Source organism: Eptatretus burgeri, chromosome 6 (assembly GCF_056783735.1).
Source record: "Eptatretus burgeri isolate ZD-2024b chromosome 6, Ebu_testis_v1, whole genome shotgun sequence".
NCBI lineage: Eukaryota > Metazoa > Chordata > Myxini > Myxiniformes > Myxinidae > Eptatretus > Eptatretus burgeri.
Window position 1 is genome coordinate 112,054,186 of NC_140966.1, and position 70,528 is coordinate 112,124,713.

The window sequence follows — 70,528 nt, forward strand, 5'->3', positions numbered from 1 at the left end:
GAAAAAAGAAAATTCCCCAAAGTTGCTTTCAATTAATCCAAACCTGTGGTAAAATTGTAATTTTTTTCAATTCGACAAAATTTTTAACTTGGGGGATGTATTGGCAACAGGCCCGCTGCCTCAATTGCTCCCAAAAATATTTTGTTTTCTTTCCTGTTCAGAAATAAATGTAACCTCCCATTTTGAGCTCTTACAACCAACACAAGAATAAACAGCTTCTTTTGTTATTATTTATGTCTTGCTATATTTATTACGAGACGACCCGTGAACCCGTTGGGTTCCCGTTGTGACAGCGGTTGATGAAAAAAAATCATTTCAAGAAAAAAAACAAGATAGCTCCAGCGAACTATACCGCTGAGGTTGTTTGCGTTGATCAAATTCTCCCGAAGAGTACTTGACTGAATCGGGAATTTATTTTTTAATAATTTTTTTCGTTGCCCAATTTGAACGAAACTTGATACTGCACGCCGCAGGTGAATGGTGAGTAAGGTGGAACTAACATTTTTGCGCTATCCTGTACCGTTTTAGCTGTATTTGGGGAACATACATACATACATACATACATACATACATACATACATACATACATACATACATACTGTTGTGGATTCTCGCCTCTCCGGCGTGCGGACGACCGCCTTTAGCTAATTTGCGGCCGCACGCGCCCACCGAACGTGGAAATCCAGTCGCAGCTTTTCGGATCAACGCCAAAACCCAGCTACGGGTGTTGTTAACCACACCATAAATCAGCCAACTCTTTTGTCCACGCGTGACAGGGTTGATCACCGAATTGTCGATGTACCTAATTATTCGCGCAGATTCGCCTGATGGAGTACTGCTCTTCCCTCTGGGCTGGTGCTCCTGCCTCGCACCTTTCTCGGTTTCACGCTGTCAAAACCAGGGCATTTAGGATCATCGGCATCTCCCGCAATGAGGCTGAGTCTTTGGCCCTCTCACTCAATCACCGCAGGTTGGTCGGTGGTCTTTCTGTCTTCTACCATCGCCTCTCCAGCCTTGCCCCCCCCCCCGCCCTGCTCTCTCTGCGATTTGTCCCCACCACATATCCACAGGGCGCTCAAAGTCCGCCAACAACCCACTTCTGGTAAAACTACCAAAATCACGAATCACTGCTCATCTTCACTCTTTCATTCCTCTTTTTTCCCGCCTTTGGAATAAGCTCCCTCACTCTATTCTTTCCCATTCTTCCCTCCAGGCCTTCAAAACAGCTGTTCACCACCACCTCTTATTATCCCCCATCCAAATCCTCGATCTTTTCTACCCCCGATAATCCACCCAAGCCCACTTCCTTCAATTCCCCTGCTTTCCTTCCTGAAAGTCCCTGTAATGTCCATCTTCTCTTCGCCATGTTCCCCGTCCCATCCCTCTCCCTTCCACAGATCTCCTAATGTGTCTGTTCCCCACTGTTTTGTCCCTCCCACTCCCGCCCCTCTTGTCTCATGCCCCCTTGCTGTGCATTGTGTGTTAGCTCTCATACGAGCCTCGACAAGGTATACACAGACTTCCATGCAAAAACCCCTGAAAAGAAAGAAGAGAAGCACCGGGCTCGTAAGCCTTTATGATTGCTCGGAGCCGGGATGACCACAGGGGATCCGAGAGACCGAGCAGGCTACCTGCCACCCTCTTGGTGACTCGCTGGGCGACCCTCGATGTCTCTGCCCGCACTCAACTGGACTCCACCAGCTCCCAACTCCACTCTCGACTCCAACGACGCCTCCAACAAAGCCTTCAACGGTACCTCCAACGGAGCCCCCAATGACCAACTCCAACGACGCCTCCAACTCACCAAGGAGAGAGAGACTCTCTCACCACCTCGCCAACCACCAACTCCCTCCTCTCTTCTCGGCGTTCCAACGCGGCCCTTTATCGCCCCGGAGCGTTCGCCCTCCCTTCTCGGCGCACGGGGGAAAATTCCAGGAGAGTTCGGCTCGGCTCTTTGTTTGTGGAGGAGGGTCGTCCTTCTGGAGAATGTGGCTCCTCTGGCGGTGTTTGTGGAGATGGCGTGCTGGTTGAGATGTCGTGGTTGGCGCTGTGGTGGGGATGGCGTGGTTGCTGAGATGCTGTTGTGGTGGTGGAGGTGGCGTGGTTGCAGTGTGGTTGGCGCTGTGGTGTCGTTGAAGAGATGCTGTTTGTTTGAAATCACAGATAGAACAGAATAACGGCTAACTCAAACATGCACAGCCCTTTATACATCGGTGGGGAATTCTAACCTGGAACACACACTTACCGAAAGAACTGACCTCTGGGGAACCTGAATGGTGTTCTGTGAATTTGCACAACCATAACAATACATACAAGATGAGAGTTTTCGTAATATATAGATAGATATTCGGCCCGAACATAATGCATTACATTTGGGCCGCAACCACTCCACATCACGTACTGTTCCATAGCACGCACGGACCGGCACTTGAGAGCACTCGTTAACAACACATGAGGGCTTGTCTCGTTTCATCATCCACATCATCATCATCATCATCATCATCATCATCGTCATCATCATCATCGTTGTTCCTATATTCCATTCTTGTCCACTTCGATTGTACTTGTTCCTACTCCTTTCATTTTTGGACTAAACAGTCCCCAAAATGAAGTTGACCCCCATCCACCTAAAAGTAAATTTTCCCAAAAAATTTAGCACAAGTGGCCATAAAGTGCTCTTACATTCCCAAAATTTTCCAACGCCTGCCTTAGAGCCATGTGGACTCCACACCGTATTAGCTTCACACTATGTTCTTGCATGTCCCCCCTCCCCCCTTCCCACTTTTCCATAGCAAGGGGTGTCTTGGTGCTGGTGTTTCCTCCATACTTGATTCCCTTTTGACATCCAGCTCCAGCATCACTTACCAGTTCTACTCAAGATTAATGCATCCACTATCTTCCCATGATTGTATCCATTTTTACCTCCGAAGGTGGACGGAGGCGATGATTTCACACCTGTCCATCTGTTTCTCCGTCTGTGAGCACGATATCTCAAAACGTTATGGGCGGATTCGGCCGAAACTTGGTGGACAGGTTGGGTGTGTGACAAGACCGAATTGATTTGATTTTTGTGAAGATCTGAATCCAGATCTGGATACGAGAATTATTTTTAAGTGATTCTCCCCATTGAGTGATGGGCCAAAAACGATAAATATCACAATATCTCAAAAAGTTGTGGACGGATTTGGACAAAACTTGATTTATGAGTTGGGTAGGTGAGACAAGAAGAAGCCGATTCGATTTTGATTTGTGAGCTGTTCGGGTCCTGATCCAGATCCTCCATCAGTGGGATACAAACAGTAACCTGTTCAGCCTGGCAGAGGTACGTGCTCCAATGAGTGCCCTTCTAGTTGGTGGTGTACCTGTTTCGTTACAATTTCCAATCATTGTTTGTATGGCTTGCTTTTCCCAGCCGAAGGTCATGTGGCTGCGGAATGGTGTGGACATATCTGAAGATCCGCGGTTCCGCATGTTCACCAGCCAGGGAATTTGCACGCTCGAGGCTCGTAAACTGGGTCCATTCGACGGAGCTATGTTCACCTGCCATGCCACCAACACCTTCGGGGAAGACCAGACCGAATGCCGACTCACCGTAAGAGGTAAGGTGTGGAAAATGAGACTCCTGTGACTTGTTAAGCTTGCTGTATGTTTTTTTTATACTCTAAAACCATCATTTCCACCACATCTATCCTCACTTTTGTTTCTTTTGCAGTTTCCCAATAGAATGCACAACCCTTTTGGGGTAGAGCCATCCTTGACCTCCACCTGCAACGCCATGTGGGAGATGAGACCATGAGAGCCATGAGACCCCGACACTTCGTGCCACGAGAGAATCCCCCCTTGCCCCAATTTGCTTCTACCTTTGCCACAGAGTTACTCACTCCAGAAGGTATCACATGGTATCACTCACTCCAGAAGGTATCACATGGAGGCACATCGGAGCCGCGTTCTGCATGTGTGTTAGTTATTGATGAAAATTTAACCTCAAGGTATATCAGAGTAAAGAAAGAAAGGTTTACAACCTTATATATCTGAGGCCCAACTGAAAGTTTGTCCTGTAGATGAGAAGCTGATGGTTGATTGAACATTAAACATCGAATGCAGTGCTGTGCCCATTGTTTCCTCATGTCTATAAAACGTGGAGTGGAGCCCTCAATGGTCATGATTGGACGGTTATTGACATGTTTTCCGAAGGTGTTCTCCATCAGGCTGTTCCATATACACATCTGGAGAGAGCCGATCCAAAATGAATGTTCAACATTATTGTGTTAAAATTAAATAACAGCTCCATATTGGAAGATGCCTATTCATGACTGGAGGCACCACCGCGGAGTACAGCTGCCCAGCAGGTAAGGCTCCATCTTCATCAGGGCCTGCACAGGCATCATGTACCAGGTATCAACCATACATCCGCCCGAGGGTATGATGTGACTTCAATTAGCACATGGTTGAATCTAAAGATGTATTAGGTCTCATCATCCGTTTATTGCAGTCACGTGAAGCCCTCTCTGCCTCTCCACGGCCCCAAGAGCCGTCCGGTTTGTTCTGCTCCAGGCCAATTCCACCATCCTGATTCATTCGTTCCACAATTCTTCATGACACAATCCAATTGCTTTGCTGTGGATGCCAACGTTGGACGATGAGCGTCTTGTGATCACACACATTAAAAGAGAAAGGCAGAGAACGTTACAGCCTGGCTCAGCCTGAGCCGACCGAAACCAGTATGACCTGCCATGACCGAGCCTGACCTGACCAGCCCCAAATTGATCTGAACTGACCTAGTTATTGCTTTGAGCCAATTAAACTGCTGACCGGTGGGAGGCTCACCTGACCGGTGGTGTGCTCTTGTTGCTGTGAAAGTCAAAGGTCAGTAGAAAATAGTTTTACATAATTAGAAATTAAAGTAATCAGATTATGTAAAACCTGTTCATCTAATTCTAAGATCAAGTCTGTGTCGCTCCAACCCTGTGATGTACTTACCTCGATGCACGGCGCACGCAAAGCAAAAAGGGGGTTAAGCAATTGGTTCACTTGTCTATCTGCCTGTCTGTCCTCCCTACAAACGTCAGTTAATGATTGAGGAACAATTCAATTTACATTGAAAGTTATATTTTGAACACGAATCGGATTAAACTTGGAGTTTAGCAGAACTTTGGCCCTGAATTCATCCTGATTGCACATATGCAGCGAGGAGTGACATGATATGTGTTCTCTTTCTCTTTCTCTTTCTCTTTCTCTTTCTCTTTCTCTTTCTCTTTCTCTTTCTCTTTCTCTCTCTCTCTCTCTCTCTCTCTCTCTCTCTCTCTCTCTCTCTCTCTCTCTCTCTCTCTCTCTCTCTCTCTCTCTCTCTCTCTCTCTCTCTCTCTCTCTCTCTCTCTCTCTCTCTCTCTCTCTCTCTCTCTCTCTCTCTCTCTCTCTCTCTCTCTCTCTCTCTCTCTCTCTCTCTCTCTCTCTCTCTCTCTCTCTCTCTCTCTCTCTCTCTCTCTCTCTCTCTCTCTCTCTCTCTCTCTCTCTCTCTCTCTCTCTCTCTCTCTCTCTCTCTCTCTCTCTCTCTCTCTCTCTCTCTCTCTCTCTCTCTCTCTCTCTCTCTCTCTCTCCTCTCTCTCTCTCTCTCTCTCTCTCTCTCTCTCTCTCTCATTCCTCCCTCTCTCATTCCTCCCTCTCTCTCACTCCTCCCTCTCTCATTCCTCCCTCTCTCTCACTCCTCCCTCTCTTCCTCCTCTCTCTCATTCCTCCCTCTCTCTCATTCCTCCCTCTCTCTCACTCCTCCCTCTCTCATTCCCTCTCTCATTCCTCCCTCTCTCTCACTCCTCCCTCTCTCCCTCCTCTCTCTCATTCCTCTCTCTCTCTCACTCCTCCCTCTCCCCCCTCTCTCTCTCTCTCTCTCTCACCCTTCTTCTCCCCCCACCCCTTCTAAGTATTCCCATCAGCGAAACGAGCTATCATGGACACAGCACACTCACCCCTGCACTGTGTTACCCTAACAGCTTGGTTTCTATTGCGGACCCAGCTCCAAGCTATCATCCCACTCGGTGTTTCACAGGCAGCCCGTGATTCATCAATGTGTGTCCGGTCCCTCGGGTAGACATTAAACTGCCGTCCCGTCTGCCGGCATCAGTTGCTCGTCATCAAAGATCCCACGGTGTCCTTCACGAAGAGGAGGCAAGCCATCGCCGGCACCATGAACGAATAACTAAGTCCTGCTCCAACATTCCAGGGGACACTGCATCGGCGGCACAAGTGCACTTACAGCAGATGGTATGACTCATCGCCATGTGCTGCAAATGAAAGAAGAAGAATAAACACAGGAGCAGACAACAGGTGTACGACAGGTTGACAGTGGTGACGGTGTATTGACCAATGGGTGGGTCCACAGGAGTCGAGGAAAGCAACCCCAACAGGTGGGGGAGGGGGGGTGAGTTAAACAAATAATGGGGAACATTCAAACGGCGCAAGAATCCTCGACCCCGGGATATTTGGCGGGAACACCCTGAAGGTAACTTCCGGCGGTCGATTGACAATGATGATGCAACCAACCGCACGTTTCTACGTCATGGAGAGTTCGCTCCTCCATTAAAGTGTTTATTTTCCCCCTCGGGGATTAACGAACCTTCATTCATCCATATCCGAATTAATTTATCTTGTTATATCGAAATTAAAGGAAAACATTAACATTAATCATTCAATTCGATCGGAGAATTCATTCCTCTGATGACGTCATTTAAGGGGCGTGGCTATGCTTTCCCGGCAACGCCCATTTTGGGCAGGAACTCACACGGACCACCAACACACAATGGCTTGCCATTAACGAAATACACAGTGCAATATTTCAGGTCCACCGGCTAATTAATACTTGATGGAGTACTTTGTGACGTGACACCCGAGCGGGAAAAACACCGCGAAGTTGTCGTTCGCGGTCGGGGTCAGGAATCAAACCCAGATGAGACAGCTCAGAGGCGAGTTCGACGTGCCAGAGGATATGTTTTAAGTGTTTCGTTCTTTTCTTCGTGACGCTTCACCGGCCAGTGAATTATTCCTTCACTGAAAGAGGTGCTGACGTACTCGAACTCGAGGTGTATGTAAAAGTAAATTCAGCCTGGATGTGTTCCCTTTCGCTTTCCTTTTTACTTTTAGTATCTGATTGTTATACAATGTAATACGAGGCTCCGACTCCAACAATGGATTAGTGTTCTACGTGGTTCGTGACGATCGTGGAAAACCTCACACACCGTTGTCGAGGCGTTATAAGCCACGCGGCACTTCCACAGGTCTATTGACTGTTTGTCCCTCAAGATTTGCTCGAATCGCTTCTTCTCCTTCTTCTCATTCTTCTTATTTTTCTTCTTCTTCTCTTCTTCTTCTTCTTTTGCACAGTCCACCTGTAAGGACGAGTTTTCCACAAGTTCCCTGTTCTCCACTCGGTTTTTCCGCTCTCTGAAACGTTTCGGTCCCCTCCCCCGTCCTCCTCCTCCTCCTCCTCCTCGTCCATCCCTTACAGTTGTCCGCGATCCCTCTCTCCTCTCTCCTCTCTCCCCATGATGCTCGTCTCGGCTCCGCTTACATCGCAACAGCTCAAACGTCTGAAAGAACAGCGTCAGGGTCCCGCGGGGGTTTCTCTCCTGGAGCCCCTGATGCGTCGCTGGTGGAATCTCCTGCTCCACTTGATCCCGACCTGGGTCGCCGCCAACGCCATCACTCTGGTCGGTCTCATGTGCAACGTCCTGTCGACCCTGTGTCTGCTCATTCACTGCCCGAGGGCCACCGAGAAGGTCGGGACAGGATCCAAACGGCGTGTACCTGATGTACCTGATGTACCTGTCCGCTTCGTGTCCGACACCCTGTATTGTCTTCCTTCCCTCTCAACGTAGCCCCCGTTACCGATCCGAGTGCAATCCTCCTCCCTCTCTGCCAGCTGTCTGCTTGTCCAAGCCCATGCAGCGGATCCCCGACCCTTCTGTGACCCCATATAATGACCCCCTCCCCCGTCCACAACACCAAACCACCCCCCCCTCATCCTCAACTTCATATTCTGTCCCCTCTCCATCCAAGACTACATATAACACTGCACACCATCTAATGCCCCCTCCTTGTCTGCGACACCATTTCATTCCCCCTTCCTTGTCTGCAACGCCAACAAATGACCCCCTTCCTTGTCTGCAACAGTCTCATGCCCCCCCTTCCTTGTCTGCAACACCGTCTCATGCCCCCCTTCCTTGTCTGCGACACCATCCGATGCTCCTCCTCCTTGTCTGCGACGCCATCCGATGCTCCCCCTCCTTGTCTGCGATGCCATCCAATGCTCCCCTCCTTGTCTGCGACACCATCCGATGCTCCTCCTTGTCTGCGATGCCATCCGATGCTCCCCTCCTTGTCTGCGACACCATCCAATGCCCCCGTGTACCTCTCTGCTTCGTGTCCGCGACCTTGTTTGTCCCTTCTTCCCTCTCAATGCAGCCCCCATTGCCTATCCAAGTGCAATCCTCCTCCCTGTCTGCTACTTCCTCATCCTGACCTCATTTTACACCTCTTATCCTTGTCTGTGTCCCCGTATAATCCTCCCTCCCCGTGTCTTCCTCTGCCACCCCATGTCACGCCCATGAGCAAATGTGAGCCCCCTCCCCTCCCTGTATGCTTTAACTTCTGATATATCCCGTTTGTGTAGGCTCCATCCTGGGTACACGCTCTCTGCGCGTTCTCAGTATTCATGTACCAGAGCATGGACGCCGTAGACGGCCTCCAGGCTCGGCGAACGGGCAGCAACTCTCCACTCGGCGAGTTCTTCGACCATGGCTGTGACTCCATTTCCACAGGTTCGGGTCCCGTTTGGATTTTTTGCTCCCGGGTGTCACAAAGGCACAACAAAGATTTGCTGTGACAAAGTCCGATTGAACATGTTTGGTCACTTGAGAACGTCGGGAAATTGTTGCTACTGCACTGTCACTTCCATAATTATTTTATTCTGAACGTGGGTTGTTCGGTCATTAATTAGCATTCGGTGCTTTGAACGTGACACCGAGGTGGTCTGGTTGTACGCGTGTTCCATGCAGTGCTCGTGTCCGTATCCGTGTCCATATCCCTGCGCCTGGGTACGGACCCCAGCATGCTGTTCTTCCTGTGTTTTGCTGCCATGTTCATGTTCTACAGCGTACACTGGCAGACCTACGTCACTGGCAGTCTCCGTGTATCCTGGTAAGGGTGTCCGAGTGAATGTCCGCAAGAATGGGGGGGGGGGACTTTAACGGCCTGCGTGGTTCATCAGATCCGTATTGCTTGATGTATTGTTGTGAATCTGGAAGCCGTGAGCACTCAACATACAGGTCCTATAGAACAGTTATATCAGTTCGGTAAGTATGTGTTTTAAGTTAGGGTCCCCGTCCCGTGTCTAATTGGGTAATTAAATGTACATGCGCTGCAAAGTTCCTTTGATAGTCATGGTTTTCTTTTATTTTTAAACCCTCAAAACTACAACAACGCCAGCATCACCCTCACTTTCACCTCGCTCTGGCTGATGCCATTGTGGGCGGAGTTCAAGGAGGAGCCTCGCGGCGGCCCTCGACCAATCAGCAGGCTAGGAGTGAGGTGGCCGCTGCTCAGACAATCAGACCCCGCGACGGTGAGAAAGGCAATCCTCATGATGTCACCACTCCTCCAGGCCAATCGAAGGACTTGCCGCTCGTTTTGGCCAGTGACGGGGCGACGAGCGATTCTGCACGCCAAAACCGTCTAGTGAGGGAAAGCGGGGAGGGCGGAGGCATCCCCTCCCCCCCCCCCCGGGACAGGGTGAATAAGGGTGCGGCGCGATCGGACGACAAGAGAGCGTTCCTCGACAAGAACCGCAAGTCGGTTGCGCGCCGTGTCTCTGTCGGTGAACAAGGAGAGAGAAACTGGGGACACGAGTGGTGATCACGTTCGCCTCACACGCGAAAGATCCGAGTCCAGCCAGCTCAACGTACCCGCATGAGGCGGACAGGTCCGAGGCAGGCTCTGGTCTTCAGCTCGCCTTTCCCTCTGAGCTGGAGGCCTCTATAAAGGCTGTGGCCACTGGTTCTTGGGTGTACGTGTGTGTGTTTGTGGCGCCAGTGTATTAAGTAAAACTGCATAAGTGCTTGTACATAAATTGCTATTCCTTCAGTATTCGGTTAACTCTGCCTTCTTGCGTGCTCCCCTGCCCCATTATAAATGGATACATTCGTTAAATGTATCAGTTCGTTGCTGTGTTTCTTCCATTGGCTTAGCGTGACTCGTGTTTGTGAATTATAACGGCTGTTGCCGCTGTAAATGTACATTCGGACCGAAGGAACTTCGGCAATCGTCCGCTCGGGTTGCACACTGGTCGGGCACGCTAACGGCTCGACTCGTACGAGGGCCTTCGAGGGTGTGAATACTCGATAACTCGCCACGTGGATTTCTAGGTATTTTGAAGATTGGCAAATAACCCTGTACCACGTTGTGTAATTGACGATTCACGGTCCGGTAAGGGACCCGTACTTGGCGAAGTTTTCCGAAAGGTACGATCTAGATTTTGGGTGTTCGGTAGAGTCGACCCTACCGCCCCACCTTGCGGTCGTGCTCGCAGTCGATACCCAGTCTGCAACAAATTGGTAGTCAGGAGTGCGATTTGATCCCTCGGCCTCCGGAGAGAAATTCACGCATTCGGATCAGGGGTTGTCGGGAGCAAACCCTCCCCCCCCCCCCGTGTCCCCCAAATTGTGAGTGTTTTTAAATTTGCTTCGCAACACGCAACATGGCAAGCCAAGACGAGCTGAAGCAGGTGGGTTTAAAGGTAGATGTAGTGGTAGACGAACCCATGGTCCAGGGCACCACCCCCATGCAAGAAGTCGTGCCCCTGCAACCAAGTTCATTCTGTAAGGGGCGGTGTGTGACCCCCCCCCCCCGTCAAACTTCTCTCCCGACTCTTGGCGGATCCGCGCCCGATCGAGGCGAATCGGCTTCGTCATGGTCGTTCGACATGAACCGGTTGGGGGAAATGTTGATGTAAATGAGGGGAAAAAAAATGGACGAAAATGCGTGCGATATCCAACGGATGGATGCCAAAAAGGAGGCGAGAGCACATAATGGACGCAAATATGCAGGCACTGAGGGGTGATATGGATGCGAATATGCAGGCACTGAGGGGCGTTATGGATGCGAATATGCAAACACAGCAGGGTGAGGTGCAGAGCATGGGGTTGAACCTCCAGGCGGGGCAAGAGGCAATGAGGACGGGCGTAAGAGGCATCATGGTGGCACCACGTGGCAGAGCGACCGAACCGACGAGAGGGAGTGCAACGGCTGTCAGGCCCGCGATGGACACGGGTGAGGTCGGGGTGACTAGAGACGCCGTCACGGTAAATGGGGAGACCGAAACGTGTAGGGTGAGACACGAGGGGACGACGGAAAAAAATTAAAAGAGGTGATGGGGACGCAGAAAATATAAGGGACAAAGGAAGAAACTAATGAACACGAGGGTACGATGGAAAAATTTACACAGAGACGCAGGAATTAAATAAATTAAAAGAGACAACGGAAATAAAAACTGACACGGGAATCAGAAGAGGTGGAGGATGAAGTAAATCAAGTAATTCACGAACACACACACATAGAGTTGGTGGGGGATAATGAGGTTGAGCTGGGGAAATGTTTCGTGACCCGGTGCGAGCAGCAGGATAGCCTCCTTAAGGAACAAAGGGAGACGGTATGCTCTCTCGAAGCAGATCGCGATGAGGTGGGTCCGATCGAGCCGTGCGAGGTTTAGGGGGTAAGTGATGTTAACGGGTACACGCGGAGCTTGGGGGGGGGGGGTAAAGAGATCCTGGGACCCCTTGAGGTAACACGAATCCCCAATGTGAATGTCCCGGTGTGTGTGGTTAAGAGTACGAGTGGTACGAATGTATCTAAAGGTGTGCAGAATGTGAGTGTCATGGCGTGCGTGAGTGCATGCGAGGAAATGGACGATGGACCGACCCAGACGGAAGACGGGTGTGGCGAGCCTTTCGCGCCGTATAGGGCTATTTTGGTTACCGCGCCGGGTTTGCGCGACGGCGTGTGAGGTTCATGGTGCGTTTCGCGCATGGCCTGTCGGAGGCGTCTGCGCGATTGCGATCAGGCGTGAGAACACTCCACGTTGGATACGAGCTGGCCGCGTGGACGGCGAAAATCTAGGCGAGTGATTGAATATGGAACGGACGAGTCCACATGCGGGCGCGTATGTGAAGCTCCACGTGCGGCATGCCGCGTGTTCTGTTCGCGGAGCGGGTTCCCGGGACGATGCGCTTGTGCCAACCTACATGGGAACCGCGCAGGCTGGGTGCGCAGATGACGTTATCAGCCCAGACCTCGCGGCGTGAGCTTCGAGCAAACAGCGCACATCTTCCCGCGTGGGGAATTCCCCTAGGCCAAGAGTGAGCACTTGTTGGTATGTGCAGGGTGACGTCATGGCTGCACGTATTGGCCGTTGGAAGGGACGGACGGGCGTGCCGTACACCGCCACCGTGGCGGTGCAAAAGAAGAAAAAAAAACTCGCTCCAAGTATACGGCCCTGGGCAGGATGTGGAAAGCATCCTGTTTGGGCATAGGAGCACTAGTTAGCGGGATGGGTTTAGTTTAGATGGACCGGCCTCATGGGGGCATGAGCTGTCCTTCATGGAACCCGTGGACTAGTTGGTGGGAATTTAGTTTAGATTTGTCATGGAAATGGATTTTTGAAGACATGGACAGACATGGAATGTGTAATGGGGACGTAGCTTAGCTACTTAGATTAAATGGAACATGCATTAGTGTAAGGGACGAAGAGGGAGCACAAGGTAGTTAGGGGAACATAGTTAGAGTTTGGTATGAATGGATAAAGTGAAAATGTGCACCATGAGTGAATGTGGGACAGCGGGCCCAAGTGTGTGAATGGAGCGAATGTGGAATGTATGGTGCAAAATAATGAATGAGTGGGGGGAGGAGTGAAACTCACCCAAGTGATCCCAGGGTCAGTGTAATGTTAGTTAAATTTACTAAAAGGAGGTCGGTTTGTTGTTGGTGTCGAGAGAAGGCACGAAACCCATTTGGAGGGGTGCAGGAGTAACATTGACCAGCTGGGAGCGTGGCTAGCGAAGGTGAGTACTGAGTCGTGGGCACCGAAGTAGTCTGCCAGAGTAGGCCAAGGGTCCAAGGGACCGGGATAGTGTACTAGGCATGAGCGACCCGTGGAACGGGACCCGGAGCACCAAAGATGCCACGTGGGCATGGAAGGGGGGCAATGCCAGGAAGGGCAATCCCCCGCGTTCATTGGTAGCAGGTAAGCTCGGAGACAGCCTCATAGCCCGGGGGTGCCATGGTTTGAGATCCAGCAGAGGGGGAAATCCCTGCCATGTGAGCCACGCTGCCCAGCCAAAAAATTGTGCAAGGGCATGGAAGAAAATTTGAGGGCAAGGCCCAAATTTATAATGGACACCAACACAGGCGACAGGAATCATGGTTGTTAGAACCCATAGTTTTAAGTGACAGGCGTTTTGGAAAGCCCCGGGGTAGTTTAAAGTTAATAAATGTTAGGGTAGTTAGAAAAAAATGTACTCCTTCGCACCATCCATCTCTTCGCTCTCCGTAGGCTGCTGGACCCACCTTGGTAGATTGCTGAGATCTGAAGGAGGCCATTCTTAGGCTTCGGTGGGCCTCGAGACAGGACGCTAGCTTCTCCCTATTCCCCTCCAAAACAGGAACATAGGGGTTGGGAGTTGATGGACAGGATAGGTTAGCTGGACAAAGACAGAAAGGGGGAGATGACATTACAAGAAAAATAAATAAAAAGGGGCTAAATTTGGTTGTTTTGTTATTGCAAACTAAGGGAGTGGGTATGGACAGACAGGCAAAGGCGATAGGTTGGGGGGGAGACCGTTTTCAGAGCGGCCGGCACCACCGCACTCCCTCCACACCACCTGACGGGACCAGACCAGAGGCCGGCCAGCTTCACCTGCCGGCCTGCTCGTACTTCAGTTTCTGGTCCGCATTGCCTTGCCTTTCCATGCCTCGATTGCCTGCCTCTGACATAACCCCATGCCTGCTACCCTGTTTGCATTTGCCCCTGTGTCGACCAACTATCTATGTGTGCCAGGACCATCAGTGTGTTTTTCAAGGACTGCCCTGCAGGCAGCTACACCATCCAGCATTTCTTTTTGCATTTCCATCCATCTTAAAGGAGCCAGAGACTGCATTGGGCAGCCTGGCTACCTCTTCAAATGGCCTGTAGGACGGCACATGGCATGCCGTGTTTGTGAGTTGCCTCCAGCAGCTGGGGGTATGAAAGGAATAGAAAGAAGAAGGTTCACTGAAACACTCAAGGGGGACCTTTTGAGCAGGCCCTGAGGACGACTGACCTTCAGCTGCTGTGCACTCACCCACACAAACTGTTGACATTGCTGTGCCTTTCTTTTCCCACAGATGGTAGGTCCTGGGCCATGGTTGGTGTAAATAGATAAGTTAAGGTTGCAAATAAGTTATTTGACCTACCTGCATGTTTGTCGTAGCGCCGGCAATGTATTTAAGTTGTCTGTGTGAGTCTGTTAGTTTAGTTACGCAGCTCATGAGGTTATTTATTTTTGGGACATGTACAAAAAAAAAGTCACTCGGATCCGAAGGTAAAATGTACTAGGGAGTCATTCCATCTGAAATCATCAAATTTTAGAAAATGTTCCCAGTTGACCCCCTCAGATTTACTTTAAACTTTCATAAAATAGTTCCCAGGTATCAAAATGAAGCTGTGTAAAATTTTAGGTCCATAGATGCGGTCAACTCCGAGATATTGAGGGTTGAAAATGTGGTTGTGGCCCTATTTTTATGGTCGTTGCGAACATCACAAAATGAACGGCTACTTTAAAAACTCCCACAACTTTTTAAATATTAATGCTAGAACCTTGAAATTTTCAGAGATTATTCTTCTATAACTGCTCTGTAAGAAACAAACATAAAACGGAGTATATCTGTTTTAAATTTTATGACCTGATCAGTTGAAATCCAGAAAAAAAAATGTTGGTTTTGTATGAAGACCCAACTTTGAGACCCCATATATTTTTATTGACCCATCCCAGAAGCTTGAAATTTTTTCAGGTAATAACTGTATGGTAGTAGTATTCAAATACATGTTTACTTTTCTTAATCAGTCATATATAATTGTCATGATCCCTCAAAAAATTGAAAATTTTCATTTTTCTGGTTGTGTTGCGAATCTGGAAGCCGTGAGCACTCAACATACAGGTCATATGGAACAGTTATATCGGTAAGTATGTGTTTTTAGTTAGGGTCCCCGTCCTGTGTCTAATGGGTAATTAAATGTACATGCGCTGCAAAGTTCCTTTGATAGTCATGGTTTTCTTTTATTTTTAAACCCTCAAAACTACAACAATGCCAGCATCACCCTCACCTTCACCTCGCTCTGGCTGATGCCATTGTGGGCGGAGTTCAAGGAGGAGCCTCGCGGCGGCCCTCGACCAATCAGCAGGCTAGGAGTGAGGTGGCCGCTGCTCAGCCAATCAGACCCCGCGACGGTGAGAAAGGCAATCCTCATGATGTCACCACTCCCCCAGGCCAATCGAAGGACTTGCCGCTCGTTTTGGCCAGTGACGGGGCGACGAGCGATTCTGCACGCCAAAACCGTCTAGTGAGGGAAAGCGGGGAGGGCGGAGGCATTCCCTCCCCCCCCCCCGGGACAGGGTGAATAAGGGTGCGGCGCGATCGGACGACGAGAGCGTTCCTCGACAAGAACCGCAAGTCGGTTGCGCGCCGTGTCTCTCGGTGAACAAGGAGAGAGAAACTGGGGACACGAGTGGTGATCACGTTCGCCTCACACGTGAAAGATCCGAGTCCAGCCAGCTCAACGTACCCGCATGAGGCGGACAGGTCCGAGGCAGGCTCTGGTCTTCAGCTCGCCTTTCCCTCTGAGCTGGAGGCCTCTATAAAGGCTGTGGCCTCTGGTTCTTGGGTGTACGTGTGTGTGTTTGTGGCGCCGGTGTATTAAGTAAAACTGCATAAGTGCTTGTACATAAATTGCTATTCCTTCAGTATTCGGTTAACTCTGCCTTCTTGCGTGCTCCCCTGCCCCATTATAAATGGATACATTCGTTAAATGTATCAGTTCGTTGCTGTGTTTCTTCCATTGGCTTAGCGTGACTCGTGTTTGTGAATTATAACGGCTGTTGCCGCTGTAAATGTACATTCGGACCGAAGGAACTTCGGCAATCGTCCGCTCGGGTTGCGCACGGGTCGGGCACGCTAACGGCTCGACTCGTTCGAGGGTGTGAATACTCGGTAACTCGCCACGTGGATTTCTAGGTATTTTGAAGATTGGCAAATAACCCTGTACCACGTGGTGTAATTATTGACGATTCACGGTCCGGTAGGGGACCCGTACTTGTCGGAGTTTTCCGAAAGGTACGCTCTAGGTTCCGGGTGTTCGGTAGAGTCGACCCTACCACCCACCTAGCGGTCGTGCTCGCAGCCAATACTCGGTCTGCAACAGTATAACTTTCCCTTTATTTATTTGTGTGGATGATTATTGTTATTATTATTATGGTTATTGTTTTTATGGGACTGACAGGATGGCCTCGAGGTATTTGCATACTCTCTCGGCTATCTAGCCTGGGTTTGAATCCCGACCCAGCTATAAACTGCCACCCTCGTGTTTCGCAGCCAATGTGATTTGTCAATGTGTGTGCCGTGCCTTGAACAGACGTTAAATGGATATTTTCTTCATCCCAGGTTTCTCTCTGGTCCCAATGTCTTTGTCAGACAATCGTCACCAACTGGAGGCAGTTGTCTTTTTCACGTCGATTGATTGACTTTGTTTTTGAGCAGGAGTGGATTTTGGGAATCATTTGAATCTTTGGTTTGGGAATAATTGATGCCCTTGCTTTAAAGGACAGGTCGAAGTAGGTAGGGTTTGGCTAATCTCTGTGCTGATAGAAGTTATCACGTGTAATTGAATCATCGAGATGTGTGCACGTTCCGTTGGCCCGTCACGAGGCTGATGGCTTGTACGTGCCCTCAGAGATGTGTGTACGTGCTTGTTTGTGTGTGTGTGTGTTCCAGCATAGACGCAACAGAAGTTCAGTTTGTCGTCATCATCATCTTCGCTTTTTCTGCCTTCGAGAACGGAGCATTTTGGGAGGAAAAGGTTCGTCTCCTCTCAGGCTTCCTCACTCGCTTTGCTTTTCAACACCAAATGCTATTTCTCAATTTGTTTCCATGAACCGATGATGTTCGAGCTGTGCTGCCAGTAAGATTATCGTTGTACGTGTGCACCGTGCTGCACTCGCCTTTACCGTGAACTCTAGCTTCCTGTGCTGAAGCTACCCATGAAGGTTCTGCCCGTGCTGCTGGAGCTCCTGGCCTGCCTCGTCGGTTGCATCGTTCACTTACGGGTCATCTTCAGCGGGGGTGTTGGCAAGAATGGATCCACGGTTGCTGTACGTTCTCGCACACCTGCACCTCACCGAGCTTGCCATGAATCGTACGAAATTGCTGGACGTGCCAATGTAACTTTCTCATCGAGTGTGCATCATGAGTGGAGACCACATTCGATCCTGTAATAACTCCTTCCATCCCACCTTGCTGAGATCAAAATGTGTACTTGCTGTGAACGTACTCTCGCCACAACCACGACTCCTGTCCCTGAACTCCCTTCCTGATCTTTTGCTTCCACATTTTAGGGCACAAGCGTGATATCTCCGGTGCTGCACATCGGCACGGTGATCTCACTTGCGGCCATGATTGCCTACAAGTCTCCAAGCGGTTTGTTCAAGAAGAACCTCTGCCTCTACGTTCTCGCATTCGGCTTTTCTGCTGCGAAGATCACCAACAAGTTGGTGGTGCGTTTTCGGGTCGACATTGTGGCCTGAAAGTCGTTTTACCCCGTCCCCAGTAAAGCCACCTTGTACACCATGTTTGCACCACACTTGGTCAATGTATCCGAAAGCTTTGGCTTATTACCTCCGCCACCACAAGTGGACAGAGGTTGTTTTACCCCTGTCTGTTTGTGAGCAGGACATCTCAAAATGTTATAGACTGATTCGGACAAAATTTGGCGGACAGTTTGGGTGTGCGAGACGAATGATTGAACCAAAAAAAAAAACGATGTACAGCATCATATCTCAAAGTTGTGGACTGATTCGGACGAGCCTCGGTGGAGGAGCTGGTTAACTGACGAGAACGATCCGATTGGACTTTGGTTGATGTCTGGATGCGGATCGAGCCTCTGAGTGAGATAAAAACTGTTCTCTCGCGGAGGTATGCGCTCTCGCGAGTGCCGTTCTGGTTTTGTTTGTACTCGTCATGCTCATTGTTTGCAAATCTTATCTTTTTTTTTTTTTAAACCATGTACCTGATTTGATTTGTAGTTGTATGCGCTCAACCGCATCCTATTCATGTACAGTACAATCTACTTGTGTACATGTGAAGCAATAATCTGCAACAAACACCGCAACACAGTCGAGGGATTAAACTGTCTGACATAGTGCTGCACCCAGTCCTGCTTGCTTCGCTCTCTTCGCTCTTGGATTTCTTCAACCTGCATGAGCAGCATCACCGACCTTCCATCTGTCATGTATCGATGGACCACATCCAATGGCCCCCAGTTGGACAAACCTTATTTTTTAACAGGAATAGTACAAAGTGACACTCCAATAAAGGAAGGGGTGTTTGGCTCTGTCTCTCTCTCTCCCTCTGTGTCTCTCTCTGTCTCTCTATTTTATCGTCTCTTATATTCTCACTCCACAAACTTTTGAGAAACCCCTCCTATTAGAAATGTGACTTCCGGTCATGTGATCGGCATGGCCATAATTGAGGTTTGCAATTCCTGTTTCCAGTCACGAGAGAACGTCGCTGCCAAATTTCAGCCGGCTCGGCCAAGCGGTTTGGCCAGAGAAGTCAAAATAGGAGACGGACAGTGCGTGATGACAATACCTTTATCTGGAGTTTAAATTCCAGATAAACTAATAAGAATATGCAATTCATTCCACAGAAAATCGTGGGTATACCAACATTAAACATTGCACAGAACGTCGATACACTGCTTAACAAAATTGTTCTTGAATTTGTGAAACGGTACTTGGCTGTTAATGACGGAGGCTAGTGTTCCTTCGGACAATATTTTTGGACATATCAGATAGATCGTCTTGCATCCTTTAAAAAAAAAAAATAAAATAAAATAGGACCGCCCGTCCTGAAGCTCACCGGGATCAGGAGCAACAGTCACTCAACCCCCCACCCATGTAGACCCCTTAATGAGCGCAGATTTTGATGCCGTCAATCCACCTTCGTTCGGCATCAGATACATGAAGCTTGTGGCCAAGTTTCATCAAAATCATGCGTTTGCTTCAAGCGACGATGACTGAAGTGTTTACGGACTGACTGACTCGCTCACCTACGCACACTGCTTGATCGCATAAGCTCACCTGACTAAAAGTCCAGGTGAGCTGAAAATGAAATCTTTGAGCCATTTGTTCGTTGATTCCAAAAAAGGAAATGTGAAATTCAGTTCGGGAAAGCTCCTTGTCGTTACCACTTGTGAAACCTCCCTCATGTGACCAACATTTAGAGGCCGAGGCGCTTCATGCATGTCCTTCAACACGTGACATTTTCAACTCGCTTCCAAAGCCCTGACGTACTAGTCTGCTGGACCAATCGTTTATTTAGCATCGTTCAACGTCTCCCGGCCTTATTGGTATAAAATTGAACAAAGTATTGCTCTTCCATACCTGTTTGGGTAGTTGTGTTACCTTTCACTTCTGGAGGTTCAACCTCTGAGTACAACCTGCATGATCTATAAAGATGGTGATGTAGGCCTGCTTCCATCTCATCCTGGACAAGTTGGTAACCTCAAGGTCTTCTCGCGCTCCTTGTCTGCTCGCGAACCTCCTAGGTTTTACTTCCTCCGCCACCGACGGTAGACGGAGGTTATATTTTCACCCGTCTCTCTCTGTCTGTCTCTGTGAGCAGGATATCTCAAAAAGTTACGGACGAAACTTGGTGGACAGGTTGGTTGTGTGACGAGAAGGAATTAGTTAAATTTTGATGAAGATCCAGATCTGAGAAATTTTTATTATACATGTAATTTTTTGAGTGCTTCTTCACCATTGAGAGATAGGGCCCAAAATGATGTATAGCAAAAATGTTGTGGAGGGATTACGACAAAACTAGGTGGAAAAGCTCGAGCGGCGACAAGAACAAGCCGATTCAGATGTGACCTATCGTTGGGATACAAAATGTAAACTGTTCAACCTGGCGGAGGTGTGTACTCTCCTGAGTACGTTTGTGTCTTAGCTTTCCATCCATGCTCAGAATTAGATCAGATCAGACCAATTAGTCCGAGAGTCTTCGCTTTGTTAATCTTCACACATCCAAGCATTCTGCTCCACTTCCTTTGTCCCTTTCTTTCTCAGCCCGTCGAATCGCATCCTTGAACTCGTTCAATCCCAAGGTGCCAGATGATTGAGGTCTTGTGTGGGTTAAAATGTGGGTGGGTTAAAACTGCATCATCGATGCAGTGGGTTAAAACTGCATCCATCTTTTGTTTCGCATGGTCATTTTTGCTCGACGTGCAGCAGGCATCATCTGCTGCACATGATAGATAGTCTGTGTGTCCTACGCATGACTCGGTACGGAGCATTAACTTTTTCTGGAACGTGTGTCAGCGTCACGGTGCATTTTGTGCTGCATGTGGTGATGCCTTGCTTTGTGCAACAGGTGGCTCGCATGACACGGAGCGGAATGTACCTTCTCGACACGGCGTTTCTTGGGCCGGGCCTTCTCTTCCTCAACCAATATTTCAACACCGTGCTCAGCGAGCATCTTCTGCTCTGGGTTGCACTGGTAAGAGGCCTTCTACATATTATACAACGGGGGTGGGGGGGGGAGAGGGGAGTGTTGGCAGATTGAGAAAAGCAATCGAATAAGAGACTAGGGAGGTAGTTGTGGTCGTGGGTTTCAGCATATATGGTAGACTATGGTAGATGGTTCATTTCAGGGTGGTGGGAGTTCGTGAATCTATCAAATTCCACTCGTTTTGCATACGTATGTAAATTGGCCCAATTCTGGTGTTGTATTCACATTCTGTATTTTTAATTTATCTGTGCATCCCTGTAAACATGTACATCCCTATTAGGTGCTGTCGGCATGGGACCTGTTGCGATACAGTCTGGGCATTTGCCTTCAGATCTCATCCCATCGACACATCGTCATATTTAAGCCTGTCCCGGCCGCCACCCGATCCACCATACCTCAGCGTCGCCACAAGTGAAATGAAGGAAACTTGTGCAGGTGGCTGGAAGTCATGGGTCCACCCACGGCTTATTCTGTGCAGGATGCAGCTTCGAGTGCCGTGCCGTATTCAAACCGTGGCATTGCTGGTTGGTTCAAGCCACAAAGCGCTTTGAAGCAGATCGTGGTTCGAGCTCTTGAACCACCGTGAAGCTTTTGCTGAACCTCGCAGACTTGTTCATGCACCAGGAGTTGCAGGCCGTGTGCACCGTGACAAATTTGAGTACTGGAGATGTGTCTGAGCCGAATGATCGGCGTTTGTGTCCCAGTGATCGGTTTCCGTTGCTTTTGTAAATCCCAAACCTGTCTCGCCTCACATTCTGTCTCTCGCCTTCAATAAAACATTTCTTCCTTTTGATTGCCCAAGTGCTGACATTGATATACGTGTGTAACTCGGTGCACTAATTTGTCCGTCGATGCAACCTTGTTTGTGGTGTTTACGCGGTTAATGTGTGAGAGCCATTGGTGTACGTAGGCCATCTTGCTCGCACATTTCGAACGTCGTCCGCCGTTCTTTCACTTGTACTTACGGAGAATTAAACATGTTGCCATAACAAGGTATTTGTTGAATAAATAAAATGATGGATAAATAATACCTGTGTGTAACATGATGGTACACACAAAACGTTTGAGTTATTATAACTCGACTTGTAATATTATAAAACTGTAAATTAAACATCTGGAACCTTTCAAGTGGAGAGTATGTGAGGACCCTCGACATGTTGCGGAGCTAGGCGTCGGCCACGAGCACGACCACTAGACGGAGCAGTAGAGTCGGCTCGACCGATCGCCCGGAATGCAGATCGTACTGTTCGGAAAAGTCCGAAGAGTACGGGTCCCTTTCGGACCGTGAAGGGTCAATATTTCCACCACGTGGTACAGGGTTATTTGCCAAATCTTCAAAATACCGAGAGATCATGTGGCGATCTTCCGAGTCTTCACACGCTCGACGGAACTCGTACGGAAACGAGCCGCTTAGCACGCTCGTTCCGTGTGCGATTCCGAGCGGTTCAATTGCCAAGAACCGTTGGTCCAAATGTCCCCTTCGGGCTGTAACAGCTTTTACTAATTCTCAATCACGCGTCATGTCGAACCAATGAAAGAAACACAAAACGAGCTGATGCATTGAACAAATAGGGGTATTTATTTACAATAGGTAGGGAGGGGAACACAAAGAGCAGAACTAAACCGACTATTGAGAATGCAATTCAAGTATATACAGCCCAAAGCACTTGACAGTTTACTACTAATTATTAGACGGGTGCCACGAACACACACACACACACACACACACACACACACACACACACACACACACACACGATCGGACCAAATGGTCTTTATTGAGACCTATTTCGGACCTGTCCGCCTCGTGCGGTCTTCATGGACCAGGTCGTTGGGGCCGAACTGGACCCCCAGCATGATCCGGACGATCCAGGCGAACAGAGTCGGCAGGGCGAAGGTTGGCGGGAGAAGACCCTCTGTGGCACCGACCACTCTGTGCGCAGACATTCTTCAGAACTCGTGCACGACCAGAACAACGAGAACAATAGGAGAACCATGAAGAACCACTGGAGAACCAACAACGAACGCGCAGACCGTGGATATATTTATATCCCCCCCCCTCTTCGGAAGGGGGGGCCTCCTCGCGATCCTCCCTCTCTCACTGGCTGGTTTTGGCGCGCAAAATCGCTCTTCGTCTCTCTCACTGGCCAAAACGGGCGGCAAGCTCCTTGATTGGCCGGGGGGGGGGTGGTGACGTCGTGGGATCTGATTGGCCGGGCGACGGACACCTCAGATGCTGATTGGTCGAGGGCCGCCGCGCGGCTCCTTGAACTCCGCCTTCTTCCAAAGGACCGCCCCTCCCCCAACAGGAAGTTGAGCAACATGTTTCTGCAGGGGTTCCGCCCACCCCTGACGTCAGCCAGAGCGAGGTGAAGGAAGCGAAGTGAAGGTGAGGGTGATGCGGTGTCGTCGGCATTGAGGTCGGTGGTGTAAAAATAAACGAAAAGAAAACCTGACTATTAAAATAACTCCATAGCGCAGGAACATTTAATTACCCATTAGGTTAGGGTCGGGCCCCTAGCTGGTAACATGTACTTACCGATATAACTGATCTTAATGGCCTGTATGTTGTGTGCTCATGGCTTCCAGATTCGCAACAATATTACATATGCAACTGGAAGGGCACTTGGTAGAGCGCATACTTCCGCCACGTAATGCCTGATCCACGAGAACACATGAGGCCCCATACATGTTTGAAATATCATGCTATACATTGTTTTTGGCCCTATCACTGGTGAAGAATCACTTCAAAAAAAAATATTCTCGTATCCAGATCCGGATTCAGATCTTCACCAAAATCGAATCCATTCATCCTTGTTACACACCCAACCATTCCACCAAGTATCATCCGAATCCGTACACAACCTTTTGAGATATCGTGCACACAGACAAACAAACAAACAGACAGAAAGGGGTGAAAACATGACCTTCACCTTCGGTGCTGGAGGTAATAATGATTCGATTTACCCCTCTACCCCCGCCCATCATACGGATTAATAACGCTGTACAAGTTCAAACGATGAATCTACAAAAAAAACCTTTTTATTCACAAAACTACATTACCACCACAACTGATCTGTGCAGGTAAAGTTTTACATTATTTTTGTCTGAAATACCTACAATGGATACCATTAGATTAAGGTGGGGACGAGATGCCCCCCAATACATCGACCCCTTCCCTCGTCCTTTTTTTGGTATCCTGAACATGACCTGCCACTCGACTTCATTCACTGCTCGATGGCAGTGATGTTTCTCAATATGGACTTCTTGTGGGTGGCGAATATGTCATGGTTTTGGAAAACTTACCCCAGGGGTAGAGAATATATGGATACGTAGGTGACCCGAAGATCAGTTATTACATTAGTCTTTGTATCGATAGTCCTTGGTCCCTTGTCAAAGGGCTGTTCGGGGGACATGCGTTGGCTAGGCTGTCTGTCCCGCGTATTGTCTTCCCCCCTCCTTACATTCAATATTTATTCCTTCACACCGTCGTTCTGTTCAATCTCCTGTTACTTTCAATCATCCCCCTATTACCCCCATCGGCCCGTTTCAACAGTCCCTCCTTCTCCCATCGGTCTTGCCTTCAATCCCGTGGCTGTTTGGTCGTCCCTCGGTTGTGCGGGGTTCCTCTCCGTGTTTCCTCTATCCGTGCATTGCTGAATAACCCATCGGTTGGTCTCACTTGCATGCTCGTGTCGCTTGGTGATCGTCGTGGCCTGCGAGGTGCGGCACAGCATGGTACAGGGCATGGTACAGTGTAAAAGTGAGAATGCGTGTTTTCCGCGCGAAAGAAGGGGCTGGGGGCTTCGTTGAAACTTCCCTCAAAATGGCGTGGGAATTTCCACAAGTGACATCAGGCACCTGCCCCATTTGCTGCGGATCAATGGAAAGGGGAGAAGGCTTGTGTGAGGAGGGGAAGAAAGTTGATGTGACGAAGAAGAAAAAAAGGCGAAGAGAAGGACTCGTGACAAGCTCGGGCGAGCAGGGACGAAGAGTGCTCCTGAGCAGACGGCTCGGAAAGCGGAAAGGGAAACAAGCAAAAGGCAGAAAGCAGAAGAGATGGCGGACGCAGAAGGCCGAGGAAAGCAGAAAGGAGAAACGAGTGGGACAAGCTTTCCTGAGCAGAAGACTGACAGACTGAGAAGGTTCGTGAGGGAAGGAACAAAAACGTGCGAGGGAAAAGAAAGGAAAGTTTCACGAGCAGTTGGTGTCGAGCTTCTGTTAAAAAAAAGAACATTCCTTCCACGAGCGTCATCTTTCCCTCTCGATGCTGTCAGCCACAAAGGACGAGGAGGGTGAACGGCGGCTCTTCATTGATGGGGGTCTGAGGAGGAAGAATCTGAGGCAGAGGAGAGCGAGTCGCACATCTGGGACGCCAAAGAGGACTCGCTTACTGGGTCCGGGGTCATGGACGCAGCTTCGTGTCCCCATCGCTTCACATCGTCACTGCCCATCTTCCCCATCCATTTCCTCCACATTCTCCTGTATATTTGTTTGAGGTGAAGGAGAGAACGAAAGACTGGTTTCCTTTTCTACATTCATTACTTTTATTTTATTTTCAAGGTTTAACTCTCAAACCTCTCACCCTCCTCCAAATCCTGGTGGTGTATAGTCAAATCTGTTTCTGGTGTATGTTCCCCCTCCATCCCCTCCCTAACCTCAAATGGCCGCACTGCTGATACCGCACGTGAAAAGGCCGAATGCCTAAACTCGGTGTTTGTATCGAAATCTTGTGTCCAAAACCCATCGCTTTCTGTACCCACCGTACCCAGTCACACCCAACTGTCTCTGGACTCTGTGTCCTTTTCTCCCGACAAGGTGGAGAGCTTGCTGTCAAACCTCGACTGGGATTCTGCAACTGGTCCAGACGGCATCAGCCCACGTGTCCTAAAAACCTGCTCTTCTGCTCTTGCTCACCCTCTCTCTGTTCTATTCACCCTCTCATTTGCTCAAGGTCATCTGCTTGGAAATCTGCAAACAACACTGCCCTGCATAAAAAGGTGCAAAAACAGATCCCTGCAACTACAGACCAATCAGCCTTCTCCCAATCATCAGCAAGGTTATGGAATCCATGATCGCTTCTGACATTAAATCCTTCCTCTTCTCCAATGGCGTGATCACTCTACCCTGGATATGCTGCTTCTGCTCTCCTAACAATGGATGGAGGTCCTCAATGTCCTGCACTCAGATCAGGTCCTCCTCAATGGAGGTCCCTTTTTGAATTTAGAAAATATCACGTGGTACACAAGGGTCAACGTAATTTTAATGATCCCTGGTGTGGTGGTGTATAAGCACGATGTATAAGTTGAACACATGAGCCGTACACACGGTTTTTCTTCGTGTTTGTACCTCGGGTTATTTTTAACATAAAATCGACGAAACTTACAAACGTATGAAAGACGGTGGGTCCAAGGTTCTTCTTCTTCAGTCAGTGTTTGAGCCCGTTTCGAACGTGTGTTAAAACAAACTAATTTTTATCTCCGGTTTGCTAACCTAGTTATCTTTGTTTGGTTTCTCGTCCACAAAAGATATCAGTGAATGAAAATTACTTTTCCTTTTATTTTTCTGAGGAGACTCGAACATGGTTGTTTGGTTGGAGGGTTTCTTCTTCTTCATGGTTGTTCGGCTGGATGGTTTCTTCTTCTTCATGGTTTTTCGGTTGTAGGGTTTCTTCTTCTTCATGGTTGTTTGGGTGGAGGTTTCTTCTTCTTCATGGTTTTTCGGGTGTAGGGTTTCTTTTTCTTCATTGTTGTTATGGTGTAGGGTTTCTTCTTCTTCATGGTTGCTCGGTGTAGGGTTTCTTCTTCTTCTTCATGATTGCTCGGTGTAGGGTTTCTTCTTCTTCATTGCGTGTGAAGGTCACGTGCGATGTGATGTAATTTTCTCGATCTTGTAACTTGTTCATTTATTGGTATTTCTAGTGATTCTCGTGGATTATTTGATGTAGTTTTTGTTCCTGAACCTGGTAGACATGTTTGTAACATTTAACGGGTAATCGTATGTATTTAATGGATACTTGGTTTCGTGGTGAGTTGTACGGGACGTTTCTTTATTCAGGTTTCAATTTGAACAGAGAACAAGTTTGAATGAGGGAAGAGAGGGTGAACATTGTTTGTTAAACGAGTTACTTTTGGGGATTGATGTATTCGAAGGAGATTCGTGATGGTGATGGGGGAACTAGTGCAGGCAATGAACCTCGTCGTGTGTGTGTTTGTGTGTGTGTGTGTGTGTGTGTGTGTGTGTGTGTGTGTGTGTGTGTGTGTGTGTGTGTGTGTGTGTGTGTGTGTGTGTGTGTGTGTGTGTGTGTGTGGTCGCAGTGAGAGCATGAGGGCGTGGTGAGAGCATTTGCAGGTGTGGGGGCGTGATGAGAGCGTGAGCAGGTGCTGGGGTGTGGTGAGCAGGTGTCAGGGCGTGGTGAGCGTGAGCAGGTGTGGGGGTGTGGTGACAGTGTGAGGGGGGAGGGGGTCGCAGTGAGAGCGTGACTAGGTGTCGGGGGGGGGTGGTGAGAGCGCGAGCAGGTGTGGGGGTGTGGTGAACAGGTGTGGGGTGTGGTGAGCAGGTGTCAGGGTATGGTGAGCATGAGCAGGTGTTGGGGTGTGGTGAGAGCTTGAGCAGGTGCTGGGGCGTGGTGAGAGCTTGAGCAGGTGCTGGGGCGTGGTGAGTATTAGCAGGTATGGGGCCTGGTGACAGCACGAGCGGGGGAGGGGGAGTCGCAGTGAGAGTGTGAGCAGGTGTCAGGGTGTGGTGAGAGCGCGAGCAGGGGTGGGGACGTGGTGAGCAGGTGCTGGGGCGTGGTGTGAGCGTGACCAGGAGCTGGGGCGTGGTGAGAGTGTGGGGCGTGGTGAGAGCGTGAGCAGGTGCTGGGGCGTGGTGAGAGCGTGAGCATGTGCTGGGGCGTGGTGAGAGCGTGAGCAGGTGCTGGGGCGTGGTGAGAGCGTGAGCAGGAGCTGGGGCTTGCTGAGAGCTTGAGCATGTGCTGGGGTGTGGTGAGAGCGTGAGCAGGTGCTGGGGTGTGGTGAGAGTGTGGGGGCGTGGTGAGTGTGAGCAGGTGCTGGGGCGTGGTGAGAAGCGTGAGCAGGTGCTGGGGCGTGGTGAGAAGCGTGAGCAGGTGCTGGGGCGTGGTGAGAAGCGTGAGCAGGTGCTGGGGCGTGGTGAGAAGCGTGAGCAGGTGCTGGGGCGTGGTGAGAGCGTGAGCAGGAGCTGGGGCTTACTGAGAGCTTGAGCATGTGCTGGGGTGTGGTGAGAGCGTGAGCAGGTGCTGGGGTGTGGTGAGAGCGTGAGCAGGTGCTGGGGTGTGGTGAGAGTGTGGGGGCGTGGTGAGAGCGTGAGCAGGTGCTGGGGCGTGGTGAGAGCGTGAGCAGGTGCTGGGGCGTGGTGAGAAGCGTGAGCAGGTGCTTTTTTTTTACAGCGCGTGCGCTGGTTAGGTATACAATTGCACCAAGTTGGAATGTCCCCGGTGACTACCATGTCTCCGGTGTCCCCCCCCCCCACGCGCCTCAAGTGACAGCCAATGACGGCCGTCCGATAGATGGCAGTGCGTAACCTCGACGGAAATAGCGACAATTGACGGAAATACTTGAGTATTCATGGGCCGACAACTGACGGAAATACCCACAACTGACGGAAACATCTGAAGAGATAATAATAATTTGCCGGTTTCCGCATGAACTACACATTAGATTCACACAATTCTGCCTTTTTTCAATGGAAATTTGTGAAACTAATGTGTTATATATGTGAAAACCATTGAATTTATTGCTTGACGGAAAAAAAAAACCCAAGAATCGCTCCCCTCTCATGTACGAACGAATGAAAGACGTCATTTCCGCCCACCATGACATTTCGCGCCGAACGCTGAAAGCTAAGTTCTTCTTTTGCAATCATTCTCCTTAATATTAGCCATAAACAAGTGTTTCGTCATGCATTAGTAGTTGAAATTTACTTACAATAATAACAAGATTTTAACATTTCAAATATTAAGTACGCTTTTTAATTGTTTTTCAACTGAGAAAGCATAAATTGCATCTATCTATAATTCCAGCAGTGTGTGTGTGTGTGTGTGTGTGTGTGTGTGTGTGTGTGTGTGTGTGTGTGTGTGTGTGTGTGTGTGTGTGTGTGTGTGTGTGTGTGTGTGTGTGTGTGTGTGTGTGTGTGTGTGTGTGTGTGTGTGTGTGTGTGTGTGTGTGTGACTGCTGTTTCTCGACAACCGCTGGTCCGATCTTATTGAAACTTGCCAGGTATATTGCTGGGGACCTGAGGATGTGCCTTTTCAAGGTTTGATATTAATAGGACAAGTGCTTCCAAAGTTATGGCCATTTATTTACCAAACTAATGACAATACACATTGTTGCGTGGGCGTGGCCGATGTGGAAGGGGAGCTCAGCCACGTTCCCCATTATGGGTCACAACGTACGGACTTCCGGATAATGATGACTTCGTGTATTATAATAATTTCTCGATTTCTTATGCGCATTTATAGATAAACACAATGCCACAAGTTATGATCGTTTTCATACGAGACGGTGCATACATTTCGGAAACATCAGAGTGCTGGTATGCTCTGAACCAGGAAGTATTTTTTTCTCTCTCTTCTCTTCGCTTTTTGTTTTTCCTTGTGAGGACATTGCAAAAAGGCAAAATACGTTGGCACAAATTGAATAATTGGCCATTAAAACCTAAATTGCGAGTCATCGTAACTGTGATATGCGAACTTCCGCGCCACCCACGTACGGGCACGCGAGAGCGAAGAAACTGCCTGTATGGTTGTTGTTTGTTGCTCACGGTTTGAATATTTATTTTTATTTATTTATTTATTTATTTTTATTACGGGCAGCCGCGTTTCCCATTACGGGTTACAACGTACAGGCTTCCGGATAATGATGACTTCGTGTATTCTAATAATTTCTCGATTGATGTGCATTTATAGATAAACACAATGCCCCAACTTATGATCGTTTTCATATTAGACGGTGCATAAATTTCGGTAACATCAGAGTGCTGGTATGCTCCGAAGCAGGAAGTAAATTATTTTTTTGCACGTTTTTTTTTTTCCGTGTATTCTAATAATTTCTCGATTAGTTATGCGCATTTATAGATAAACACAATGCCCCAAGTTATGATCTATTTCATATTAGACGGTGCATAAATTTGGGTAACATCAGAGTGTTGGTGTGCTCCGAAGCAGGAAGTAAATTATTTTTTGCACGTTTTTTTTTTTTTCTCCTCTTTCCTCTTCTCTTTGTGTTTTTCCTTGCGATAAAAGGCAAAATACGTTGGCGCGAATTGAATAATTGGCCATCAAAACTAAATTGTGAATAATCGTAACTGCCATATGTGAACTTCCAGACAGTGAGGACTTCACTTCCGGATAGTGACGATTACTGTATTCTTTCTCGATTCTTTCTTTCTCGATTTCTGTACTTTCTCGATTTTCTTAAACCCAATACCCCAATCCAGTCAGTGACGATTACTGTATTCTTTCTCGATTTTTTTTCTTGATTTATTGACTTACTGTATTCTTTCTTTCTCGATTTCTGTACTTTCTTAAACACAATGCCCCAATCCAGTCGTCGTTTACGAGAGCGAAGGAACGGCCTGTGTGGTTGTTGTTTCTGGCACGTGGTTTGAAAGTTTTTTTTTTTTTTGCATGTATGGCCACGTGAGAGCGATGGAACGGCCTGTGTAGTTGTTTCTGGCATGCGGTTTGAAAATTCTTTGTTTTGTTTTGTTTGCACCTACGGGCATGCACTAGTATTTTAACATTAGTGTTCTGATTTGATTCACCACACACGCTGTATTGAAGGATTTCACTTGTTTTTTTTACGTTTAAATTTGCATATTTTACCTTTACATTTTTGAAAAGCTTTCCAACAGGTATACTTACCTACCTTATTATAGATTTCGTTTTTACACTGGAAATATTTATAAACACTCACTGAACCAGAGAGTTTCCTTTAACACATTATCGGTTATAAACACCTCATTACATGTGAAACACGATCACCTTCCCTGGGAGGGTAGGGGTTTAAGGGGGGGTACCGGGTACAACCCCCCCACCCCGGATCAGCCTTTGTGTTCAGTCCTTGGATGGTAACCCCCACAGCTGCAAGATGGATGATTGGTCAACGCACCTGCAGTCAAGACCTCACAAGCTGTGACTGACCCTGAGGAGCCCCTGTCAAAAGAAGCCACTGCATCACTGCCAACCGGTAAATACGGCACAACTGGCTTGGAAACCGAGAACAAGCCACTCACTCCACTTATTTACGCCAAGCGGTAAATACGGAACGGCTGGCTTTGCTCCACGAGCCAAGCAGTTAATATGGAACAACAGGCTTTACTCCACTTTCCGAGTGGGAGCCAAGCGGGTAATACAGAACAAATGGATTTGAAAACAATAACAAACTTGCTATTTGAACACAGCTCGAGTCGTGAGCTCGCTACCTCTTAACCTCAGGACTGTACATCGATCTGACTGAATAAACAGATAAAACAAATAAATGAAGTGTCATTTGGATGAAAAAAATGTTTGAAACAAGAATTGTGAAAATACAAAAACGAATTGAGAGAATTGAGGAAGAATATGCTTCAGACATTAAATCCTTGCTCGCCTCCAATGGCTTGATTTCCGATCATCAATTTGTTTTCAGACCAGGTCACTCTACCCTGGATATGCTGCTTCTGCTCTCCCAACAATGGATGGAGGTCCTCAATGCTGGACATGAAATCAGAACCGTATCCCTGGATATATCGCATGCTTTTGACACTGTCTGGCACCCTGCCCTGCTCACCAAACTCTTTTCCTATGGTATCCAAGGCCATCTCCACTCATGGCTCCCAGACTTCCTCTCCTGTCACAGCCAACGTGTGGCTCTAAATGGAGTTCTTTCATCCCCTCTTCCTGCCCAGGCTGGAGTTCCTCAAGGCAGTTTTCTGGACCCTGTTCTTTTTCTGGTTTTCATCAATGATCTCTCCAACTCCCTGGAAAATCCTCTTTATATTATTGCGAATTCGCGCCCGCCGGCGTGCGAACGGCCACGTAACTCGAATCGCGGCACGTCGCCCACCGGACGGACAATTCTGTCGTGACCCTCTCGGACTAACGCCGGGAGCTAGTCATGGGTGGGCCTTTCGGCCTCACCACGATCGTGCCAATCGGCCACCCGCGTAGGATAGGGTTGTTCGCCAAACTCGACCTACCTAAGTACCCACGCGGATGGTAAACCGGGCGATCGTACCTCGCCGCAGGTTGACTCCGGACACGAGCCGCTTGGGCGGCCCGTTCCGTACTATCGGGATAACCGAGCGGTGTTATCGTCGACCTCGACGGTTCAGATTATTTATCAGGATGTTGCACCCACTACGAACCCTTTACGTGAAGCAAGATGGAGGGTCAATGGAGAAAAGACGAAGCGAAACAGGCACAGTTCAACAAGCAAGCATTTTATTCACATGCACACACAGACAAGCACATAAGGCACGTATTTACAGCCATACACAATCAAAATGCACATCAAGCAATTAAAACAAAAGAACCGATGCAGAGCTACAACCGAATACGCGTACACACGGCAACACTTAAACAGTTCTACTTTACGAGACATGGTGCCACAAGATCCAAACAAAAACCCCGAAAAGAAAATGGTGACGTCCCTTTGGCTGGTGAGTCCCTCCCCCGCGACCGTCAGCGTGGTCGCACCTGGCCCCGACCTCTCGCGGCCGGCGAACCCTCTCCGGCACTCCCCGTCCGGGCGCACAGGTCCACCTCGCAACGGGTGCTGCCGCGTCTCCTGTCCGTGCCTTCGTGACAGGGCCGCTCGCCAAGGCGCGGGCACAGGACCTCTTCCTGAAGACCAACTCTCCACAAAAACCAACCGAACCACCAGCCAAGACGAAGAGGAAGAAAAAGCCCTCGCGCGCCTGCCCATGTCCGTCTTTTATCGCCCGGGGCTCCGTCCTTCGCCACGCCCCGTTCTCGGCTCCACCTTCCTTCGAGAGGGTTCCCGAAAAGGGCGTTCCCTCACACTTTCCCTCCACCCCGCTCCGTCCGGGGGCCGAGGGAGTCAGTTTTTGGCTCTGAGCCAGAGAATTATTCCCCCAAAAAGAGGCCCCACCTTTACATGACCTCTGACCGTTGACCTGCATCGCTCTTCCTCCACTCCAAAGCGCCGGGAAGTCAAACGGGAAAAACAGGCGGGAAAAGCTCACCGAGCATCCTTGTTGGTTTTTGTTTGTTCCTCCGCGGAGATCGTAACCGCACGGAGCCTGTTGAATGGCGAGTGGCGAAGATGTGGTAGCGTAGATGGTGGAGGTGGCGTGGTTGCAGTGTGGTTGGCGCTGTGATGGGGATGGCGTGGTTGTTGAAATGTTGTGTGTTTGAAATAAAAGATAGAAAAAGAAAAACGCTTAACTTGAAGGATCGCAGCCCGAATGGATCACATAAATTCCCTCTATACAACGGGTTTGGACTAACTACACATGTACCTATGGAGATATCTCACCTGAGGGTCCTTTATGGTGTAATGCGAATTTCCACAGCGTAACAATATCTTTGCTGATGACTCCACCCTCTGCCTGACCATCTGTCATCTCTCAGATCAGTATGCCGCAGCTTCTTTGCTCGCTGCAGATCTGGATAACATCACAAACTGGTGAAACATGTCTTTCTATCCGGACAAATCTCACACTCTCATAATGTCTCTCCGAAAGGACTGTTTGGAAACCCTCCCCCCATCCCCTTTCTCACCAATCCTCTGGAAAAATTCTTTCTTTAAAGTTTCTGGATCTCACCATCTGCCCTGACCTTTCCTGGGAAAGCCACATTTCAAACCTGACCCCCAAAGCCAGTCGCTGACTGGAAATCCTCCATCGTGCAAAGTCCTTCCTCTGCCCACCTGAGCTCCTGAACACTTTCAAAGCTTTTGTTCGCAGCCTGATGGAGTACTGCTTTCCCCTCTGGGCTGGTGCTCCTGCCTCTCACTTTTCTCGGCTTCACACCGTGGAAACCAAGGCATTTCGGATCATTGGGATCTCCCGTGGTGAGGCTGAGTCTTTTGGTCTCTCTCACTCTCTCATCGCAGGCAGGTCTGTGGTCTTTCTGTCTTCTCCCGTCTTCTCTCCGGTCTCGCCCCCCCCCCCCCTGCTGTGTCTGCGATTTGTCCTCACCATATTTCCACAGGGTGCTCAAGCTCGGCCAACAACCCCCTTCTGTTAAAACTACCAAAGTCAAGAATCACCGCTCACCTTTACTCTTTCATTTCTCTTTTTTCCTGCCTTTGGAATAAACTCCCTCACTCTGTTCAATCCCACTCTTCCCTCCAGGCCTTCAAAAAGGCTGTTCACCACCACCTCTTATCATCCCCATTCCAAATCCTCGATCTTTTCTACCCCCGTTAATCCACCCCAAACCCACCTCCTTCAAATTCCCTGCTTTCCTTCCTGAAAGTCCCTGTGATGTCCATCTTGTATTCCCCATGTTCCCCGCCCCATCCCTCTCCCTTACACAGATCTCCTCATCTGTTCCCCACTCTTTTGTCCTTCCCACTCCCGCTCTTCTTGTCTCATGCCCTCATTGCTGTGCATTGTGACTTCGATTTCATATGAGCCTCGACAAGCGATACAAAAAAACACAAAACTATTTCCGGGTTATTAAAGTGAAATAAAATGTAAATTAAGATTTTAAAAACTTATTTCCGTTGAGGAATCCCAGTTTAAATAAGAGTCCAAGGCATGATTGTGACGTCACAAAGGGACAACGACTTACTGATCCCATTTTCCGCTGCGAGGATTTCTCCGTTCATTGGGCGGGGACGACGATGACGTTCGGACGTTTTCTCATCAACTCATTATTAATAATTTGTTTATTAATCTTTTACCTGCAATGGCTTTCTCAACCGGTGAGTTTTAAACAAGGAATTCATTCTTAAACAATTACTCTTTCCTTCCAACATGTTAAACGTCCTGTGTGAATGTAGTTTGTCTGTGTTAAACGTCCTGTGTGTATGTAGTTTGTCTGTGTTAAACGTCCTTTCCGTAAGTAGCTTGTCTGTGTTAAACGTCCTGTCCGTAAGTAGTTTGTGTTAAACGTCCTGTCCGTAAGTAGTTTGTCTGTGTTAAACGTCCTGTCCGTAAGTAGTTTGTCTGTGTTAAACGTCCTGTCCTTATGTAGTTTGTCTGTGTTAAACGTCCCGTCCTTATGTAGTTTGTCTGTGTTAAACATCCTGTCCTTATGTAGTTTGTCTGTGTTAAACGTCCTGTCCGTAAGTAGTTTGTCTGTGTTAAACGTCCTGTCCTTATGTAGTTTGTCTGTATTAAACGTCCTGTCCTTATGTAGTTTGTCTGTGTTAAACGTCCTGTCCGTAAGTAGTTTGTCTGTGTTAAACGTCCTGTCCTTATGTAGTTTGTCTGTGTTAAACGTCCTGTCCTTATGTAGTTTGTCTGTGTTAAACGTCCTGTCCTTATGTAGTTTGTCTGTGTTAAACGTCCTGTCCTTATGTAGTTTGTCTGTGTTAAACGTCCTGTCCTTATGTAGTTTGTCTGTTAAACGTCCTGTGCTTATGTAGTTTGTCTGTGTTAAACGTCCTGTCCGTAAGTAGTTTGTCTGTGTTAAACGTCCCGTCCTTTTGTAGTTTGTCTGTGTTAAACGTCCTGTCTTTATGTAGTTTGTCTGTGTTAAACGTCCTGTCCTTATGTAGTTTGTCTGTGTTAAACGTCCTGTCCTTATGTAGTTTGATAAAACAAATAAATGAAATGTCATTTGGAAGAAAAAATTATTTGAAACAAGAATTGTCAAAATACAAAACGATTTCCGGGTTAATAAAGTGAAATGAAATGTAAAGGAAGATTTTAAAATCTGATTTCCGTTGAGAAATCCCAGAATAAATAAGATTCCATGACGTCACAGATGGAGATGTTGATCCCATTTTCCGTTGCGAGGGTTTCTCCGTTCATTGTGCGGAGACGACGATGACGTTCGGACGTTTACTCATCAACTCATTATTATTAATGTGTTTAATGTTTTACCTGCAATGGCTTTCTCAACCGGTGAGTTTTAAACAAGGAATTCATTCTTTAACAATTACTCTTTCCTTCCAACATGTTAAACGTCCTGTCTGTGTTAATAAATGGTCTGTCTGTGTTAATCCTCCTGTGTGTGAATGGTCTGTCCGTGTTAATCCTCCTGTGTGTAAGTGGTTTGTCCGTGTTAATCCTCCTGTGTGTAAGTGGTTTGTCCGTGTTAATCCTCCTGTGTGTAAGTGGTTTGTCCGTGTTAATCCTCCTGTGTGTAAGTGGTTTGTCCGTGTTAATCCTCCTGTGTGTAAGTGGTTTGTCCGTGTTAATCCTCCTGTGTGTAAGTGGTTTGTCCGTGTTAATCCTCCTGTGTGTAAGTGGTTTGTCCGTGTTAATCCTCCTGTGTGTAAGTGGTTTGTCCGTGTTAATCCTCCTGTGTGTAAATGGTTTGTCCGTGTTAATCCTCCTGTGTGTGTAAGTGGTTTGTCCGTGTTAATCATCCTGTGTGTGTAAGTGGTTTGTCCGTGTTAATCCTCCTGTGTGTAAGTGGTTTGTCCGTGTTAATCCTCCTGTGTGTAAGTGGTTTGTCCGTGTTAATCCTCCTGTGTGTAAATGGTTTGTCCGTGTTAATCCTCCTGTGTGTGTAAGTGGTTTGTCCGTGTTAATCCTCCTGTGTGTGTAAGTGGTTTGTCCGTGTTAATCCTCCTGTGTGTGTAAGTGGTTTGTCCGTGTTAATCCTCCTGTGTGTAAGTGGTTTGTCCGTGTTAATCCTCCTGTGTGTAAGTGGTTTGTCCGTGTTAATCCTCCTGTGTGTAAATGGTTTGTCCGTGTTAATCCTCCTGTGTGTGTAAGTGGTTTGTCCGTGTTAATCCTCCTGTGTGTGTAAGTGGTTTGTCCGTGTTAATCCTCCTGTGTGTAAGTGGTTTGTCCGTGTTAATCCTCCTGTGTGTGTAAGTGGTTTGTAACATATTAATGGGTAATCGTATGTATTTAATGGATACTTGGTTTCGTGGTGAGTTGTACGGGACGTTTCTTTATTCAGGTTTCAATTTGAACAGAGAACAAGTTTGAATGAGGGAAGAGAGGGTGAACATTGTTTGTTAAACGAGTTACTTTTGGGGATTGATGTATTCGAAGGAGATTCGTGATGGTGATGGGGGAACTAGTGCAGGCAATGAACCTCGTCACTTGTGGGGGGGAGGGGTTGAGACAGAATGGGGGCGGAGGGGGTTGGGACAGAATGGGGGGAGGGAGTTGGTACGGAATGGGAGGGGTGGGGACGGAATTGGGGGGAGGGTGGGTGGGTGGGGACGGAATTGGGGGGAGTGGGTGGGGACGGAATTGGGGGGAGGGTGGGTGGGTGGGGACGGAATTGGGGGGGAGTGGGTGGGGACGGAATTGGGGGGGAGTGGGTGGGGACGGAATTTGGGGGGAGTGGGTGGGGACGGAATTGGGGGGAGTGGGTGGGGACGGAATTGGGGGGGAGTGGGTGGGGACGGAATTGGGGGGAGTGGGTGGGGACGGAATTGGGGGGGAAGTGGGTGGGGACGGAATTGGGGGAAGTGGGGGGACGGAATTGGGGACGGGAGTGGGGGGACGGAATTGGGGACGGGAGTGGGTGGGGACGGAATTGGGGGGACGGGAGTGGGTGGGGACGGAATTGGGGGGGGACGGGAGTGGGTGGGGACGGAATTGGGGGGACGGGAGTGGGTGGGGACGGAATTGGGGGGACGGGAGTGGGTGGGGACGGAATTGGGGGGGACGGAGTGGGTGGGGACGGAATTGGGGGGAGTGGGTGGGGACGGAATTGGGGGGAGTGGGTGGGGACGGAATTGGGGGGAGTGGGTGGGGACGGAAGTGGGGGGAGTGGGTGGGGACGGAAGTGGGGGGAGTGGGTGGGGACGGAAGTGGGGGGAGTGGGTGGGGACGGAAGTGGGGGAGTGGGTGGGGACGGAAGTGGGGGGAGTGGGTGGGGACGGAATTGGGGGGAGTGGGTGGGGACGGAATTGGGGGGGAGTGGGTGGGGACGGAATTGGGGGGAGTGGGTGGGGACGGAATTGGGGGGGAGTGGGTGGGGACGGAATTGGGGGGGAGTGGGTGGGGACGGAATTGGGGGGGAGTGGGTGGGGACGGAAGTGGGGGGAGTGGGTGGGGACGGAAGTGGGGGGAGTGGGTGGGGACGGAATTGGGGGGAGTGGGTGGGGACGGAATTGGGGGGAGTGGGTGGGGACGGAATTGGGGGGGAGTGGGTGGGGACGGAATTGGGGGGGGGAGTGGGTGGGGACGGAATTGGGGGGGAGTGGGTGGGGACGGAATTGGGGGGGGGAGTGGGTGGGGACGGAATTGGGGGGAGTGGGTGGGGACGGAATTGGGGGGAGTGGGTGGGGACGGAATTGGGGGGAGTGGGTGGGGACGGAATTGGGGGGGAGTGGGTGGGGACGGAATTGGGGGGGAGTGGTGGGACGGAATTGGGGGGGGAGTGGTGGGACGGAATTGGGGGGAGTGGGTGGGGACGGAATTGGGGGGGGGAGTGGGTGGGGACGGAATGGTGGGTGGGGACGGAATGGGGGGTGGGGGCAGCAATGTTTGTGTTTAAAATTGCGGAAGGAATGAAGGATCTGCTCCTGACTTCATGATTGGTAAGGAAAGGAAATGTTTGAGGACTTCCAGGTCATAGAAGAGGAAGTTAGGAGGATGTAGGTCGTGGGGTAGCTTCATGATCAGTAGTTGGACAATTATATTTCATAATTTATATCAACGATGTTGATAGTGGTGTTGAGCGTCGTGTTTGTACATTTCCAGATGATGCTCAGCTTGTGGGTAAGGTGGCTATCAGAGCGGGTAGTGATCAGATTTCGGAAATTTTATATATTTTAATTGATTTCTAGGTAGAAGATTGGATGATGTAGTTTAACATAAACAAGTGTAATGTGTAACGGATGGGTTGGAGTAACGATGATAGAGATAACAAGGGACAATCTTGGAGCACGTCACACAGGAGAACGATCTGGGGGTGGTAATCGATACGGGAGATGAGCAAACAGCACAGTACCAGGTATCCACAGGTAAATCTAATAGCACAGTATCAGGTATCCACAGGTAAATCTAATAGCACAGTACCAGGTATCCACAGGTAAATCTAATAGCACAGTATCAGGTATCCACGGGTCAATCTAATAGCACAGTACCAGGTATCCACAGGTAAATATAATAGCACAGTACCAGGTATCCACAGGTAAATATAATAGCACAGTACCAGGTATCCACGGGTAAATCTAATAGCACAGTACCAGGTATCCACGGGTCAATCTAATAGCACAGTACCAGGTATCTGCAGGTAAATCTAATAGCACAGTACTGGGTATCCACAGGTAAATCTAATAGCACAGTATCAGGTATCCACAGGTAAATCTAACAGCACAGTACCAGGTATCCACAGGTAAATCTAATAGCACAGTACTGGGTATCCACAGGTAAATCTAATATCACAGTATCAGGTATCCACAGGTAAATCTAACAGCACAGTACCAGGTATCCACAGATAAATCTAATAGCACAGTACTGGGTATCCACAGGTAAATCTAATAGCACAGTATCAGGTATCCACAGGAAAATCTAACAGGGGTTTGGGTTGTATCAGTGGGGAGATAAATTATATCTTAAAAAAGGTAGTATTACAGGTGTTTCGTGAAACCTCATCTTCAGTGCAGGTTTCATCACATCTCAGGAAAAAGTAAATAAATACATAAATTATTGAATAATTTAAAATAATATGTTAATATATAAAATTAATCATGGTGTATAAAGCACCGCTGGTGATGTGTGTGCTTGCCCCCGCTCCTGCGCCCCCTTATTCCTTCTCTCCAGTGAATTTAAGTTGATAAACTGAGAGGTTAATTTAACATGATGAAGATGTAGCACAGGCTTGACGGGCCAAATAGCCTCCTTCTACATCCAAGCTGCTTGTGCATTGTCTGCCGGTACCTTGGGTCCGAAATTCCCTCCGTGATTGCAGTGACGTCACTATTTCCATGCTAATGCCTTCAGGTCAACTTGAAATATGAAAAGGTAGAGATGTTCAACATGTCCTCGAATCCTCACTTGTCTAACGCTGTGTATTTGTCCTGTTGTCTATCACACAGAAACGAGGATTTTGTGATCCTCTTTGGGAGAGTTTTTTCAAGCTTTTTCCAAACTCCGTCCGTCCTTCCCAGGTATGATGTCATTTCTCATGAACGCAGTTGCTGTGAATCTATGGAGAAGTCGAGAAATATAACATTGGGGCATTTTAAAGGGTGTACGACCTGAAGGATCCACGTGAACCTGGGAGTTGCGTTCACGTAACCCCGTGGACCTCACGTGGAGATTGAGCATCATTAACCCCGAGACACCTGGAAGTGATTTCATGAACAAACAGGATCACTCGGTGATGGTTCAGGTTCTCCTCTTTGAACCTTCTTGTGTAGATTTGATTATCAACTAACTATGAACTCCCTTTCCCATGATTAAAAAGCCAGTCATTGTTCCCTTGAGTACACAATCCTCTCGATGAAACTATGAGCTGGTTGTCCCACATACTGTACTTGTATGTACTTGTGATGTCCCACCTGCCTGGACTGGCTTGTGAATTTTTAAGATCCCATGGTAAGTTCAAGATGAAAAAGAGTCGGCTAGAGAGTGCCAGTACCTCCTAAATCTGATAAATGAAATTTGTCGTCTGCTGTGTTTGTGTATTTTTTGCGAAGACAACTGGGCCGACAACCACCACATTTGTCCCACAGACCAAGTCCGACCCGGGGATTGTCCTACGGGTATTTTCTTCCACCACTTCAGCCTTCAAAGACCCTTAACACCCTTTAAGACTTCAAATACCCCTAAAACCATTCATGAGCTCCAAGACCATTTGGACTCTTAAGACCCTTAAAGCCCCTTACACACTTCAGACAGAAAAGACAGCATGGACCCTTGACCATTTAAAGTTTTAGACTCTTTGGACCTTTTTTGAAGACTCTTTTGACATGCTTGAGAGAATAGATGCTTTCGACCACTTATACTAACTACTATTGGAACGTACCCTTTCGAGTTTAGACCATCTCAAACCTTTTAATGGCACACCACACAAACATCGATATTATTCTTGCAAAACACAGACTATCCTTTTCTTTTTTTTTCAGGAAGTGATGTGCAAACAAGATACACCCAGGTGGCGGTTGCTCTGCGATGTAATACCTAATTTGTTGCGGGGGAAGGTGTGGGAGGATTGAGGGAAATGGGAGGGGGTGGGAGGAGGCTGGGAGGGGACAGGTGGGATGACAGGGGGGAAAGGGTGGGAGGAGGCAGGGAAATGGGGTGGGATACCTTTTCTCGTCCTTTAATAATTGCGTAGGAGGCAATTCATCACCAGAATAGGTGTGTCCAAGGAGAGAGAGGGGAGAGAAGCAAACCAAATTAACCGTCGGATCCTCGTCAATGGTGCTTTCAATGGATAGATAGCTATCAAAAGTTTAATGAATAGGTCCTAGCGAGATGGATGCTCGTCTCTAGATCGACTGTGGTCAAAGTCGGGGTACATTCGGTGATTAAGTTTATTTTCAGTTTGATTCTATAGAAAACTAGAAGTGTACTTAGTGAAAACCACATACTTCTACCAGGCTGATTATTTTACCTTTTGTATCCCACTGGTAGGTCGGGGTCTGGATTCGGACCTGAACTTAAATTTATTTGTTGTTGTTCCCTTCAGGCCAGCCCCACTGATGTGCACACTTTTATAGTTTCCTCTTTGCACCGTCACTTGCACCTCCTCACTTCACACCTCATAGACACCTTCAATGTTCCTCCTCTTTCCCCCTCCTCAGCAACTGGACCACGCAGATTCGTTGACCCCACTTGGTAAACAGAGGTAGCAACCACCAAGTTCTTTTCTTTTCTCTCTTGCTAATCTCTCTTGCTTGTTCTTGTCACGTAACCAACTCGTTCACCAAGTTTCATCGGAATCCGTCCATAAGTTTTGAGATATTGTGCTACATATCGTTTGAGCCCTATCGCTCGATGGTGAAGAATCACAAAAAAAAATTCTGGGATCTGGATCTTCATCAAAATCTAATATTTTCATCCGTGTCACATCACCAAGCTCTCTACCAAATTTTGTCCGAATCCGTCTACAACTTTTTGAGATATCCTGTTCACAGACAGAGACAGACAGGGGTGAAAACATAACTTCCATCCACCTTCGGTGGCGGAGGTAATTTTGGGCCCGTGGGGACTGAAAGGCCCGATAACACAATTGTGTTCGCACAGTGAAAACGACCTCGGATGAACGTGTCCTGAATTGATGAAAAACCTTCCATTTGTTTTTGTCCAGTGAAAGGATGCTTAAACCCCATTGGAGACTTAAGGGGTGTAAAGTGGTCGAATGGTTTAAGGTGGTCTAAAGGGTGTAATGGTCTTGAAAGGACCAAAGAATGGGATGATGGAGGGGAATAGGGTATTTTGGGGTTTAAAACGTCATCAGGGGTCAAAAGATCTGTGGGGTATAAAGGTCTAAATGGGTATGTTCAAAATGTATTTTGGTCTAAATTGGGTCTTTCAAGGTCTTAGGATTCTTAACGTCTTGGGGGTATGTTCTAATAGTGGTTTGGGTCTCAAAGATGCAAAGGTTTTGAGGGGTTTAAGGGGTATGAGCAGTCTAACTGGTCTCGAGGGTGTAAATGCGTCCGGGACCAGACGGGCGGAGGCCCCTGCAGTACCAGCGGAAAGTGGACGCAGCGATGCGCTGCTTCGCCGCATGCTCCCATACCTGACCTGAGGGTCTAAAGTGTTGAGGAGGTCTTAAGGTTCTCCAAATGGTACATTCCAATGGTAGTTGGGGTCCTAATTGGTGTAAAGGGTCAAAAGGACTGTCCCCCCCCCTCCCCAACTCTGTCTTCCCTTCCCCCTTTCTTTCCCATTCTTCAAAGCAAGAGGACATTGTTGACATAAAGAGGTTAAAATTAAGGACGAAACATCGTTTTTAAAATTTAATTCACAATATCGTGAGATGATGTAATCTCACCACATGTGATGGACATGCAAACATAGATTACATTTTGAGTGAATCATTTCAACACCTGGATGGAAATTTAAGAAGGGCTCGATTAGTTTTTGCGGATCTCTATGCAAAGAGAGATCCTCTATGCCCTATGCAAAGTTGAACCCACCTTTCCATTTACATCATCATCCACAAGAAGAGGTTTATTCTCTTCCACTTCCCAGCCTCATCATCATCCGAGACCTGTCCTGGGTCATCATGGCAAAGCTGACCTCCAGAGCAGCCTCAGACTGGTTGTTAATAATAACATGAGTTCTGTTTATTGATATTGATACAAAAACAAAAATATTGTTGCAGCCCAGGGTTCGAGGTTCACCACAAGATGTAACACTCTCGTTACTCCTGAACGCCCAGTCCTGCTGGCCGACGTGCCGTGGAAAACTCCGCGGCCCGGCGGATTGCTAAGCAACCACAAACGTCAATTAACCTCGCCAACTCTGACAGGGATATCCGTCTTAGTTTACTCCGTTTACCTGAGGAGGTGACAAAATGAACTGAGTTTCGTTCCCTCGGCACACACTCGGATTACTGCCGAGCGATACAGGAGAGTGCACGCTGGCTAACAAGAGCAAATCACTTGGGGTAAAACTTCCTGGATAACAGTACATGCAGACTATGCTAGCTCTTTGATGTAAACTCCACCAATGGAGGACAGGATGCTACGAGCTTGGTCCATCACAATAATAATCAATTTATTCACATCAAGGGCGAGGTAAAGGATGTGGCACAAGCGAGGAATGGTTTTATTTACAGGGAAAATTCGTACAGCAGGGACAGTCGATGATTGGTGAGGTGCGGCAAAATAAAATACAGGTAGAAACACAGACAAGACACAGGGCAGAGCGAAACCTATCTAATACATACACAGTCTTGTTTATGTCAACATGACAGTCGCCATCAGAAACGTTCCGAGTAATGGAAGATTAGCAAGAGAGATAAGAAAAGAACGAAGTGCTGGCAATCTCCATTTAACAAGTGGGGTCGAAGAATCCGTGCAGCCCAGTCGCTGAGGTTGAAAGAGACGGAAAACTGAGGTTGTCTCAGGTGCACGGTCTGAGGAAGTGCGAGTGAGGGTGTGGTGAGGTGCAAAGAGGATACCGTAAAAGAGTCCGTATCAGTGCGGCCACCCTGAAGGGCACGACTGTTTGGGACTTGCCCGGGTAATCGCTGATTCCTCTTTTAGGAATGTGTGTCTGCAGCAGAGGAGATGGAAAAGAAGAAGAAGAAGAAGAAGGTGTGAGGAAATAGCTCAATAAAGTGTTGGCAAGGCTGTAAATGTTAATGCTATTTGCTCGGTCTTAATGACTGCACTCGGTCTGCTGCCTGGATCTGTCACTCGCCAAGCGCTCTGCTCCGCGAACTTCATTTCGCCCTCACTCAGACCCAATATGCTCCTTTTTGCCGCTACGTTCCGCTCTCACCACCAAGCCAAAGAAGAGACCTGATCCATGCGCCGAGCTCTCCTGATGTCTCCAGCACTTCTGTGTGGAACGCACAGCCTTTTTAATCATTTGACGAGGGAAGAGTCTGAAGGTTGATCAAAGGGGTCGATCGGCATTTTCAAGCTCCCCAATGGCGCACGCACAATTAGCCCAGTGCCCGCTCTACCCACGCATGGGTGCAGCGATGAAGATGGCGCCATTGTGTTCTGGGCTTCCCCACGCTTCGGAGCTCTGTACTTGACATGTTTCTGGGGTTTTTGGCTATGCTTTCCAGGTGCGAACGTGTGCTGGACACCCACAGGCGACCGACATTGAGCGGAGCACTCGTATGTGACGTTGAGTGGGGTCGAGCGCACACTTGCGCTTAGAATTAGATTCCCGATCGTCCAGATCCAAGTGTTTGTAATGGTACGTTGCGCGCATTGTTTACTGTTACTCCATAAGGCAGTGGTGGGTGCCTGAAGTGGTTGTGGTTGAGGCGATGGTTGCAACAGCATAGTGGTGAGTTTATGGTGTGGTAGTTGTGGATTGTGGTTTTGGGGGGGGGGGGTTGTTAATTGTGGTTGAGGCAGCAATGGTGAATGTACAGCAAGATTGGGTAATGTTACAATGGTGTGGTGATTTATAATAAGCATGTTTTGAGATTGTGTGAATGTTGTATCGTTCGTGAGTAGAGCACAGTGAAGGTTGAAGTGATTTACCCGTTGGATAATGGTGTACGATTCAAACTGAGTTTCGTTGCGCGTATAAACCACGGATGTCCGTTTGCTCCTCACTTTGAAAAAAGTACCAAATGCCACACAATGCATATGACCCATAAATCCATTAGATCTAAAGGAAGAGCTATCTGGAAGGAATACAAACAAAATAACGACCTCAGCAACTGCTATATGTTGTGTGCCATTGCCTCGGGGAATGACTAGTTCACAGATCAACAATATCAATGATATGAGCATCTGATTCCCTGCCAAGTATGTTTGTTGTACAACCATGTGGTTGTGTTGAATAGCGCACATTGTGGTGAGAAGATGTTACCCCCGGATCGTGACCCCAAAAGGTTTTCTGTGTAGAGGTCTCTTTGGCTCCCATTTGGTAACTTTGAAGAGTTTGTTGATTTTGTGCTGAGTGTTACATTTACTTCCATCAAGCCTCTTCTTTGAGTGGATTCCCAAAATCTTCGTCAGACATTTGGAAGAATCATCTCAGGTTATTGAAATTCTTAATTTTAAACTCGAACTTGTGGTTAAAAGTTCCTATTTGGGATCCATGGTTGAAAACTTTCCACCATGTGACGTGTTCTTTGTGTTTTCTTTCAGTACCGTGATGAATCCTGGTTCTCAAACCTGTCCGAAGGTAAGTACCTTGTATTCTTCCTGGATGGTTTTGTTCTGTTCACATATTGTTAGTACACAGCAATTCTATCAAGTGATGACATGTATCGTTCTCTGTTGGGACTCCTTGGGGAAATCACCATTTTATGGGAATCATTCTCTGTTGGGATTTTTGGGTAAATTACTCTACTCTCTCATGGATTAAAGTTGTTGAGATACTTGTTCGCTATTTATTTAATAACATGTTCATTTATCAGTTTATCTTGAACCAACCTTCAAAACGGATGTTCATCATCATGTTCACCACATTTAAGATGTTTTGTGATGTTCTTGATCGTTGGGGGCAATTGTGATGTTCTTGAAGGCAATTGGGGTTCTGGTCTATCTCCAAATTACAGACATTGTGAGGACTAAGGAGGAAGTATGAATTCACAAAAATAGATGAAATTAAATCAAGGCTATTTTGAGACAGACCTCCACACACGAACACCCTTTTGTTCCTTACGATGTGCGAGTAATTGAAAACATCATCTCTGTGGTGTGGTTCTCACAATTGAAGATGAAATAGTTATCAATTACAGGTGTTATCTTCGAGAGATTTCTGATTTATGTGATGTTAGGAAATTGTAACAGATTCTCAGGAACCCTCTGGTAGAAACACTCACTGTTATCCCAAAAGGTAACGTAAACCCAAACATCGGCTTTCACCGTGATCTGTTCTTTTGTTTACAGTGATGAAGACCATGATCCAAACATTCCAAAATCGACAAGTTCTCAGCATGAACACCATTTGTACCTGCATCATTTTCAGTGCAGTGTGTATGATATGCACTAATGTCACTCAGGTATGGTTTTGATGGTTACCTGCTCAAACATTCACTGTCGTACAGAAATGGTAAACCTACCCAATCTGCTATTGATTCACGGATAGAACGTTGCATGTTATTTGGAGTATGTCATGCTACATTATTCACAACATATGTGGAATTGTATGAAGTCATGTGACGAGAGACTCGTGCTGAAGCGTTTCATGGATGTTGTTGTATTTGTGTTGCAGATGTTATTTGCCGTACAGCTTCAGCATGACAGACGTGCGAGGCATCATTGCAGTAAGTTAAAGATCTTGGAATTACTTTCTATTTGATTCATAACATCATTGTCATAATAATCTAATTTATAATGCTCTTTCTAACCACTCACTCATATAATTGTTTAATGCCTTCCAAGTGTTGTACAAAGCTGAAAGTTTGCATACTTTTGTAACACCAAGCCAACTTTCCAGGAAAAATCGCAAAACCATCAGAAAATATTCGGTGAAGAAAAGTCGATCGGTGCAGCCTCTGCTCACTGTGGGGCACGTGATCCAAGACAATGGAGCTTCCAATCGAGCTGGTTGCTTGGCAACGCTAACACGCACCTCCTCTGTCTATTTTTATCTTTTGTCGCACTTGCATAAAAAAAAAATTTCCTGTAGCTATAAGCCTTTTAATGGAGAGCTTATTCAAATCACTGATGGATCCCTGCCCTTCGACAAGGTCAGAGACTGGGACATTAAAATGAGCTCCGTCCAACCGTCTGTCAATCGTTTGTCCATTTACTTTTGTGTACATGATATTCAACAAAAATAGTTGAACATTTACCTTTCATGTTGCAGATATCTACTCCTCATAACATCATCTCAATATGATTAAATAATGGCTCTAATCTGTCACCATGGCAACAATCTTGGTAACTTGGCTTGTGCATGTGATATTTCAAAAACCATTCAAGATGTAGCTTTAGAGGAGGGGAGGGGTGGGGGAAAGATAGAGGAGAGAGGAGAGAGAGGGAGGGAGGAGGGGTGAGTAGTGGGCGGAGCTCGGAAGGGGGTGGTGAAGAGCTCAAAGTGAGGGTGGGGAAACTATACCTCACTGAATGTTGTATACACTCCAGGAGGCGGGGGGGGGGGTTGAGCGAGGAGGATGGGGGAGAGAGTGAGTAAGGGTGGGGCAGCAAGGGAGGGAGCGTGAGGAAGGGGGTGGGGAGCGATTCTTCATCACATGTCATTAAACACTCCGGGAGGAGCAGTTGTGGGAGTGAGAGAGGAGAGAGAGAGTAGGGAGGAGGAGGATTGGGAGGAGTGAGGAAAAGGGGGGAGAAATGGGGGAGTGTGAGGAAGAGGGCATGAGCAGGAGTCAAGGATAATGTTATGTTGAGCTTTGTCAAAACACGCACTCATACGCACACACACTCATACGCACACACACTCGTACGCACACACACTCGTACGCACACACACTCGTACGCACACACACTCGTACGCACACACACTCGTACGCACACACACTCGTACGCACACACACTCGTACGCACACACACTCGTACGCACACACACTCGTACGCACACACACTCGTACGCACACGTGTACGCACACACACTCGTATACACACGGACACGTGTACGCACACACACTCGTACGCACACACACTCGTACGCACACACACTCGTACGCACACACACTCGTACGCACACACACACGCACACACACACGCACACACACACGCACACACACTCGTACGCACACACACTCGTACGCACACACACTCGTACGCACACACACTCGTACGCACACACACTCGTACGCACACACACTCATACGCACACACACTCATACGCACACACACTCGTACGCACACACACTCGTACGCACACACTCATACGCACACACTCGTACACACACTCATACACACACTCATACACACACAGACTCATATACACACACACAGACTCATATATATATATATATATATATATATATATATATATATATATATATATATATATATATATATATATATATATATATATATATACACACACACACACACACACACACACACACACACACACACACACACACACACACACACACACACACACACACACACACACACACACACACACACACACACACACACACACACACACACACACACACACACACACACACACTCATATATATGTATATATATATATATACACATACACATACACATACACATGCACATACACATATTGTTACGGCTGTGGAAATTCGCAAACCACCATTCAGGTCCCGTAGGTGAGATATCTCTTAAGTACATGTGTAGTTAGCCCCAAACCCGTTGTTTAGAGGGAATAAATGTGATTCATTCGGGCTGCAACGCTTTGAGTCCGTCATTTTTCTTTCTCTATCTTTTATTTCAAATAAAAACCAACGAGGGGCTCGGTGGCTTTTCGCGCCATTCTTCTCTGCGCTTGGTGTGAGGGGAGAGAAGCGAGGGGAGGGCAGCTGGCGCTCCATTGGTGGATGCGCGGTGTGACGCGGCCAGGGAGGAGGAACGCCCCTCTTCGAGACTTTTCTCGAAGCGCCTCGAAGGGGGGTGGAGCAAAGAACGGGGCGGAGCAACAGGGCGGAGCTCCGAGGATATAAAAGTCGGAGATGGGGGAAGCAGTTTTGTAGATGCTCTTGCTTGGTAGATGCTCTTGCTCGGTGGATATACTTGCTTCGTGGTTGCTCTCGTCTTCCGGCTCGCTCGTCCTGGTGGCCGCTAGCGGGGTCTTTTGTGGGGCAGTAGCAAGACCCCGCTGGTGGGAAGGAGCGTCCGCCATTCCCCTCTCCCGACTTCGGGCATCCACGATTCCTCCCCTCTATCCGTGCTGGGATAGCGCCGAACACTCGTTCCGTGGCGTCGAGTGGCCAACACGTGCAGTCGCGAGGCACGCCGGAGAGGCCTCGCCGACCACGCTCGGGCACGGAGTCGCGGCCAGGCGGGACCACGTTGACGGACATCGGAGAAGGACTCAACAAGCTCAGGGGAGTCGCGACTTCCATTTCTTTTGGGTTCTGTGTAAACGTGTGTGTGTGGCGCCAGTCTGGTGAAGTAAAATTGTATAAGTGTTCTGTGTAGTAAATCATATTCGGTTGTAGCTCTGCATCGTTCCTTGCTTGTGTTTCTTTGCGGTGATTGTAAATACATGTATTGCTTTTATTGTATCCCTGTGACTGTAATATACGTGCCTTCCGTGCTTCCGTATTAAATGTGCTTGTCCGATTGTTCCCCGTTTTGCTGCGTCCTTCCCTTTGTTGAATCTCCATCTTGCTTAACGTTAAGGGTTTGTAGTGGGCTTAATCCGCCCGATAAGTTATCGGAACTGTCGAGGCCGACGATAACACCGCTCGGTTATCCCGATAGTATGGAACAGACCGCTGAAGCGGCCCGTGTCCGGAGTCGACCTGCGGCGAGGTGCGATCGCCCGGTTTAACATCCGCATGGGTACTTAGGTAGGTCGAGTTTGGCGAACAACCCTATCCCACGCGGGTGGCCGATTGGCACGATCGTGGTGAGGCCGAAAGGCCCACCCGTGACTGGCTCCCGGCGTTAGTCCGAGAGGGTCACGACAGAATTGTCCGTCTGGTGGGCGACGTGCCGCGATTCGAGTCACGTGGCCTTTCGCACGCCGGTGGGTGCGAATTCGCAACAATATATATATATTGTTGTGGTTACCAAATTCGCAAACCACCATTCAGGTCCCTTAGGTGAGGTATCTCGGTAAGTATATGTGTAGTTAGGCCCAAACCCGTTGTCTAGTGGGAATACATGTCATTTATGCGTGCTGCGACTCTTCAGGATAGCCGTTTTTCTTTTACTATCTTTATTTTGGACCAACCGCCATTGTTACCACCGCCAACCGCGTCTCAACAGTCGTCACAACATCAACCACCCACCACAACGCCGCTTCACCACAACAGCCACGACCTTTCCCGTCACACCTCGCAACCGTCGCATCGCCACCGTTCTTGCGCCGCTTGTGGGTACCGGTATTGGACTCGTGCAGGGCGCGCGCCGAACAGCGTGTACAAAACCACGGATTTTCCGCTCCAAAAACGGATCAAAAACGACACACGCCCACTTTTGTTCCGTCCAATCGGTGAGCGAGGGGCAATTTGGCCCCGCCTCCAGGGCGTTGGAGGGCGGTCGCTATATGCAAATTCATGGATCAAAATGCATTCACGCCCACTTTTTCTCGGGCCAATGGGGAGCGAGGTGAAAGGTCGAAGGCAGGGGGTCAAAGGCGAAGCCACGGGGCTTATATAAGCGGCTGCGTTCGTCAGAAAAGGGTTGTTGGTCGTCGTCGTCGTCGTCGTCGTGTGTGTTGGAGTCGAAGCGAAGAGGACGGAGCTGTGGAGAGGCGGCGAAGGCAGACGAGGGGGTGCTCGCGTCGTGCCGGGAGCTGCACACCAGGGAGGCCGACGGCGCGACCTGGTCGAGGTGGAGACGCTCGTCGCGGGACTCGAGACAGAGTAAAAATCCTCCTTTCCCCGAGCATCAGCAACCCCCTCCTGTTTCCCCCCGCGCTGAGATAGTGCGACCAAGGGGGCCCCCTTCCCACCCCCTACCAGACACTGTCCGCGAGGCCCGCGGAGTTGAGGCACCATCGCCGCTCCGCGTCTCATCACCAGACGGGTAGGCCCGACCCGGTCTCGGCCTCAGGCCCGCCTCATCCTTGAGGGTGTTCTTTTTCTTGGTTTTGGGTATGTGTTGTCGGCGCCGTCTGTGAAGTAGAATTGTATAAGTGTTGCCGTGTGCTCGGTAGTCGGTATTAGCTCTGCATTGTGTCTTCGCTTTTACATTTGCTTTTTGTGTAAAATTGCATTGTGTTTCTCTTCTTTTCTATGTGCTTTTGGTGGAATTGTATATGTGTGCTTTCCGTTCATCGCGAATAAATGTGCTTTATGTTGAACTGTTTCCCGCTTCGCTTCGTCATTTCTCTCATTGAATCCTCATCTTGCTTCATGTAAAGGGTTGGTAGTGGGCTGAATACGCCCGATAATTAATCGAACCGTCGAGGCCGACGATAACACCGCTCGGTTATCCCGATAGTACGGAACGGGTCGCTTAAGTGGCCCGTGTCCGAAGTCGACCTGCGGCGAGGTGCGATCGCCCGGTCTACCCTCCGTGTGGGTACTTAGGTAGGTCGAATTTGGCGAGCAACCCTATCCCGCGCGGGGGCCGATTGGCTCGATCGCGGTGAGACCGAAAGGTCCACCCGTGACTGGTTCCCGGCGTTAGTCCGAGAGGGTCACGACTGGATTGTCCGTCCGGTGGGCGACGTGCCGCGATTCGAGTTACGTGGCCGTTCGCACGCCGGCGGGGCGCGAATCCGCGACACTGGTGTCAGGAGTGGGATACAAACTCATCGCCCTCCTCGCAGCACTGGTAACGGAGAACGGGAAAACGGGCTGTCCTGTCTCCAATTAAATTCACGGGAATCGGTCCAGGGGTGAGAGAAGCGACCCCCGATTCCCTCCAAATTACGAGCGATTCAAATTAACCCTTTAAGAGAAGCAAGATGGCGTCTCAAGGCGAGCGGGAGCCGGGGGTATTAGAAATGGATGTAGAATGTGTAGAATCCATGGCTCAGGATGAAATCCCCGTGCAGGAAATGTTGGTTGTACAGGAAAACGAACTCGCCCAACTGAACCCAGAGCCCGAAATGGGTGCGGCAGCGGCCGCGGTGTATGACACCTCCCCTCCCCCTCTCCACCAAAACCCTTCCCCAACCCCTGCCGAAACGGCTCACTCAAGCGCACACGACATGGCCCAGCTATGCGCCATGCTGGCGGAAATGACAGCGAAGATAAATGCGAACATGAACGAAAAGATGGATGCGAATACAAAGCAAATAAACGGAATGGTAGCAAACATGAAGGAAGAAATGAAAGAGCTGCGGGGTGAGACGCAGAACATGGGCCGATGCCTGCAGGCGGGCATGAAGGCCGTGACCAGGGAGCTGGGAATGGCGGCTCCACGTGTGGGAGAAAACGAGCTGGAAGGGGGTGCAACGGCTGTCGGGCCCGCGGTGGAGGCGGGCGAAAAAATAATTCGGGGGGCGTGTTGGGCGAGGGTCGTGACAGAAGAATTGACGATGACCAAAAGGGAAAAATTAAATGGGGAGACCAAAACGTGTGAGACGAGACACGAGGTGACGACAACGGAAATAATAGTTGAGACAAGAGAGGTAAAGGGTGAAGAGTTGGCAGAGACACGGGAGACAGAAAAAATAGAGGAGAGACTGCACGATGAAGACGGGGTAAGTGACGCGCACACACACACGGAGGCAGTGGAGGATAATGGGGGTGAGCTGGCGGACTGGGTAGAGACCCAGTGCGAGCACCTGGATGGCCTCCTCCAGGAACGAGGGGAGGGAGTATGCCCCCTTGAGGCGAGTCACGACCAGGTGAGTTCGGTCGTGCTTTGCGAGGTTGAGAGGACGAGTGCTGTGGACAGGTGCACGGAGAGCTTGGGGGGTATAGAGGCCCCGGAGACCCTTGTGGGGACACGAATCCCCAGTGTGGTTGTCCCTGTGTGTGTGGTGCAAGGCGTGAGTGCGTCCCCGTGTGTGGAAGCGACCCCGTGTGTGAGTGGTGTGGTGGCGATGGTGCCGGAGTACGTGCTTCCCAGCACGCCGTGTGTGGATGAGGCACCGTGTGTGGATGAGGCACGGAGTGTGGATGAGGCACCGCGGTTGAGTGCCCCCGCGTGTATGAGTGAGGCACGGTGTGTGGATGAGGCACCGCGGATGAGTGCCCCCGCGTGTGTGAGTAGTATGGTTTGTGTGAGTAGTGAGGCACGCGTGAGTGAACGGCCGTGTGCAAGGTCGCTGTGTGCAAGGGAGACCGTGTATGTGAGGGAGATGTCGGTTGGCATGCGGGAGCACGCAGCCGCGTCTCCCGGTGTGAATATGATGGAATGGAGTGTGAGCGTCGTAACACGCAGGTGTGCGTGGGTTGAATGGCGACGACGAAGGCGACAGAAGAAAGAAAGCCGAGTAGCGGCTGTAGTTGTTTCGGGGACCGTGCCGGGTTCACCCAGCAGTGAGCACGAGGTCCGTGTTGTGCAACGCACGAGGCCACCACGTGCTCGCTTGCGAGAGTGAAGTCCCGGTCCGGAAACGCACGCGGTGGATTTGCCGATCCCGCGGACGGACAAAGTTTAGGCAGGATTTCGGATTTGGACCGGACGGGTTCTCCACGCGATCGTGTGTGTTAAGCTCCAACGGGCAAAGCACATGTGTTCGCGTGGGGAACCCCTCGAGACGTGGGGCTTGTGTTTTTTTTATGCGCACGGTGACGTCATGGCTGCACGTGGGGTTGGAATCCGGCAGGAGGGGTATCTCTGCCGGATGGTACCGTCCAAGGAGGGACGAGGAACACGTGCAGCTGCATGACGTCACGGGCAGGTGCGAGCGCGAGTTGCCGCGCTGGTGGTGCGCATGAAAGAAAAAAAAAAAAAAAAGCAAGCCTCACTTTCGGGTGCACAGGATTCCTGGGCAAGGGGTGGAAGACCCCCTTACCTGGGCACAGGATGGAAACCAGTTAGGGGGAAGGGTTAGCTTAGCCAGACCGACTTCATGGGGCAGGGATAAGTCCTCATGGAGTCCGTGGAATGGATTAGTTAGAGGGATTTAGTGAGCTTTAGGTTGGGAAATAAAATGATTTATTTGGAGACAGTGACAGACAGTGAATGTGTAGAGGGGACGTAGCTTAGCTACGTAGTGTAAAAGGAACGTGCTATAGTTTAAGGGACGACGTGGGAGCACGAGTTAGGTAGGGGATGTAGTTCGGAGGATGGCAGAGTTCAGCGGTGTTTGTGTTGAAGAGTTGGTGAGTTGTGAGGTGAGTACTTGTTGAGTGAGTGAGGCCAGCGGGTCTGTGTGTGTGTGGAGTGAATGGGGAATGCATGGTGCGATGAGTGATTGGGGGGAGGAGTGACTCCCGCCCAAGGGACCCCGGGGTCAGTGTAGAGTGAGTTAGCTGGGTTAGTCAAATTGAAAAATGGAGGTCGTTTTGTTGTTGGTGTGAGTGTAGGCTCGAAACCCATTTGGAGGGGTGCAGGAGCCCTGTTGACGGGCTTGGGAGCGTGGCTGCGAAAGGTGAGTATCGCTGAGTGGGTACCCCGGGCACCAGGCTAGTCGGCCGTGGTAGGCCAAGGGCCCATGGGGGGGCCGGGATAGCGTAGTGGGCACGGGTGCGCCTGCTTGGTGCGGGGGCCCGGGGCGCCATTAGCCGCGTGGGCAGTGTTGTGGGCATGGGTGACCCTCGGAAAGGGGCCCGGGAAGCCAGCCTGCCACGTGTGCGTTTCAGGGGAGGTGCCATGGGGGGCACTCCCCGGTGTTAGGCAGCTGGTAGGCTCGGAGGCAGTGTCGTGCCCGGGGGTGCCATAGCGGGAGATTCGGCAGAGGGTCGTGCCTGCCAAAGGGAGCCACGTGTCCCAGCCATGAGACCGTGTGAGGGCACGGAGAGAAAATTGGGGGGTCGAGGCCCGAAATTGTGAGGACACCAACACAGGCGACGGGAATCTGGGTTGTTAGAACCAATAGTTTAAGCGAGAGGCGCTTGTTGAAAGCCCCGGGGTAGTTTAACAGTTAAATGGTTAGGGTAGATTAGGAAGTGTACCCCTCCGCACCATCCATCCCCTCGCTGTCGTTGTGGGCCGCTGGACCCACTTGGTGTATCGATCGCTGAACTCTGGGGAGGCCATTCTGAGGCTTCGTTGGGCCTCGATACAGGACGCTAGCTCTCCCTTATTCCCCTCCGGGAAGGGAACGTAGGGGTTGGGAGTAGGCTAGGTGACAGGATAGGTGAGCCGAACAAGGACGATAAAGGGGGTTAGGGGACGATTTATAGTGGGGAAGTAAAAATAAAAACAACAAAAAAAATAAGTTGGGGCTAAATTGGTTTTTCACAAATTAAGGGAGTGGGTATGTACAGTGACAGGCAAAGGCGATAGGTGGGAGGGAGACAGGTAGGTAGGTCCGGGCCCGCCTTCCAAGTGGCCAGCACCACCGCACTCCCTCCACCAACCTCCACAGAACGGCAAAGGCTGGCCAACTTCATCTGCAGCTGCTGTGCTGCAAGGCCTGTGCCGGCTGGATCGTCTGCAGCTGCTGTGCTGCAAGGCCTGTGCCGGCCCACTTCATCTGCCGGCTGGCTGTTTTTCTTCAAGGCCCGTGCCGGCCAGTTCATCTGCCGGCTGTGTTTGCCTGCAGCGGCCTCCTTCTGCGGGCTGTGTTTGCCTGCTGCCTTTGCCATGCCATGCCCACTGCCCACGTTCACCAGCCCCGTTCAATTTTGCTTTGCCCCCCCCCGTTCATTTCCATGTGCGCCAGGATCCGCAAGGCAACAGTTTGCAAGCTGCGAGAACTGCCCTGTTGGCAGCTACAACACGGGCCTGCAGTGGCGGCCCGTGCACAGTGTTTGCGTCCATCCATTCACCCATCCATTTGTTGTGTTCATTGCGTGTGCCACTTGAGCTGGCACGGAGACTGCGTTTGTGCAGCCCATGCACCGTTGTGGTTCACTGCGTTCAGTTCAAAAGGGAAGGCCTTGGACTGCGTGTGAGCAGCCAGCCACGTTCCCTGTCACCTGCATTGTTTTGAGCCAGAGACTGCATATGGGCAGCCTGGCTCCCTGCTAACTGCTTTTCTTTTGCAGAGTTCAGTGATCCTGGGCCATGGTTTAGTGTAAAATTTGTAAGTTAAGGTTAAGATGTACTGTAAATATGAGTGTGCCCCCGGCATGTCTGTCCTAGCGCCGGCAATTTTATTTAAGTCGTCCGTGTGAGTGAGTTTGTTTAGGTAGTTACGCAGCCCTCAGGTTATTTATTTTGGAGACACGAATACCATGAATGTCGCACTCAGGGATCCGTAGGTAAAATGTACTAGGGGAAAACTACACATGATGGCACACGAAAATTTGACGACTTGGGACGAGTCTGTAAAAAGGGGAGGGGGTAGTGTTGTGGTTACCAAATTCGCAAACCACCATTCAGGTCCCTTAGGTGAGGTATCTCGGTAAGTATATGTGTAGTTAGGCCCAAACCCGTTGTCTAGTGGGAATACATGTCATTTATGTGTGCTGCGACTCTTCAGGATAGCCGTTTTTCTTTTACTATCTTTATTTTGGACCAACCGCCATTGTTACCACCGCCAACCGCGTCTCAACAGTCGTCACAACAACAACCACCCACCACAACGCCGCTTCACCACAACAGCCACGACCTTTCCCGTCACACCTCGCAACCGTCGCATCGCCACCGTTCTTGCGCCGCTTGTGGGTACCGGTATTGGACTCGTGCAGGGCGCGCGCCGAACAGCGTGTACAAAACCATGGATTTTCCGCTCCAAAAACGGATCAAAAACGACACACGCCCACTTTTGTTCCGTCCAATCGGTGAGCGAGGGGCAATTTGGCCCCGCCTCCAGGGCGTTGGAGGGCGGTCGCTATATGCAAATTCATGGATCAAAATGCATTCACGCCCACTTTTTCTCGGGCCAATGGGGAGCGAGGTGAAAGGTCGAAGGCAGGGGGTCAAAGGCGAAGCCACGGGGCTTATATAAGCGGCTGCGTTCGTCAGAAAAGGGTTGTTGGTCGTCGTCGTCGTCGTGTGCGTTGGAGTCGAAGCGAAGAGGACGGAGCTGTGGAGAGGCGGCGGAGGCAGACGAGGGGGTGCTCGCGTCGTGCCGGGAGCTGCACACCAGGGAGGCCGACGGCGCGACCTGGTCGAGGTGGAGACGCTCGTCGCGGGACTCGAGACAGAGTAAAAATCCTCCTTTCCCCGAGCATCAGCAACCCCCTCCTGTTTCCCCCCGCGCTGAGATAGTGCGACCAAGGGGGCCCCCTTCCCACCCCCTACCAGACACTGTCCGCGAGGCCCGCGGAGTTGAGGCACCATCGCCGCTCCGCGTCTCATCACCAGACGGGTAGGCCCGACCCGGTCTCGGCCTCAGGCCCGCCTCATCCTTGAGGGTGTTCTTTTTCTTGGTTTTGGGTATGTGTTGTCGGCGCCGTCTGTGAAGTAGAATTGTATAAGTGTTGCCGTGTGCTCGGTAGTCGGTATTAGCTCTGCATTGTGTCTTCGCTTTTACATTTGCTTTTTGTGTAAAATTGCATTGTGTTTCTCTTCTTTTCTATGTGCTTTTGGTGGAATTGTATATGTGTGCTTTCCGTTCATCGCGAATAAATGTGCTTTATGTTGAACTGTTTCCCGCTTCGCTTCGTCATTTCTCTCATTGAATCCTCATCTTGCTTCATGTAAAGGGTTGGTAGTGGGCTGAATACGCCCGATAATTAATCGAACCGTCGAGGCCGACGATAACACCGCTCGGTTATCCCGATAGTACGGAACGGGTCGCTTAAGTGGCCCGTGTCCGAAGTCGACCTGCGGCGAGGTGCGATCGCCCGGTCTACCCTCCGTGTGGGTACTTAGGTAGGTCGAATTTGGCGAGCAACCCTATCCCGCGCGGGGCCGATTGGCTCGATCGCGGTGAGACCGAAAGGTCCACCCGTGACTGGTTCCCGGCGTTAGTCCGAGAGGGTCACGACTGGATTGTCCGTCCGGTGGGCGACGTGCCGCGATTCGAGTTACGTGGCCGTTCGCACGCCGGCGGGGCGCGAATCCGCGACAATATATATATATATATATATATATATATATATATATATATATATATATATATATATATATATATATATATATATCTATATCGGGCGTAGTGGCGTGCGCCTGCAATCCGGCTACTCGGAGGCTTGGGTTGGAGGATCGCTTGAGGATGGGAGCTCTGCACTGGGCCGTGCTATGAGAGGGTGTAGGGCAGCCCGGAATCATGGTGAAACCCAATCCATATCCCTGTGTCGTAAGAGGTGACCAGGGTTGCGTCAGGAAGGGCATCCGGCGTAAAACCTGTACCAAATCAGTCTGTGGATCATAACGGATGATCCGCTGTGGCGACCCCCTAACGGGAGCAGCCGAAAGACAAACAACAACACATATATATATATATATATATATATATATATATATATATATATATATATATATATATATATATATATATATATATATATATATCTGTAACGGAAATTATGGACCTTGGTCATGTGATCAATTAGAATCATGCTATGAATGAATATAAAAGTACCCATATGCATGCCTAAAATATGATTCGTTAAGATATGCATATGTGAATAAGCCCGAACCAAACTTGAAGCTTGTAAGATGTGTTAGGAAGAAGCATGACAAATAAATAATGTTGGGAAAAGAAAAAAGAAAAGTTGTAAGTGTTAAGATTAAAAGAGCAAGTTGAGAAAACACCTTGCCCCACCCGTGCAACACCAGTGCACAGAGCGGGGGCAATCAAGAGAGAATACCAGGTAACCCATCTGAGGGTTTCCTTAATCCGTCGAGGTTGTGTCCAAACCTGGAAGGTACGAGGTCGCTGGCCACGACTTTTGCCTTCCCGGTGAGGAGGTGGCCGAAAAAACGCAGGTGGAAGGGAAGGTTACAGTGCAGCCAACTCAAAATCGGTAAAATATCCATTAAAAAAACAGGAATTGAGATTAGTTCTGATGTGATAATATTTGGAAATTTAAAGCGAGGTGCTGAAAGAACAGCGGACGAAGCTCGGCTGCTCGTGAAAACGATGTGTGGAAATGGAAGGTGGGAGGGAATGATAACCCACAGAGGGAAGGATGCCCCATGGTGAAGTGGAGGAATCTGTGCGCTTTGCCCGAAGGGTAAGGGGGGGGGTCGTGTTCCTCTTTGAGAGTTTTTAAAATTTTTAACGACTCAAAAACGAGTCAACGGGAAAATTTGTGGCAGATGTGCCGAATAAAGCCTTGATTGTGATCTCCAAGTCCAGGAGTCCATACAACACGAATTAAATTGAGAATTATTTAATCGCGGTTGTAAATAAATAAAAGGTAATTTAATATAGAGTCAAATAGTTCTGAAATGTGTCTAAATTGATTTGTATACGTTTTAATGTGTGGGTCGAACGCATGGACGCAGTTTGTTGTGGATGGGGAGATGGGGAGAGACGCGGGACCAAGGTACGAAGGAAGGAGGGGTAGGATAAAAGGTGGGGGCGAGCTGTGTCGAAGTGCACGTGTTGTGCCCAGAGGCGTGCTGTGTCTTCACTCGTCGGTGAATGAAACAATGACATCCAAGAACCAGGACAAAGACATTCGGCAAGCTGCAGAAATGTTTTTGGGGGAAATGACTAGTGGTCTTTGAACACGCGTCCATTGCGGACCTTGTCACGGAGCATTAATCCTCTGCCTGGCGCGATCAAGTTTTTTGTACGAAAGCGGACAGAGGAGCATGTTTGTTGTCCTTATATGAGCCTCGATCTGTCAGGATAAATTATTTGGATTAAAATTGACCATAAAAGCGGTTATCGTGCTCAATGTGTTGGTGCCCTGATGTGAAGTGCGGGCTGTGCGCGATCTTTGCTTGGGAGAGTCGGGCTGCGTGAAGTTTGCCTGAATACGGGGAGAAGCTTTGGAAAAGAAATATTTTTTTTTTTAACCGAGTGAGGCACGGAAAATTATCAACACGGTTGGTTGCATCATTATTGTGAGGAGCTCGGTTTTACAATCAATCGTGGTAGGCATCTGTGGTTGTATGTACGAAGTAAGCCGTGTGTGGAGCCCTCGAAGGAGGGAGGGCTGTCCGGTGTGCGAGATGGAGCACGAAACACGAGTGTGGTCACATCTGGGCCGCATTGAAATCGGCCGTGCCGAGGGTGCTGTGTAAATTTTCGACGTAGTTCATCCTGGCCTTGTAAGTTTGCAAGTACACATGTGCAAATGGACAAGACCATTGTGTGCTGGACCCTGAGTAAATTCCACAATGTACCAACCCCCTACAGCCCCCTGCACCTCCGAAGAGTCTGGAGGTATGGACGCTGCCCTTTGAGCTGTGCAGCCTCGGTTCAAATCTCAACGCAGATCTAAACTGCCACCCTGGTATTTCACATGCACTGCAACGTTTGCTGACATCGGTTCGTGAACATTAAAGATCCCACGATGCTTTTTGCGAAGAGTTGGCAAGTTATTGCAGGCACCCTGAACATTAAGCAACAAAACTGCTGCTCGAACGTGCAGGGGCACAGCTGCTGTCATGATGGGCATGAGTCGGAACTCGAGTCGTCAGTCATGTGCAGCACGTGGCGACAGATTAGTATCAATTGTCACAAGGACGTGTCAGTGCAAATGATGCAGTGCAAATGATGCAGTGTCCCTCCACCGATACACACATTGGAATAAATAATCTCACCGACCTGGGAGGAACGACAGGCTGAGTCAACTTCAGGAACCAGGGATACTGAGAGTCAGGAGTCGCCAAGAGCCACAAACAATAGACAGTGTGCTCTGACGGTTTGAAAGAGGAAATGCGAATCGTCCAAGTGAGATGCGGAGTGTGTGTTGGGATTTACTTTAGGCTCATGTAAAAGATAATTGAGAATTTGGCAGATTTTAAAAACAATTACCATGACATGTTTGAATGAAGAATGAGTTAAAATCGCAACTGTGGCTGTGGACATAATTACATACACAACTCAGCCGGGAACAGAGTAAAATATTTTATGCTTTGCAGAAGTGTGGTCCAAATGGATGAATGGATGATATCTGATTATGCAGTGTTGGTTGACTCACTGTTTGAGTAAAATGTGGTCATCGAAAGATGTCCGATACTGGACATAACTGTCAGGGTATGTAGTGTACACTGAGAATAACATCTTGGAAAGTGATTCTGTGCTAATTGCGGTATGCAATCTAGCCGAGGGTGAAAGCATATTCCTGATATGTGTATACTGTACAGATGGCACAATGTAGGGGAACTGTGGAAATAAGAGGATATTTAATGTCGCAAAGTGTGCTAGTCAAGAATAGTTAAATCGATAGTAATATATTGAGCACATATGAAGGAAAAAAAAACTACAACAACGACATCCTCCCTGGCTACCTTCCACCATCGGCCTTTCCGATGAGCATACGTGCCAAGCGCCTGTGGGGGAGTTCCATTGGCAATCAACGCTACCTAACTACCTGGTGCTTGCAGCGGCATCGAGTTGCAGGATCGAGTACCATCGAGCCGGATTGTCAAGGATTGCACGAGGCAGGAAGGTCCAAGGAAGCTTCTCACCTCCAGCTCACCTTCCCTCCGAGGGGGGAGTATCAATAAAGACCCAACGGGGTCCCTTTTTGGGAGGGGGGTGTCTGGTGGGGGCCAGTCCTTAAGCAGCACCTGTATGGGTGCTTGTGCATAAATTTCCATTTATTTCATATTCTAATGACTCTGCCCTTGTGTGCTCCTTATGGGCTTCATGATGGTGCCCAGGGAGCCACTGGGTTGTCTGGACCGCCTGGAGAAGCGGGAGGCAGTGGAACTGTTGGTGGTTCACGTCCTATCGGACCTCCGGGCCCGAGTGGTCATGATGGCATGATTGGCCCTCAGGGCAATGCGGGAGACAGGGGTCTGCAAGGGGAGTCTGCAACACCAGGATGCCGAGGGGCGATTTGGATAATTGCACCATCAGGATCGTCTGGGTCAGCGGGTGAGCAAATGGTGGGTGCAGGTGAGCACATGCATCTGTGGTGAAGGTAGTGGTGTGAACCCATGGGTTGGTTCGGGCAGGCAGAATTCACATCTTTGTTTACGTTGAGATCTGAATTTGTTGTCTTCTGACGTCAGCATCGGTTGGTATTTTAAAAACGCGTTTTTCATATCATAGCAGCCACCGTACCTGGGAAGGTTCTCTGTGCATTGTATTGTCATAATGGTAGACAGTGGGGCTATGTACGCTCTCTGATGACGACGAACTTATCAATGGGAAAGAAGGGTGCGGTCGGTGAAACTGACTCTACTGCTCCCTCTAGCGATCATGCTTGCTGCTGATACCCAGCCCCCACAACAATATGGTCTTAATAAAGGGTAAAGTGGTTGCCCAAAAGGTGTTTTGCTCGTTTTGGCTCATAAAAAATGAGCTGCATGAGCAAAAGGGGGATGATGTAGAAGGAGGTGCTGAGAATATGGTACATTCAAGAACTTGCAGAGGTGGGAGAAAATCGAAAATTTGTGAAATCGAAAGTTTTGGAAGGAGCTATGTGTTATCAAATGTTTGTGGCGTGTGCTGCCTTTGGGCTGTTGGTTGCATCACTGGTTGGAGCATGACTGTGCTGCTGATGTGGTGCCCCTATTACCAGTGTACTGATGTTCATTTTTCTTGCCAGTCTTGAAGGAGTGACAGGCTGAGTTAGCCCTCTGGGGTTCGTTTAGTGGTAAATGAAACTTGAGCTCAGGGCTCTGGGATCCCGATCACCACTGTAAGTGCAAGGCCAAAAAGTACATATAATTATTGGTAAAATGTCTGTAAAATATATGGACATGTATAAATGAATATTAATTCTTGTGATGCCAATAAATATTGTGAAAGAGTTTGACAACAGGGTGTTCGAATGGAGGAATGTCCTGAAGAAGCAGTGGACTGGACTTTTTCAGGTATTATTGGTTACCCAAGGAGCTGTCAAGAAAAGGTAAGCCAATCATGGATTCACGCATCTCATTGCAAAAGGATTCAGGAAATCAAAAAGAGAAAGAATGTTACTGGAGGTTTATGACAGATGTGGCAGTGTTTGATTAGCATGTGTATAATCGTGATAATATGGACAATAACAGATAGTGAGGACATTTTGGGAATGTCATAGAGATCAGAATGTTTGATAGGTCAATGGTAGGGGAAACAAGGAATGCGTTGTGACAGGGTGCACAGGGAAGAAAAAAAGGTAAACATTGGGATCAATTGCATGAGGAAGGCGTATATCGGAAAACACTTATAGGGCCCTTTTATATAATTATGCATCTCGTGTGCCACGGGATGAAGGGGACAAAGGCATTGTACGCCTGGAACAAGGTATATTGTTACATGAAGGGAATATTGGGGAGTTGGGGAGCCTGGATAATCCATTTGTTGTTCATAGGGCTCATGATCTTCATAGCTGTGATTGTTGTCATCACTTGTATTAAAAATCTAATCAGGGAGTGCGTGAGACGATGTTCTTCTGCAGTAAAGAAAACAACAAAAACGGAGACAGTCCTGGGGAAGCCTGCTGTGATTGCTGTGGTCAAACCACTGCCAACACCTCCGCCATCTCTACCCTCCCCGATAATTCACTCTTCTTTTTCTCCCCAACCCATAGAACCTGAAATGTACTGTGAACTTGATGGGACTGTTGACCCACTGCTCAAACTCACATTGGATGAGTGTCTCGGATAGCTTACACCAATGATGGGGATGGAAAGAAATATTATCTAAACATTGCCTTGTTGGAAAATATTGGGATTTTTTTAAACTTTCTTTTTACTCTGGCTTGCAGTTTATAAAAATTATATTCTTGTTTCGTTGTTCATAAAGAACACAATAGATAGCCAAAATATATTCTTACTTTTTGTTTATAACAAACCCGAGTTAGTTAAAAATATATGTATCTTTTTTGTGTGTGGAATAATTATTTTTGTGTGAGTTGTTTTTGAAAAGTAATTTTGCTTCCTCATGACCTATATTCAAGTCATAATTGTTGAAATGTATCCATTCTACAGAGGGGTGGGGTATTGGTGGGCCGGTCAGGATGGTAGAGGGGGGGCTTTTCTATGAGGCTAGAAAGTGCGGGCGGAGCTTTCGTGACGTTATGGCCCACTTGGAGCTACTCATAAGAGTGTACCACCTATGGAGGAGACTTCCGTCTACCACCTTGCCGATCCATCAAGATTCCATCTCTAAAAATTATTATGATTGTGGTGTTCCTTTTCCACTATGTTTCTAAGTAACAGATGGGCAAATGTGGAGCTGTTGAACAGCTCCCAAGATGAGAGCAGCCATTTTTAGTAGGATTACCTTTTCTTAAATTGAATGTAGCATTTAATTGAGGAAGCCAAGGCATTTAAAATGCTCTCAGTAAGCTACAGTTTTTGATTTTTGGTCTCTCTCTCTCTCTCTCTCTCTCTCTCTCTCTCTCTCTCTCTCTCTCTCTCTCTCTCTCTCTCTCTCTCTCTCTCTCTCTCTCTCTCTCTCTCTCTCTCTCTCTCTCTCTCTCTCTCTGTCGCGCAGCTAAACATCTAGCTTTCTTGTTGGCCCTTGTAACAACATTCTTTGAGCCTTGAGCTCGGAGAAGCCTGATCATAAATCAGCACTGTTTTGGTATAGTTCAAAATGGAACATCTTGCAGTAGAATGAGAAGATAATATTGTTGTGGTTGACCAAATTCGCAAACCACCATTCAGGTCCCTTAGGTGAGATATCTCGGTAAGTATATGTGTAGTTAGGCCCAAACCCGTTGTCTAGAGGGAATAAATGTCAATCAGTCGGGCTGCGACTCTTCAGGATAGCCGTTTTTCTTTTACTATCTTTATTTTGGACCAGCCGCCATTACTACCACCACCAACCACGTCCCACAACGCCGCAACAACAACAACCACCAACCACAACGCCGCTTCACAATAACAACCACCAACCACAACGCCGCTTCACAACAACAACCACCAACCACAACGCCGCTTCACCACAACCGCCATGACCTTTACCGTCACAACTCGCCACCATCTCATCCACACCATCTCGCGCCACTCGTGGGCGCCGATGCTGGACTCGTGCGGGGCGCGCACCGAGCAGCGTGTTCAAAAACATCACGGACTTTCCGCAGAAAACGGATCAAAAACGACTCACGCCCACTTTTGTTCCGTCCAATCGGTGAGCGAGGGGCGATTTGGCCCCGTCTCCAGGGCGTTGGAGGGCGGTCGCTATATGCAAATTCATGGATCAAAAAGCATTCACGCCCACTTTTCCTCGGGCCAAGTTAGAGAGCCAGTTAGAGAGGTGAAGGGTCGGAGGCAAAGGGTCAAGGGTGAAAGAGCGAAGCCACGGGGCTTATATAAACGGCTGTGTTCGTCAGAAAAGGCAGTTGTGAGTTCAGTTGGAAGTTGAGAGTGGAGTTGTGCGGAGTTCAAGAGAGTCGTCGGTGGAGCTGGAAGGAAGTGGTACTAGTCAGAGTGAAGAGGACGGAGCTGTGGAGAGGTGACGGCGGCGAAGGCGGACGAGGGGGTGCTCGCGTCGGTGCCGGGAGCTGCACAGGGAGAGGCCAGCAACGCGACCGAGGTGGAGGAGGAGACGCTCGCCGCGGGACCCGAGGCAGGGTGATATCCTCCTTCCCCCGAGCATCAGCAACCCCCTCCTGTTTCCCCCCGCGCTGAGATAGTGCGACAAAGGGGGCCCCCTTCCCACCCCCTACCAGACACTGTCCGCGAGGCCCGCGGAGTTGAGGCACCACCGCCGCTCCGCGTCTCATCATCAGACGGGTAGGCCCGACCCGGTCTCGGCCCCAGGCCCGCCTCATCCTTGAGGTGGTTCTCTTTTCTTTTGCTTTGGGAATATGTGTTGTCGGCGCCGTCTGTGAAGTAAAATTGTATAAGTGTTGCCGTGTGCCCGGTAGTCGGATAGATCTGCATTGTTGCATTTGCTTTTTGTGTAATATTGCATTGTCTTCTTCTTTTCCATGTGCTTTTGGTGGAATTGTATATGTGTGCTTTCCGTTCATCGCGAATAAATGTGCTTTATGTTGAACTGTTTTCCCGCTTCGCTTCGTCATCTCTTTCATTGAATCCCCATCTTGCTTCACGTAAAGGGTTGATCCTGGGCAAAGACGCCCGATAATTAATCGAACCGTCGAGGCCGACGAATAACACCGCTCGGTTATCCCGATAGTACGGAACGGGTCGCTTAAGTGGCCCGTGTCCGAAGTCGACCTGCGGCGAGGTGCGATCGCCCGGTCTACCCTCCGTGTGGGTACTTAGGTAGGTCGAATTTGGCGAGCAACCCTATCCCACGCGGGGGCCGATTGGCTCGATCGCGGTGAGACCGAAAGGTCCACCCGTGACTGGTTCCCGGCGTTAGTCCGAGAGGGTCACGACTGGATTGTCCGTCCGGTGGGCGACGTGCCGCGATTCGAGTTACGTGGCCGTTCGCACGCCGGCGGGCGCGAATCCGCGACACTGGTGTCAGGTCGTGCGATACAAACCCATCGCCCTCCTCACGGCACTGGTAACGGAGAACGGGAAAACGGGCTCTCCTGTCTCCGGCTAAATTCACGGGAATCGGTCCAGGGGTGAGAGAAGCGACCCCCGATTCCCTCCAAATTACGAGCGATTCAAATTAACCCTTCACGAGAAATAAGATGGCGTCTCAAGGCGAGCGGGAGCCGGGGGTATTAGAAATGGATGTAGAATGTGTAGAATCCATGGCTCAGGATGAAATACCCGAGCAGGAAATGTTAATTGTACAGGAAAACGAACTCGCCCAACTGAACCCAGAGGCCGAAATGGGTGCGGCAGCGGCCGCGGTGTATGACACCTCCCCTCCCCCTCTCCACCAAAACCTCCCGACCCCTGCCGAAACGGCTCACTCAAGCGCACCCGACATGGCCCAGCTATGCGCCATGCTGGCGGCAATGACAAACGAAATGAAAGGAATGAACGAAAAGATGGATACAAATACAAATGAAATGAAAAACGAAATGAACAGGCAAATAAACGGAATGGAAGCAAACATGAAGGAGGAAATGAAAGAGCTACGGGGTGAGACGCAGAACATGGGCCGATGCCTGCAGGCGGGCATGAAGGCCGTGACCAGGGAGCTGGGAATGGCGACTCCACGTGTGGGAGCGAACGAGCTGGAAGGGGGTGCAGCGGCTGACAGGCCCGCGGTGGAGGCGGGTAAGGAAAAAGTAATTCGGGAGACAAGAGACGAGGTGAAAGTAATTGCGAGGGAGAGAAAAGAACAATTAATACGGAGAGCAAGGATGAGGTACGCGGAGATCGTGAAAGAGCAAGGAGTGAAAAACAGGGAAGGACGGGAGCGACTTAAGGAGAAAGCAAGGTTGACCTACATAAAGATAAGGGAAAGACGCCAGAAAGAAGCGGAGACTAATAGACAGGAGGGGACAACAGAAACTTATAAATGTATAGAGACACGGGAGATGGAGGGTGAATTGGACAAGGTTAGTGACGCACACACACACACGGAGGTGGTGGAGGATAATGGGGGTGAGCTGGCGGACTGGGTGGAAACCCAGTGCGAGCAGCTGGATGGTCTCCTCCAGGAACGAGGGGAGGGAGTATTCCCCCTTGAGGCGAGTCACGACCAGGTGAGTTCGGTCGTGCTTCGCGAGTTCGAGGGGAGGAGTGCTGCGAACGGGTGCACGCCGAGCTTGGGGGGTATAGAGGCCCCGGAGACCCTTGTGGGGACACGAATCCACAGTGTGGTTGTCCCTGTGTGTGTGGTGCAAGGTGTGAGTGCGTCCCCGTGTGTGGAAGCGACCCCGTGTGTGGAAGCGACCCCGTGTGTGAGTGGTGTGGTGGCGATGGTGCCGGAGTACGTGCTTCCCAGCACGCCGTGTGTGGATGAGGAACCGTGTGTGAGTGTCGCCGTGTGTATTAGTGAGGCACCGCGGTTGAGTGCCCCCGCGTGTGTGAGTGAGGCACGGTGTGTGGATGAGGCACCGCGGGTGAGTGCCCCCGCATGCGTGAGTGAACGGCCGAATGCAAGGGAGACCGTGTGTGTGTGAGAGAGCGGTATGTAAGGGAGATGTCGGTTGGCATGCGGGAGCACGCAGCCGCGTCTCCCGGTGTGAATGTAATGGTGAGGTGTGTTAGCGTCGTAACACGCGGGAGTGCGTGTGTCGAATGGCGACGACGACGGAGACATGTGAGGAAAGGAAGCCGAGTAGCGGCTGTAGTTGTTTCGGGGACCGTGCCGGGTTCACCCAGCAGTGAGCACGAGGTCCGTGCTGTGCAACGCACGAGGCCCCCACGTGCTCGCTTGCGAGAGTGAAGTCCCGGTCCGGAAACGCACGCGGTGGATTTGCCGATCCCGCGGACGGACAAAGTTTAGGCAGGATAACGGATTTGGACCGGATGGGTTCTCCACCCGGGCGGGTGTGTTAAGCTCCAACGGGCAGAGCACATGTGTTCGCGTGGGGAACCCCTCGAGACGTGGGGCTTGTTTTTTTTTTTATGCGCACGGTGACGCCATGGCTGCACGTGGGGTTGGAATCCGGCAGGAGGGGTATCCCTGCCGGATGGTACCGTCCAAGGAGGGACGAGGAACACGTGCAGCTGCATGACGTCACAGGCAGGTGCAAAGTGCGCGAGTTGCCGCGCTGGTGCTGCGCATGAAAAAAAGAAAAAGCAAGCCTCACTTTCGGGTGCACAGGATTCCTGGGCAAGGGGTGGATGATCCCCTTGACCTGGGCACAGGATGAAAACTAGTTAGGGGGAAGGGTTAGCTTAGTTAGACCGACTTCATGGGGCAGGGGTAAGTCCTCATGGAGTCCGTGGAATGGATTAGTTAGAGGGATTGTAGCCAGATTTAGGTGGGGAAATGATTTTTTATTGATTTGGAGACAGTGACAGACAGTGAATGTGTAGAGGGGACGTAGTTTAGCTACCTAGTGTTAAAAGGAACGTGCTACTAGTTTAAGGGACGACGTGGGAGCATGAGTTAGTTAGGGGATGTAGTTAGAAGGATGGCAGAGTTCAGCGGTGAGTGTGTTGAAGAGTTGGTGAGTGAAGTGGAAGCATGTGCTTGGTGAGTGAGTGAGGCCAGCGGGTCTGTGTGAGTGGAGCGAATGGAGAATGCATGGTGCGATGAGTGATTGGGGGGAGGAGTGACTCCCGCCCAAGGGACCCCGGGGTCAGAGTAAAGTGAGTTAGCTGGGTTAGTCAAATTGAAAAATGGAGGTCGTTTTGTTGTTGGTGTGAATGTAGGCTCGAAACCCGTTTGGAGGGGTGCAGGAGCCCTGTTGACGGGTTGGGAGCGTGGCTGCGAAAGGTGAGTATCGCTGAGTGGGTACCCCGGGCACCAGGCTAGTCCGTCGTAGTAGGCCAAGGGCCCATGGGGGGCCGGGATAGCGTAGTGGGCACGGGCGCGCCTGCTTGGTGCAGGGGCCCGGGGCGCCATTAGCCACGTGGGCAGTGTTGTGGGCATGGGTGACCCTCGGAAAGGGGCCCGGGAAGCCAGCCTGCCACGTGTGCGTTTCAGGGGAGGTGCCATGGGGGGCACTCCCCGGTGTTAGGGAGCTGGTAGGCTCGGAGGCAGTGTAGTGCCCGGGGGTGCCATCGCGGGAGATTCGGCAGAGGGTCGTGCCTGCCAAAGGGAGCCACGTGTCCCAGCCAGGAGACCGTGTGAGGGCACGGAGAGAAAATTGGGGGGCGAGGCCCGAAATTGTGAGGACACCAACACAGGTGACGGGAATCTGGGTTGTTAGAACCAATAGTTTAAGCGAGAGGCGCTTGTTGAAAGCCCCGGGGTAGTTTAACAGTTAAATGGTTAGGGTAGATTAAGAGATGTACCCCTCCGCACCATCCATCCCCTCGCTGTCGTTGTGGGCCGCTGGACCCACTTGGTGTTAAGATCGCCGAACTCTGGGGAGGCCATTCTGAGGCTTCGTTGGGCCTCGACACAGGATGCTAGCTCTCCCTTATTCCCCTCCGGGAAGGGAACGTAGGGGTTGGGAGTAGGCTAGGTGACAGGATAGGTTAGCCGAACAAAGACGATAAAGGGGGTGAGGGGATGATTTATAGTGGGGAAGTAAAAAAAAAAAAAAAAAAAAAAAAAATAAGTTGGGGCTAAATTGGGGTTTGACAAATTAAGGGAGTGGGTATGTACAGTGACAGGCAAAGGCGATAGGTGGGAGGGAGACAGGTAGGTAGGTCCGAGCCCGCCTTCCAAGTGGCCAGCACCACCGCACTCCCTCCACCAACCTCCACGGAACGGCAAAGGCTGGCCAACTTCATCTGCAGCTGCTGTGCTGCAAGGCCTGTGCCGGCTGGATCGTCTGCAGCTGCTGTGCTGCAAGGCCTGTGCCGGCCAGTTCATCTGCTGG

General features: G+C 49.4%; 3 protein-coding genes across 14 annotated transcripts in view; all 3 read left to right on the plus strand.

Annotated features, from left to right (window-relative positions):
• Positions 1 to 4,111, plus strand: part of LOC147025638 (myosin-binding protein C, cardiac-type-like) — a 94,396-nt gene extending 90,285 nt beyond the window's left edge. Inside the window, exons 26-27 of the mRNA XM_085887094.1 lie at positions 3,413 to 3,599; positions 3,713 to 4,111. Of these exons, the coding sequence (XP_085743220.1) occupies positions 3,413 to 3,599; positions 3,713 to 3,723 (198 nt within the window). The 3' untranslated portion in view covers positions 3,724 to 4,111. The remainder of the gene's footprint in view (positions 1 to 3,412; positions 3,600 to 3,712) is intronic.
• Positions 4,112 to 6,997: 2,886 nt separating this feature from the next.
• CHPT1 (choline phosphotransferase 1) lies at positions 6,998 to 21,652 on the plus strand. 3 transcript variants are annotated; one of them, XM_085886824.1, is made up of 9 exons: positions 6,998 to 7,268; positions 7,499 to 7,769; positions 8,663 to 8,810; positions 9,048 to 9,189; positions 17,068 to 17,152; positions 17,313 to 17,444; positions 17,688 to 17,846; positions 20,722 to 20,847; positions 21,140 to 21,652. In XM_085886824.1, the coding sequence occupies exons 2-9, from the start codon at positions 7,536 to 7,538 to the stop codon at positions 21,272 to 21,274; spliced, it is 1,161 nt and encodes a 386-aa protein (XP_085742950.1). In that variant the 5' UTR covers positions 6,998 to 7,268; positions 7,499 to 7,535; the 3' UTR covers positions 21,275 to 21,652. The 3 variants fall into 3 exon arrangements, with proteins under 3 accessions (XP_085742950.1, XP_085742949.1, XP_085742951.1); XM_085886825.1 differs by having other exon boundaries at positions 7,003 to 7,268; positions 7,572 to 7,769; XM_085886823.1 differs by having other exon boundaries at positions 6,999 to 7,769.
• A 4,590-nt stretch (positions 21,653 to 26,242) lies between these two features.
• Positions 26,243 to 47,304, plus strand: LOC147025640 (uncharacterized). Of its 10 annotated transcripts, none has more exons than XR_015059610.1 (6): positions 26,243 to 26,261; positions 40,011 to 40,082; positions 45,714 to 45,750; positions 46,461 to 46,573; positions 46,786 to 46,837; positions 47,011 to 47,304. XR_015059610.1 is itself a non-coding variant. In XM_085886827.1 (6 exons), the coding sequence occupies exons 1-6, from the start codon at positions 26,398 to 26,400 to the stop codon at positions 47,043 to 47,045; spliced, it is 432 nt and encodes a 143-aa protein (XP_085742953.1). In that variant the 5' UTR covers positions 26,383 to 26,397; the 3' UTR covers positions 47,046 to 47,304. The 10 variants fall into 10 exon arrangements, 4 of the variants coding, with proteins under 4 accessions (XP_085742953.1, XP_085742954.1, XP_085742956.1 ...); XM_085886827.1 differs by lacking the exon at positions 26,243 to 26,261 and adding an exon at positions 26,383 to 26,520; XR_015059607.1 differs by lacking the exon at positions 26,243 to 26,261 and adding an exon at positions 26,595 to 26,734.
• Positions 47,305 to 70,528: the final 23,224 nt, after the last annotated feature.

Bases quoted from the DNA above. Each gene is read 5' to 3' on its own strand.
- CHPT1 (XM_085886824.1), top strand. From the start codon at position 7,536: ATGATGCTCGTCTCGGCTCCGCTTACATCGCAACAGCTCAAACGTCTG. The intron at 8,811-9,047 runs GTTCGGGTCCCG...TGTTCCATGCAG, and splicing joins CTGTGACTCCATTTCCACAG to TGCTCGTGTCCGTATCCGTG. The intron at 20,848-21,139 runs GTAAGAGGCCTT...CATCCCTATTAG, and splicing joins TTCTGCTCTGGGTTGCACTG to GTGCTGTCGGCATGGGACCT.
- LOC147025640 (XM_085886827.1), top strand. From the start codon at position 26,398: ATGAAAATTACTTTTCCTTTTATTTTTCTGAGGAGACTCGAACATGGT. The intron at 40,083-45,713 runs GTATGATGTCAT...GTTTTCTTTCAG, and splicing joins ACTCCGTCCGTCCTTCCCAG to TACCGTGATGAATCCTGGTT. The intron at 45,751-46,460 runs GTAAGTACCTTG...TTTTGTTTACAG, and splicing joins GTTCTCAAACCTGTCCGAAG to TGATGAAGACCATGATCCAA.